We start from the raw sequence: 72,089 nt of genomic DNA, 5'->3' as shown, positions 1-72,089 counted from the left end.
CTCGTGTCCCCGCACTTAAGTTAATGGAGAATATGCTTTTAGCCATCTGTTTATCTCCAACAAAACTAGCAATGGTTGTGCTTGTTGGGATTAGCCTGGGGTTTCCTTACCCAACTTCCTCAAGGATGAACGAGGAAGCAAATTCACTACTGCCCCATTATCTACTGGTACCTTGTTCATTTCTATTCTATCGAAATATGCCTTGATATACAAAGGCTTAACATGCTGCGTCATGGATACTATGCGATATTCGAAGGGGTATGACAGGGTAACTATGCTTACCTCTTCATTCTCTTCGTCACTCTTCATGGGTTTGGCCACTTTAGACTCATTCTAGATTATGATGGTCTGCAAGTCTTCACTGAAAATTTTATAGGGTTATCCTCCTGATTCCCTTCTCCAGCTTGAAACTCTTGTGGCAACACATAGACCATATTATTGGCATTGGAGAAAATGAGCCAAACTATACCATGGACTGCACTCTGTGTTGGTCTGAATCGATGCCGATGATGCATCTTCCAAGCTGAATTCTGGAACATCTAAGTTAGCAAGCTCCTTAGCAGCAGTGTGTTGTTGGTCAGCCATGAATACAAACTCTGTTTACTCAGCCATGAAGGCTTCGAACATCTCTTCCTCAGCCAATATCCTTTCCTGGCCTGGCTTAGTTTTTTCATCTATCTCACTGTCATCATCACTTTCTAATAAGGCCTTTTCGAGGCCTGTCAAACTTGATTTCTCTTTGGCTTTTTGTTCAGCATGAATCTCAGCCAATTTTTCTCTGCTGGTTAGACTTCTGTTGACCTTAGGGTTAGGCTTCGAACTTCTTTCTTCTCCCAATTGACCTCCTGGTTGTACCAAAGAAGTACCCTCACCAGCTTCCTTTAGATCCTTCTGATATCGAGTAAACCTCCGTTGGACCTTTCTTCTCTGGGATCTAGACATCGCAGAAACCATATTTGGTTATTTTGTCTTTGGGTTTTTGAGCAGTACCCAGTTGTTTGGTGCCACCAAAGGAGGCTTGATCATTATGTCCTTGCTTGCAAAGGCTCTTCCCTAGATTGGTACCATTTTAGGTTTGCTTTTCATGACAAACCAATCTGTGACTCCTGGTACCCTTGAGCCCACCATTCTAGTAGTTATGCCTACTGTTCTCATCTTCGAAGGACAATCAGTGGCCTTGGTTTCTGTTTTGAGCCTAAGTCAAGCTTACACACAGGCTTGCTGATCAATTTGTAGTAATTTGGTGACCTTGTCCCATACAAAGGCCTCTTGCCCATTGCATGAAACTAGCTTCTATCTTCTGGTGGTGCAGCCAAGGATGTCTGCTACCTAGGACCATTCAGGTAAAGCTTCTTGTAGGTACTAGCTGCCCTACGCTCCTTTTGCATATCTTTATAGTTTTATAGTACTATTTTCCATCAATTGAAAGCCCTTTCAACCACTTGAAATTTAGCCTACACCTTGGACACATCCGTTGCATAACTGCTGCCTCGAGTGAGTCATTATCCAAGGTGTCGGTCCCTTCGCTAGAGCCATCCTCCAGGCCCACGAAGCTCTTTCCATTTGCTGGTGAACCCTGAGTATTCTTTCCAAAGGCTACTTGGCTAGCAATATACGTTTGCACATTGACTTCATCAGCTCCTTCAAGGAAAAGCTCCTCTTCACTTTTTGGGTAAGGAAGTCTAGCACGCCAACATTGGCTACTGCTTCTCTGATCTCAGGAAATTGATTAATGGTAATCCTCATTGCCTTTTCTGCTTTGGCTGGAAACTTCAATCTTCCTTTCCGAATTTGCTCTTGAATCCTGTCTTGAAAAACAAAACAGTTTTTTGTTGCATGAGACCAAGAGTTAGGCCATTTACAGTACATTTTTCCTTTAATTTCTTCTGAAGTTGGGATCTTAACTCCTTTAGGAAATTTTAGAAACTATGTTGTCAGCAAATGATCAAATATTTCATCTGCTTTTGATATATCAATAGAATATTTCCTGTGAAGGTCTTTCTCTTTAAATTGATGATCAATGTTTGTATCCTTTTGAATTAATGCTTCGCAGGTCACAGATCTCCGCTACATCAATATCAAAATTAGGATCCCTGTAGTAGGTTATATAAGATGCATTACCACGATCTTGTTCTTCTTCAAGGAGAGTCTCATATCTAGTAACGTTATAAGTTAGTTCAACTAAGTCTTGAAACTCTATGGAGTCAAACTTCTTTCGAAGCCTAAACTCTAGCCCATTTTGGGCTAACCTCACAAATTCAGGTTCAGGTAATATGACCCTACATTTGTTTTGTGCCCTTTTAAATCTGGCAATAAATTGGACAACCTTCTCATTAGGCTTTTGGCTCAATCTTGCCAAGTCTGTCGTGGATACTTCAGACTCTATTTGGAAAAACAGGGCATGAAAAATCTCTTCCATTTGTTGCCAGGTCTGAATAAAACCGAGTGTAAGGTTTGTATACCACACAAAAGTTTTCCCAGTTAAGAAGTTTGGAAAGAGTCTTAACTTAATGTAGTCATTGTTGATAAATTCACCACATTGCCCTGTAAATCTTGCAATATGTTCAATAGTTGATTGGTTTTCATTCCTATAAAAGAGGGTAAAGTCTGGTATCTTATACCCTCTTGGGTATTCACGCAGTCTATCCACCTATTTTGGGTAAGACTTTCTGTAAACAAGGGTTTGGACCCCCCGAGCCATAGGTCCACAAATTTCTCTAACAATGTTAGCAATTTGGTTCGTAGGTACAATATTTTGTGATGGTTAGACCACTATTGGAGTGACAAACATAGGGTTTGAAGAAACCTCTTGTGCTTGAAGCCCTCTTGGTCCATGTAAAGGCACATTTGGGACTGTTTGTCCCTAGAGAATGGGTTGTCCCTGTTGTGCGAGTTGATTTTGAGGGTATGATTGACCCCTTATGGTAGGCATTTGTCCCACAAAAGGTGCAACAAAAGGAACCACTGGAAGAGAAACATGTGTTGTTTTTCTTCCAACTGCAGGAATTCCTTCCAACCCCCCAGGTGTAAGTTCAAACACAGGATTAGTGAATACACGAGTGCCAAATGTGGGTTCAAACATAGGATTTGAAAACACTCGAATGTCATTTCCTTGTGTTAACCCTGGTCTACCAATGTGTATGGTTTAGCTGGTAGGTAAAGGTATGCTCTGACTCATTAGTGGTCTAAGAGGAGTTTCCTACCATGATTAAGGTACAGGTGATGGTCTCTTATGATTTTGATTATTAGCTTGACCACTGGTTTGCCCATTACTTTGTCTATTACTTTGCTTAGGCTGCTTATCTCAAGCTAGTCTTTGCTAAAGTAAGTTGATATTTTCTTCAACCTATCTGAGGATAGGTGGTTGATAGGTATTCATTCAATCCAAAAAGGATGATGCCCATTGTAACAAGCCCGCGGGGGACCTCGCTACAGCTCGGACTCGACTTTGTAGTCACGGTTCTAAATCTGAACCAAAGAGTCCAAATCCGGCAAATCGTTTTAAGAAAACAGATTTTTGAAAGAAGTGCCAAACATGGACTGCTTTGCCAGATACAGAGTCGCCACCTAAATATTTTATTTTGGGAAATTTAGGAAACCCTGACTCGGTGCCAAAAGGCCACGTGTCCGTCATCACCAAAGTTGCCTCAGCTCGGGAACTTGGGTACGATTGGGGAAGGTCACTTCGTGAGCACCCCCGCTCGCCCGGTCATAGACCGGCCTCTACTAACCATGATATCTATTTTTGAAAACATTGTGAGTCCTTATTCCGGTTATTTAGCCTAGGTTACTATGTGATGCACACAGCATATAAGTATAGACTGGGTCGCCCGAATTGGAACAAAACATTTCATGTTTGTTTATTTGAAAGTGGTTTGATGGTGCTACCCGCAAGTAGGCTAAGACGTGGATTTGCCACCCTCGGGTGGGCTTAGAAAACATGATTTTGCCACTATCTAGTGGGCTTAAAACACACATTTGATGAATTATTCCAATTCAAATAACCCAACCTTTACCCACAGGCATTCAGGTAGTTATATCACATAAGCACATAGCCTCATGGTAAGCATGCTATTCATGGCAGTCACTCACACGCATGCGAGGATGCTAAAGCATAGAACTTACCGAGTACTCCAAGCCAAAATAGGAACTACATTAGAAATCATGCATGATCCTAAGTATACAAAAATGCTTAATGCAACACATGCAAAAATGCAAACTATAGCAGGCTCGGCTATTCTAAACATGGTATATGAAATGCTACAACTATCATGTATTCAGTTTGGAATTGAAAGTACAATGCAGTTAGTATGATGCGCCGAGCCCGGTGCATGCAATACAGATGAATGATGCAAACATGCTGTCATACTATATGCTAATTTAAATATGCCCTAATCTAACCATCATAAGCAGATAAATAAAAGGGAAGAAAGACGTGGGGTTGGAAGACATACATCACACTCACGCACACTTATTACAGTTGTGCCCTCGCGCAGAGGGTCCGAATAAATAATACAGTCCCGAATAAAAGAATATTACAGTCCAAATATTACAGTCCAAATAATATACAAATTTCTAATTAATTAATCAAATTAACTAAGAAAATTGTAAAACTGGCATGCAAGCCAGGGACTGCCTTGCTTCTGATGAGTGATGTATGCCCGGGTTGTCTTGCGCGGAAATCCACCGGGATGCCCCAATTAGCCTCTGTTTAGCAGTTATTCTTGAAATGCGTGCCAAGTCCCGAAAAAATTGCTGATTCCTGATTTTGCTGCAACAGAGAGCAGGAAAGGGGCATAGCAATGTATTTCACAAATATATGCATACCTCGATCCTCGTGCCACCAATCACGCATACCGAGGCATGATGGCCGAGGAATCGAAATGCACAATTCAATATAGGATGAATGCACATGAAAACACAACAAGACCTAACTCCATCATGGATGATCCGGAGTGTCGGTGACTGGGGAATTGAGACACGTTCCGTCACTCGGAGTACGAAACGTACCTCGTTTCCCGTGCCCAGGCTAACTCCTATCCCGGACACGATGTAATATGCATGACAAGCATGAAATGCAACTAAGACACAATTCTAACATACACAATGCTATGGAATGACATGCCTCGAAATGCGTGCACACGGACACGCAAACCGAGGAAATGCATGAATGCGATCTAAGATACAACCTAGTATGCACAATGCTATGAAAATGAGATGCCTCAAAATGCGTGCACATGGGCACGCAAACCGAGAAAATGACAGAGTGCGATCTAAGATACAACCTAGTATGCACAATGCTATGAAAATGAGATGCCTCGAAATGCGTGCACACGGGCACGCAAACTGAGAAAATGACAGAGTGCGATCTAAGATACAACCTAGTATGCACTATGTTGTGAAAATGAGATGCCTCGAAATGCGTGCACACGGGCACGCAAACTGAGAAAATGACAGAGTGCGATCTAAGATACAACCTAGTATGCACTATGCTGTAAAAAAGAGATGCCTCGGAATGCGTGCACACTGGCACGCAAACAGAGAAAATGACAGAGTGCGATCTAAGATACAACCTAGTATGCACTATGCTATGAAAATGAGATCCCTCAAAATGCGTGCACACGGGCACGCAAACCGAGGCGATGACATACGCAATGCAAATGACATGAAAGCATGATATGGGCTTATACCAACATGAGAGAGCCTCAGCCACACTCACATAGGATGCCGAAGGATGAAAATGAGGCGCCTCGAAATGCGTGCACACGGGCACGCAAACCGAGGCGATGATATAATGCGATGCAAATGACATGAAAATGTGATATGGGCTTATACCAACATGAGAGAGCCTCAGCCACACTCACATAGGATGCCGAAGGATGAAAATGAGGCGCCTCGAAATGCGTGCACACGGGCACGCAAACCGAGGCGATGATATAATGCGATGCAAATGACATGAAAATGTGATATGGGCTTATACCAACATGAATGAGCCTCAGCCACACTCACATAGGATGCCGAAGGATGAAAATGAGGCGCCTCGAAATGCGTGCGCACGGGCACGCAAACCGAGGCGATGCAAATGACATGAAAATGTGATATGGGCTTATACCAACATGAATGAGCCTCAGCCACACTCACATAGGATGCCAATGGATGAAAATGAGGTGCCTCAAAATGCGTGCACATGGGCACGCAAACCGAGGCGATGATATAATGCGATGCAAATGACATGAAATGGAAAGCAATCATTCTAATAGAATTTCAGCACTAAAATATGGGGGAAAACAGTCCCGAAATGAGGCGAAATGACACTAAATGCATGGAATTGTCCCGAAATGCGAATTTAGGCACCCGAAATGGCCTATAGCTATGCCAAGCATGCACAATATGGACATGTAATGCAAAGACAGAAGCTAGGCAGTCCCAAAAAAGGGATTTTCACAGTTATAAACATGGCCAAACAGCAAGCATAGGTAGGGCAAAATTGGCATGCAAGAATAGGGGCCAAGAGAGGGGTAATGAAGCAAGTGATATAAGAAAAATCCAAACTGAAAAATTCCCTTCTACAACACTGAAGAGGGACCAAAAATATGCACATTTACAGTTTATGGCAGCCTCAAAATCAGTATACAAACATGATAGAAATGCGATGCAAAATGAGGCTCAAAAGTGGCTATAACATGAGGTATGCAAAATATTCACTAAACAGCCAAAGACCCTTAATAAAACATGTATAATGGGCCAAAATAGGACTATTTCCAGAACTGTAAAATGGCCAAAAACAAAAGCATGATAGGCTAACTAAACATGCAAGAATGGGGAATAAAAGAGAGATATAACATGAAGTGGCATATGGAGGTCCCAAACCATGAAGGGACCTAAATGAAACATGAAGAATGGACCAAAATAAGCACTTTTTCAGAACTGTAAAATGGCCAAAAACAAAAGCATGGTAGGCTGCCATTGCATGCAAAAATGGGACCAAAAGGGGAGTATAAAGGTAAGTACAACATGGAAGTCCCAAATGGTGTTGAGCCCTTCTTCAATGTTGAATAGGGGCTCAAAATAAGCCTAATATCAGTTTACAACATGCTCAAAAACAGATTACTCATGGGCCAAAAATATCATGCAAGATTATGACATATAAGAGGATCAATGAAGCAAGTGCATCATGGAGGGCTCAAACAGGGTTGAGCCCTTAATGAAAAGTGAAGATGAGCTCAAAAGAGGGCCACTTTCAGTTAGGGCTGGAGCTTGAAACAAAAAGCATATAGGACTTACAAATGGATCAAGAAAAAGGGTCAAAAGAGTAGAAATGTCACTCACCCTTGAAGACTAAAGCTTTTGTTGCTTCTTGGACCAATTTGCAGCTCCTTTAGCCTTTGAGAAGCCCTCCTTGTTGCTGGAAATGAAGTGGTGATGGTAGAGCTTGGTGGTGTAGAAGAAATGGTGATTAGGGACTTGGAAGTTTTTTAGGAAATGAGAGGGATAGAGAGGGATTTGTCTATGGAAGCTTGAAGACCATTTTTTCTAACCCCAAAAGATGATATGGAATGCTGGTTATAAGGGCCAAAAAGGGGATGTAAAGGTGGGGGAAAAGGAGACAAACTTTCCCCCACAAAATATCCCCCGGATAAAGATATTTTCTGGGGGATAAAGCCCTACAGCTGTAAAGTGCACAGTGTGAGGATCTCGGCCGGCCAGGTATCTTTGCTGCAGGTGGCCGGCCGGCCACACCCCCTAGCCGGCCGGCTAGGGGTCAAAAGGGTCAATCTGATTTAGTGGCCGGCCACCAACTGATGGTGTCCTCCTATCTGTGTACAACACAACCCTGTGGTTAAAAGTCCAAGAAAGTGGGTCCAAGGGGTTCAACATTAGCCCGGAAGGAGGGGGTCAAAAGGGTCAGGTGGAATTATTGGCCGGCCACCAATTTTTAGGGTCCTCTCATGTGTGTACATCACAAATATGTGGTTCAAAGTTCAAGAAAATGGGCCCAAGGTGTTCAACATTAGCCCGGAAGTGTGAAAAACGGGCGCCGGAGGACGTCGGAGGATGTATAACTGGTTGCTGCAACAATTACTGGCCTCTCACCCTTCAGTGACCTCCCTGGTAATAAAACAGAGGTACCTGCCAAAAATGAACGAAAACCGATGCAAAACGAATGTTCGGGGGCCAAAACGCGCAGTTCGAGGTCCCGAAAATGGGCTGTTAAGCACCGAAAGTGGCATTCGACCACGAAGTGGGTTTCTCAGACCCCAGTGTCCCTCAAAAGGGAGAAAATAGGAAGTATGCCAAAAACCGGAGCAATAGGAGATGGTTAAGCGGTCCCGAACCGAGGCACACGGCCTGACGGCTCCGAAAATCGGAAACCGGACTCCGAAATGGGAAAAATGGCCTACGGCCACCAAATGTAGCCTACGGACATTGAGATATGGTCTACGGGACCTCTCCCTTCCCTCAGGAAAAGAAACAAAGAAAACCGAGCCTGGTTCACAAACCGAGGCAAAGTACAAAAGAGGGTTCGGAAGTCCGGAGGCAGGGCTCACGGCCGTGACTCTGAAACTTCTGAACAAGCACATTATGCAACATCACCAAGCGCTCAATCGGTGACGTCTGAGTCTTAAGGTCGGTCAAAAATGGGGTGTCTACAGTTGCCCCTCTTTGACAGAACTCGGAAGTCATAAGAATGACGGGAGTGAATGTCAAAGCCCAGAGACGACCCATTTTTGACAAGGCCGAAGACTTAGACAAAGCAGACAAGATAGACAAAGATGTGCCCGCAGGCAGGGGCAAAATGCAAATGATATGCAAGAAGATTTTGAAGATTGGACTTATACGCTACGCGAGGCCGGTTTTGAAAGTTGGACTTATACGCTACGCGAAGCCGGTTATCACTCATGATCATGCAAAGAGAGCTGTAATGAAGCAACAGTTTTAAGCAAGTGAATACAAATCTAATTACATTTCATGCAGAAGGATGTAAGAAAATTATGCAATTCTCACTGCGTCTCACGCGGAGAAGGCTAAAAGCGACTACTGAGAAAACCCGGAGTCTTACACACAAAATCTCTCTGCGTATCACACATAGGAGAGGAAGAAGGTAAACCTCTCAGCGTATCACATGCAAAAGAGGAAAGGCAAATTTCTCAGCGTATCACACGCAAGAGAAAACCTCTCAGCATATCACATGCATGAGAGAAAAGGGAAATTTCTCAGCGTATCACACGCAAGAGAAAACCTCTCAGCATATCACATGCAAGAGAGAAAAGATAAATTTCTCAGCGTATCACACGCAAGAGAAAACCTCTCAGCATATCACATGCAAGAGAAAAAGATAAATTTCTCAGCGTATCACACGCAAGAGAAAACCTCTCAGCATATCACATGCAAGAGAGAAAAGGTAAATTTCTCAGCGTATCACACGCAAGAGAAAACCTCTCAGCATATCACATGCAAGAGAGAAAAGATAAATTTCTCAGCGTATCACACGCAAGAGAAAACCTCTCAGCATATCACATGCAAGAGAGAAAAGATAAAATTTCTTAGCGTATCACACGCAAGAGAAAACCTCTCAGCATATCACATGCAAGAGAGAAAAGATAAAATTTCTCAGCGTATCACACGCAAGAGAAAACCTCTCAGCATATCACATGCAAGAGAGAAAAGAAATGAATGAACACCAGAACTCATCCAAATGTTCGAAACCAAAGATGCCCTAACGCATCGCATGCGAGAGGAGAAAAGACGACAATTGCAAGTGAAAAGGTGCATAACGATGTAGGTGAAGTGTACGTAACAATGCAAGTAATGAGCATAACAATGCTAGATGGATGTGCATAACAATGCAAGCAACGAGCATAACAATGCTAGATAGATGTGCATAACAATGCAATGAATGAGCATAACAATGCTAATGATGTGCATAACAATGCAAGTAATGAGCATAACAATGCTAGATAGATGTGCATAACAATGCAAGTAATGAGCATAACAATGCTAGTGGAACGCGCGTGACAACACCCGTTTGAAACAAAAATACCGAATAAGGGCATGTAAGCCTTAAGTAGACCAAATTCCAAACGCAACCTCCAATTTACCTCTCGAAGGAGTCACCATACATTCCAAAAAGGATACACCTCGTGCATGCCGACTGACGATGAGCTACACATCGAAGACATGAGTTGAAAATTCCGCAGAAACATTTTGAGCTGAAAAGAGTGGGTTCTCCTTGCACTTTCTTGATTGGTACTTCCAAACCGCAGTTACTACCTTTCCTTCCTGGCTATGTTCACAACTTTCCCTATTCTCCAACGGGGTGACAGACTAGGTTGATTCAGTATCCAGAATCGAGGCACATTCACATGCTATCTCAATCTATGGGGCTGCCATACAGATTTCAAGCCGAGGATAGACCCCTGGGTATTTAAACCAGACTTTAGTCTCGGAAATTCCGAACCTTTGCGTTCTAGGCAATAGCCGTCCAAACTCTAGTTTCCACCGTCGCAGTTGGTCTCCTAGGAACTCATTGCAAACACAGCCAAGATGCATCTGGCAGGGGCTGGTTTTCTGAGGGAGCACTTCGATTGCCATTTTGGCTTGAAGCAGACTTGATCTTGAGCTTGAGGTAGAGGCACACTCATACTTCGGAGCTTTGGCAAGACTTTGAAGAGGTACACACAGAATGTAGTCTCGGAACTTACTGAAGTTGAAACAAACTCAGATACCCGACATTTTCCTCTTTTGCTTTTGCTTTGTAGTCTGGAACCCTATATAGCTTCAAATAGGTCCTAGTTCTACTGTTCTGACGTGACCTGGGTTGAACCGTGCGGTTTTACTAAAGAACGAATCTTGTTTTGCGCAGATGTGGAGAACGGAACGGCACGACACTCGGAGCACAAAACGATTTTATTTTTGAAATTGATAAATGAGTTCTCGACCAGGTATTGAGCCTACGACTGAACACAGCAAGACAACTCAACACGGAAATAAAAGGCACACAACCGAAACACCACTCAACAAAGGAAAAACAAAGTAAAACAACCTAAACACATCGAGACACGCTCGGAACGACTCAAAGCAAGAATCGAGACAAACAAAACAAAAGACACGACACACAGACGTGCACAGGGAGCCTGTTTCACCGGGTATTGTTCCCCACCCTCTCTCATTTGTGATCCTCACATCACTCGGCCCTCAAGCTCTATTTTTCTGAAAAAGCCCTTTTCTCACTTTTTCTCTCATCACACATCTCTCTATTCTTCAATCTCTCATTTTTCATCCCTCCCCCGGGTGGTTGATGGATGAACAGCAAATTGTGGGCTCGTGTCCCTAGCATTCTGCTAGATTCTCTTTCTTTCGCTCACAGTTAGTGAATTCTTCCCACGGAAAGGTTGCGCTACAGCTGGGTGTGTAGCAAATCTGCAGCTAACATCAGTTGATGATGCTTTGTTGGGGAGTTTGGACGTGATAAGATCTGTCCAGATGACGGAGTGGAATATCTTGCGCCATTCTAGTTCGTGCTTCGCACTTTGCTTGATACCTCGTTGCTTGGAGGATATGAGAGTTTTCTGCCCTTTGTTGTGCCCTTTTCTGGCGAATACGGTGCCCTTTCCGACAAGTAGAGTGCCCTTTCCGGCAAGTATTTTGACAAAGGGGAAAAGACAGAACACCTGATTCAACTGTGCCCCTAGTTCATCATTTTGACCATTTTTTGTTTTTTGCTTTCTAAAAAAAAATTTTTGACCAAAATGAGAGTTAGATTAACGCGCTTGTTCGATTTTCTGATTTAAAATCATGCAAGTTAGGCTGTGAGCATCGAAAATTTTCCTCTTTTGGGTCCAAGAAATGGTCCAGTTTTAAAAATGGAATACTTTTCGAGAAGATTAGTCAACCTTAGCAAAAATTCTCAAAAACTATTTTTGCAAACGACCACTGCTCAATGAGCACGGAACCTACTCTTGAGATGCACAACCTCGGATCCGTAGCAATGGAAAATTGCCTCTTGTCTGAAGGACACTGCATGGCAACGGAAAGTTGCCCCTTGTTTGAACGGCATCGCGGCGCATTGAATGGCAACGGAAAGTTGCCCCTTGTTTGAATGACACCGCGGTGCATTGAATGGCGACGGAAAGTTGCCCCTTGTTTGAACGGCGCCACGGCGCACTGAATGGAAACGAAAAGTTGCCCCTTGTTTGGATGGCACCGCGGTGCATTGTAGGCAGTCCTCAGAGCGACGAACACGACCCGACTCTCGGATACAGAGAAGGCAAAGATGACCAAAACCATCGCGTGGACACAATCGAATTTGAAGTGTTTTACGGCTGGACTTCGGAATGAAGTTGCCTACGTATCCCAAAGATGGGAATCAAGCCTTACGTAGTTCAGGGTTAAGATACACTCGGGTATTAACCTCTCCTTTTTAGGCTCTAACTTTTGCCAAGGCGCCCGTTGCGGGTTTTCGACCTTGCGAGCTTTGTTCTTCTTTTCTTTTCAATTCTTTTCATTTCTTTTTTTTTTTTTGATTTTCTTTCTTCTTTTTTTTTGTTCTTTTCTTTGCATCTTTCTTTTTTTGTTCTCTCTTTGTTTTCTTTTCTTTTGCATTTTTTTTGCTTCTTTTTGTATTTTTCTCTTGCTCTAATTTTTGCCTGGGTCGCCCTTCCGGGTTTTCGGCCCAGCGAGCCTCTCAAGGGTAAAAGTGTAACGTTGTCCATGCCAAATGGTTTTGAGATCCTGAAATTATCTGAATCCAGGAGAATGGCTGCTGTTCTAGCTTCGTAAGCTTCTCCTGATGAGATCTGATCTTTTTGATCTGACTTTCCTGGCCTCTTGTTCGAGGGCTGCTTCAAATCTGGCCACACAGGCCTCACGCTGTAGTTGACCGTCGAACCTTCTGAACTCAAGTTCAAGGTTTGGAAGCAAAGGGGTTGAGTCTCGAGGCTGAGAGCGATCCTAGGCTGCACAATCTCAAGAGCGATTCCACACAAGTCTTCGCAAGACCGCGCAAAACATTTTGTTTTTGAAAATTTTTAAGAAAGCGACAAATCGCTCGCGCTGAAGGTAGTGTGAAACCAGTCTGGATCAAGCCAGGGTCCTTCTCAGTACTCACACTAACAAGCATGATTTCATTCATTAAGGGCTTAGCACGCCTCTCTTTCTCTCAGTTTGATCAAATTTTTGCAAATCCCGAGGAATTCCTCCCTGTTTGTTTTCATCGCAACGTTCAAAAGGTTTTGAAAAACTCAGGTCATTACAATGACTTCAAGGCACAGAAAAGGCAGAGTTCTTAGTCAAATACTGCCATCTCATTCAGAACTTCCGGCATAACTGGCACAAGGTAGAAGCAAATACGAGAGCGTGAAAATTACTGCTATTTCATTCAAAATCTGTCGGCATAACTGGTTCCCTGGCAGAAACAGACTCAAAACCAAACGAAAAGGACAGACATAAAACAAAATGGTGACGCCCGAGGTAACATCCCCCAGAATCACCCGACTTCTATACAACAGGACTGACTCGATACAACAAGACAGACCCAAAACAAAAGAGACTGACTCAAAACAAAAAGACAGACTCAAAACAAAACAACAAGACTGACCCAATACCCAAGTCAGAAACCGGCATTCGCAAATGCTCAGAATAGTGCCTGTCCTTCCCACATCTGGAGTAAATTGAGTGCCACCTGCAGCTGGTTCATCCCTCGATCACATCTCATTATCCCCCCATAAGTTCACTGATCAAGTGCCGATAGACTTTGTAGGACCTGGTGCAGGGATGACCCCGTTGTCGATCAGATCTTGTATTTCGTGGCGGAGACGAAAGCACATGTCAGTGTCATGGCCAGCTCGCTGATGGAAGGCACAGTAGTCGGCTGGGTTGTACGTGAGAGGGAGGTTCTTTGGTAATGGCTGCGGTTCCTGGGGCTTCAGATGCCCTTTCTTGATCAAAACCCCTAGAGCCTTTGACAAAGGCGTATAAAGTGGGGTGAAAACTTTCTCGGCTTGGGTTGGATACTTGGCCGCTTGCGAGCTACTCCCGAATGCACTGGTGAAAGGGGTAGCCTTTTTTGATGTGGTGGTGGTGACCGTGCCCACTTCAGAAGATCTTGCAGCTGCATCACCACTGGTGGTCGCATTCGAACTGCGGGAAAATGTCCTCCTGGGCTGCTCCTTCTCCTGGTCAAAAAGGCCGTGCTTCATAGCATCCTCAATCTGCACTCCCATCTCATGCAAATCTGAAAAGGTAGGGAAGGGGATCACGATCATTTTCTGCATTAGCTTAGGCTGGAGATTGCGCACAATCATCCGAATCTAATCTTTGTCAGTGGGTCTCAGGGTCATCATTGAAGCTTTGGCTCTCCAGCGGGTCACGAATTCTGAGAAGCTCTCCTTTGGCTCCTGCCTCATCGTCTCAAGGTCACGGGTCGTAATCTCGATTTGGGTATTGTATGAATATTGTGCGACGAAGGCCTCGGCCATCTCTTCCCAGCTTTGTTTCACTGAATCCTCCAATTTGGCATACCAGGTGACTGCAATACCTGACAGGGTCCTGCTAAAAAGGGAGAGCTTCTGTAATCTTGTCAAGCCCATCGGGCGCAAAACATCTGAAAACAAGCTCAAGTGGACCATGGGATCTCCTGACCCATCAAAACGGTCGATGTGAGGCATCTTGAACCTGTCCGGCAGAGTTACAGCTGCGTCGGTGTACCTGTCCTCAATGCCTGGGATGGACTTTACCCCTTGGGATTTCTTGAACAGCTTTTCAAGCTTGCTCAACTTCAATGCTGTGGGGTCGACCTTGAACTCGGAGGGAGAGTCCGGTAGATTGGTAGGTGTTTTGGATAGTTGAGGTAAAATTGGGGGCGGAGTTGGCCCGCCTGGAATGTCCGTATCATCCTGGACGTTTGGCGTCTCCCCAGGTGCTGGAGCTCCTGCTGGGGGAGGAACTTGTTGTGAAGCGGATGCACCGCTTTGCTGTTGTAGCTTGGTGATGAGCTCGGCCTGCTGAGTCATGATCGCAGCCTGCTGTTTGGCAAATTCTTCCTGACGGGCAGCATCCTGCTGCAAGAGTTTCATACTTTCTTGCATTTGGCGCATCATTGCTTTCATCCCTGACGTATTCTGCTGATCCATCTAACTGACTGGTATCTATCCCTGCAGTAGAAACTGAGACCTCAGCCTGACTGTTCACTGGTGGGGTGGATAAGGGCCGCTGACCTGGCAACTGCTGAACCGGTGATTTGTGCCCGACTAGCCCTTTTTACCCTGTCTCTGGCGGAGGAACATTGATTTGCCTTTGAACTGAATCTCTGACCTGACAAAGTCTATCAGCACAAGTCCGATGAACCTCGGGGAATATCAGAGCCTTCTGAAGCTATAGTTCCAAGACTACCTAGCAAAAGAGAAAAACAGACAGCATCTCAGCCTGATTCTATATGAACAGATACGAGCATAGTCGAATGAGTGTGCCCTCTACTGAATTCTGCCCCAAAATTCGGCCTGAATCCGAGTCTGATACCCACAGGTAAAGCTGACTCCCAAATACTGATAGTAATGCCCGCAGGCCTGATTCCCAAATTCGCAAACTGGTGCCCGCAGGCCTGATGCCCAAACTCATACATTGATACATGCATTCCTGTAGAGACGCACTCTAAAGCACATAACAGATAAGTGAGAGCCAAAACACCCCTATGAAGGGGTAGGGTTTCCCTGTCCTATTTTGTCAGGAGCTAGGGTTTCACTACGCACGCAGCGGCTTCAAACAACCTATAAACGGGTAAGCAACCTGTCCTAGTTTGGAATGGTCACTATGGATCCGAATATGCACTAGGTCGAATGGTCAAAGAGGGTGCCCCGGTAAAACGGGGGTTTGTGTTCCCATACTGGCAGAGCCCACAACCGGTCAGCCTTATGGTCATGCCTTGACAAGACAAGCCTCCGGCAAACGGTTCAGGAATAGCAGATGGCAAACACGGTGTCCTAGGCGCACCAATGCAAATGCAATGCAAAGAATCACACAAGTGTAGTCAAAAACAGATATCACGAGTTCGAGTCAAGTTCTCTAAATCCCCAGTGGAGTCGCCAGAAACTGTAACAAGCCCGCGGGGGACCTCGCTACAGCTCGGACTCGACTTTGTAGTCACGGTTCTAAATCTGAACCAAAGAGTCCAAATCCGGCAAATCGTTTTAAGAAAACAGATTTTTGAAAGAAGTGCCAAACATGGACTGCTTTGCCAGATACAGAGTCGCCACCTAAATATTTTATTTTGGGAAATTTAGGAAACCCTGACTCGGTGCCAAAAGGCCACGTGTCCGTCATCACCAAAGTTGCCTCGGCTCGGGAACTTGGGTACGATTGGGGAAGGTCACTTCGTGAGCACCCCCGCTCGCCCGGTCATAGACCGGCCTCTACTAACCATGATATCTATTTTTGAAAACATTGTGAGTCCTTATTCCGGTTATTTAGCCTAGGTTACTATGTGATGCACACAGCATATAAGTATAGACTGGGTCGCCCGAATTGGAACAAAACATTTCATGTTTGTTTATTTGAAAGTGGTTTGATGGTGCTACCCGCAAGTAGGCTAAGACGTGGATTTGCCACCCTCGGGTGGGCTTAGAAAACATGATTTTGCCACTATCTAGTGGGCTTAAAACACACATTTGATGAATTATTCCAATTCAAATAACCCAACCTTTACCCACAGGCATTCAGGTAGTTATATCACATAAGCACATAGCCTCATGGTAAGCATGCTATTCATGGCAGTCACTCACACGCATGCGAGGATGCTAAAGCATAGAACTTACCGAGTACTCCAAGCCAAAATAGGAACTACATTAGAAATCATGCATGATCCTAAGTATACAAAAATGCTTAATGCAACACATGCAAAAATGCAAACTATAGCAGGCTCGGCTATTCTAAACATGGTATATGAAATGCTACAACTATCATGTATTCAGTTTGGAATTGAAAGTACAATGCAGTTAGTATGATGCGCCAAGCCCGGTGCATGCAATATAGATGAATGATGCAAACATGCTGTCATACTGTATGCTAATTTAAATATGCCCTAATCTAACCATCATAAGCAGATAAATAAAAGGGAAGAAAGACGTGGGGTTGGAAGACATACATCACACTCACGCACACTTATTACAGTTGTGCTCTCGCGCAGAGGGTCCGAATAAATAATACAGTCCCGAATAAAAGAATATTACAGTCCAAATATTACAGTCCAAATAATATACAAATTCCTAATTAATTAATCAAATCAACTAAGAAAATTGTAAAACTGGCATGCAAGCCAGGGACTGCCTTGCTTCTGATGAGTGATGTATGTCCGGGTTGTCTTGCGCGGAAATCCACCGGGATGCCCCAATTAGCCTCTGTTTAGCAGTTATTCTTGAAATGCGTGCCAAGTCCCGAAAAAATTGCTGATTCCTGATTTTACTGCAACAGAGAGCAGGAAAGGGGCATAGCAATGTATTTCACAAATATATGCATACCTCGATCCTCGTGCCACCAATCACGCATACCGAGGCATGATGGCCGAGGAATCGAAATGCACAATTCAATATTGGATGAATGCACATGAAAACACAACAAGACCTAACTCCATCATGGATGATCCGGAGTGTCGGTGACTGGGGAATTGAGACACGTTCCGTCACTCGGAGTACGAAACGTACCTCGTTTCCCGTGCCCAGGCTAACTCCTATCCCGGACACGATGTAATATGCATGACATGCATGAAATGCAACTAAGACACAATTCTAACATACACAATGCTATGGAATGACATGCCTCGAAATGCGTGCACACGGACACGCAAACTGAGGAAATACATGAACGCGATCTAAGATACAACCTAGTATGCACAATGCTATGAAAATGAGATGCCTCGAAATACGTGCACACGGGCACGCAAACCGAGAAAATAACAGAGTGCGATCAAAGATACAACCTAATATGCACTATGCTGTGAAAATGAGATGCCTCGAAATGCGTACACACGGGCACGCAAACTGAGAAAATGACAGAGTGCGATCTAAGATACAACCTAGTATGCACTATGCTGTAAAAAAGAGATGCCTCGGAATGCGTGCACACGGGCACGCAAACCGAGAAAATGACAGAGTGCGATCTAAAATACAACCTAGTATGCACTATGCTGTAAAAAAGAGATGCCTCAGAATGCATGCACACGGGCACGCAAACCGAGAAAATGACAGAGTGCGATCTAAGATACAACCTAGTATGCACTATGCTGTAAAAAAGAGATGCCTCAGAATGCATGCACACGGGCATGCAAACCGAGAAAATGACAGAGTGCGATCTAAGATACAACCTAGTATGTACTATGCTGTAAAAAAGAGATGCCTCGGAATGCATGCACACGGGCACGCAAACCGAGAAAATGACAGAGTGCGATCTAAGATACAACCTAGTATGCACTATGCTATGAAAATGAGATGCCTAGAAATGCGTGCACACGGGCATGCAAACCGAGGCGATGACATACGCAATGCAAATGACATGAAAGCATGATATGGGCTTATACCAACATGAGAGAGCCTCAGCCACACTCACATAGGATGCCGAAAGATGAAAATGAGGCGCCTCGAAATGCGTGCACACGGGCACGCAAACCGAAGCGATGATATAATGCGATGCAAATGACATGAAAATGTGATATGGGCTTATACCAACATGAGAGAGCCTCAGCCACACTTACATAGGATGCCGAAGGATGAAAATGAGGCGCCTCGAAATGCGTGCACATGGGCACGCAAACCGAGGCGATGATATAATGCGATGCAAATGACATGAAAATGTGATATGGGCTTATACCAACATGAATGAGCCTCAGCCACACTCACATAGGATGCCGAAGGATGAAAATGAGGCGCCTCGAAATGCGTGCGCACGAGCACGCAAACCGAGGCGATGCAAATGACATGAAAATGTGATATGGGCTTATACCAACATGAATGAGCCTCAGCCACACTCACATAGGATGCCGATGGATGAAAATGAGGCGCCTCGAAATGCGTGCACATGGGCACGCAAACCGAGGCGATGATATAATGCGATGCAAATGACATGAAATGGAAAGCAATCATTCTAATAGAATTTCATCACTAAAATATGGGGGAAAACAGTCCCGAAATGAGGCGAAATGACACTAAATGCATGGAATTGTCCCGAAATGCGAATTTAGGCACCCGAAATGGCCTATAGCTATGCCAAGCATGCACAATATGGACATGTAATGCAAAGACAGAAGCTAGGCAGTCCCAAAAAAGGGATTTTCACAGTTATAAACATGGCCAAACAGCAATCATAGGTGGGGCAAAAATGGCATGCAAGAATAGGGGCCAAGAGAGGGGTAATGAAGCAAGTGATATAAGAAAAATCCAAACTGAAAAATTCCCTTCTATAACACTGAAGAGGGACCAAAAATATGCACATTTACAGTTTATGGAAGCCTCAAAATCAGTATACAAACATGATAGAAATGCGATGCAAAATGAGGCTCAAAAGTGGCTATAACATGAGGTATGCAAAATATTCACTAAACAGCCAAAGACCCTTAATAAAACATGTAGAATGGGCCAAAATAGGACTATTTCCAGAACTGTAAAATGGCCAAAAACAAAAGCATGATAGGCTAACTAAACATGCAAGAATGGGGAATAAAAGAGAGATATAACATGAAGTGGCATATGGAGGTCCCAAACCATGAAGGGACCTAAATGAAACATGAAGAATGGACCAAAAGAAGCACTTTTTCAGAACTGTAAAATGGCCAAAAACAAAAGCATGGTAGGCTGCCATTGCATGCAAAAATGGGACCAAAAGGGGAGTATAAAGGTAAGTACAACATGGAAGTCCCAAATGGTGTTGAGCCCTCTTCAATGTTGAAGAGGGGCTCAAAATAAGCCTAATATCAGTTTACAACATGCTCAAAAACAGATTACTCATGGGCCAAAAATATCATGCAAGATTATGACATATAAGAGGATCAATGAAGCAAGTGCATCATGGAGGGCTCAAACAGGGTTGAGCCCTTAATGAAAAGTGAAGATGAGCTCAAAAGAGGGCCACTTTCAGTTAGGGCTGGAGCTTGAAACAAAAAGCATATAGGACTTACAAATGGATCAAGAAAAAGGGTCAAAAGAGTAGAAATGTCACTCACCCTTGAAGACTAAAGCTTTTGTTGCTTCTTGGACCAATTTGCAGCTCCTTTAGCCTTTGAGAAGCCCTCCTTGTTGCTGGAAATGAAGTGGTGATGGTGGAGCTTGGTGGTGTAGAAGAAATGGTGATTAGGGACTTGGAAGTTTTTTAGGAAATGAGAGGGATAGAGAGGGATTTGTCTATGGAAGCTTGAAGACCATTTTTTCTAACCCCAAAAGATGATATGGAATGCTGGTTATAAGGGCCAAAAAGGGGATGTAAAGGTGGGGGAAAAGGAGACAAACTTTCCCCCACAAAATATCCCCCGGATAAAGATATTTTCTGGGGGATAAAGCCCTACAGCTGTAAAGTGCACAGTGTGAGGATCTCGGCCGGCCAGGTATCTTTGCTGCAGGTGGCCGGCCGGCCACACCCCCTAGCCGGCCGGCTAGGGGTCAAAAGGGTCAATCTGATTTAGTGGCCGGCCACCAACTGATGGTGTCCTCCTATCTGTGTACAACACAACCCTGTGGTTAAAAGTCCAAGAAAGTGGGTCCAAGGGGTTCAACATTAGCCCGGAAGGAGGGGGTCAAAAGGGTCAGGTGGAATTATTGGCCGGCCACCAATTTTTAGGGTCCTCTCATGTGTGTACATCACAAATATGTGGTTCAAAGTTCGAGAAAATGGGCCCAAGGTGTTCAACATTAGCCCGGAAGTGTGAAAAACGGGCGCCGGAGGACGTCGGAGGATGTATAACTGGTTGCTGCAACAATTACTGGCCTCTCACCCTTCAGTGACCTCCCTGGTAATAAAACAGAGGTACCTGCCAAAAATGAACGAAAACCGATGCAAAACGAATGTTCGGGGGCCAAAACGCGCAGTTCGAGGTCCCGAAAATGGGCTGTTAAGCACCGAAAGTGGCATTCGACCACGAAGTGGGTTTCTCAGACCCCAGTGTCCCTCAAAAGGGAGAAAATAGGAAGTATGCCAAAAACCGGAGCAATAGGAGATGGTTAAGCGGTCCCGAACCGAGGCACACGGCCTGACTGCTCCGAAAACCGGAAACCGGACTCCGAAATGGGAAAAATGGCCTACGGCCACCAAATGTAGCCTACGGACATTGAGAGATGGTCTACGGGACCTCTCCCTTCCCTCAGGAAAAGAAACAAAGAAAACCGATCCTGGTTCGCAAACCGAGGCAAAGTACAAAAGAGGGTTCGGAAGTCCGGAGGCAGGGCTCACGGCCGTGACTCTGAAACTTCTGAACAAGCACATTATGCAACATCACCAAGCGCTCAATCGGTGACGTCTGAGTCTTAAGGTCGGTCAAAAATGGGGTGTCTACACCCATCTTTCCATTGTATGCATTAATTGTTGTCCCATAACATCAACCAATCTTTCCCACGGATTCGTTGGTTGGGTAGATGGAACAATTGTAGGTCTAATCTCTTGGCCTTGTCCAACATTTTGGACTTGTATTGCATATCCTGAGGTGCTGGTCTCTTCGACCAATTGTGTAGGACCACTTAAAGTAGACACATCCACGAGACACTCAACATTATCCTCTTTTTTATTCAATTCTTGATCTCCTTCTACACTTTCTTCGAGACATTCATTTTCTCTTTGTTGTCTATGTCTAGTCATTATAATGGTGGTACCACTGGGCGTACCAAAAATATATGTTGGCTTTTTTTGGCTTTAGAAGGTTAAAAATATAATTTGAGCGTGCCAGCAAAGATCAATACATCCTTACAGAAATAACAAATGTCGACCAATTAATCAAACAATTGCTTTGAAGTTCTTTTAGCCTCAATGAAGATGCCTTTTACTGGTGGCTTGTTTTTAAGAGAAAATTTAGAAGAATGAATCACAATAGTAAAATAAGGATGGAGAGAACAGTGTCAAAAAATAAATTTCATTAAGTAAACAAGTGTTTACAATTGTACCTTTGCACTTCCACATCTCTGAAGGGGATTACAGTAATGAACAGACTAACTTAGAACTACTCCTAAGAAATTGAAATTCAGTGCAGGAAAGTAAAGGACTGGAAGGTAAAGAACTGGAAAGTAAATAACTGAAAAAATGTAAGGTAAAATAGACTAGTTTCTGGATCTAGTTCTGGGTCTTTTCACTATCGATTTTCTCCTCTATTTATATGCTCTAATGGTAACCGTCAAAGTGGCTAGTAACCGTCAAAGTGGATGGTAACCATCAAAGTAACCCCCATGACCATTAGACATGGCTCCAAGCAGTTTGCCTCCACTTAATCACTCTTGCAGTTAGGCTTCCCTCCTGAATTTGAATTTAAACTTTCAGCAACCATTTGGCCATGTCACCTTGCTCATCTCGATTGTTCCCGTACTTCGCAGATCCGTTGCCATTGATATAATTTGCCATGTGTCCTCTGACAACTGGAGACCTTCACTAATTCCCTAAACTACCCCTGATGGACCACGTGTCAGGTTGTGATTAGCTGATACAAAATATATGGCCAACAGAAATATATAAGAATCAATACATCAAACCTAGTGAAATATTAGAAAAACATGGTAGAGATTGAAAAATCTAAAATCCTTGATATATTGATTCGTGATTATATTTCAATTTTAAATAATGAATACTAATCACAATCAATAACAAAACAACACAACAATTTAATATGGAAAAAACTACAATTGGAGCGTCTCCAATTGTGATAAAAAAAACTACGAGCCAAAGCCACAAAACAATCCACTAAGAAGACAAAGATGAATTATACATGTGTACCCTCAATTACTTAGCGAATCCACACCCGAATTGAACCGACTCCAACGTGCCTCTTCCATCACTGTCTTCACCTCGGAATTGTCTTGTCCATGATGATGAGCCACTCCGAAATCCACCAAGTTTCAGGCCCAAGTTTTCCAGAATCAATCGAAAAACACCTCTCTCTTTGTGAATAAAAGAATAAAGACAAACCCCTTGATAACGTCAATATGAAACTCATAGATCCACCGATCACTCTCAAATCATTAAGGAAACACTTATAAAAATAGCCTCCAATATAAAAAATAATAAATAAATAAATAAATAAATAACCTTGGTAGCTCTGTTCTCCAAGAATTTGGACAGCTTAAACCCTAAAAACAGCAAATGGCACACTTTATAACAAACAGGATCGCGAAAATTGCTCGAGCGCACACAAAATCGTTCAAGTGTTATGAGTAAAGGCGGTGTAAAACATATAAGCCAACCACTTGAGCACAGATTTCATCACTCGAGAGGTGAAACATATTTCCTAGAGTTTAGTTTGCAAGTAAGAATACTGGATGCTCCTATTCACCAGAAGTTCAACTCGATCCCCGTACATAGTCAACAAAGTGGCAAACATGAAAGGCCTCAAAATCACAAACTCCTCTGTATAGGCACAATTCAGATTGGATTTGCATCTAAACACTCACATCCTAACTGAACCAAAAGAGCGAACAAGATTACAACTAAAAGAGTTTTGTCAAACGGGATTGCCAATTACATAACTGTAGACGCGCCCGAATGTCCTGGGAAAATCCCGTTTTGTCCATCGGGCTCACTACAGTTCAGACTCAATGTCATGGTTCTTAATCTGATCTCGCAAAGTGCAATGCGAGATTGACAAATCACCAAAGAGTCCAAATTCGGAAAATCATTTTTGAAAACTGATTTTTGTAAAGAAGTGCCAAACATGGACTGTTTTGCCAGATACAGAGTCGCCACCTAAATGTTTTATTTTGGGAAATTTAGAAAACCCAGACTCGCGCCTAAGGCCACGTGTCCGTCATCACCAAAGTTGCCTCGGCTCGGGAACTTGGGTACGAGAGGGAAAGGTCATGTAATGAGCACCCCCGCTCGCCAGATCAAAGATCGGCCTTTACTAACATGATATCTTGTTTTTGAAAACACATGCGTTCTTATTCTGATTTATTAGCCTAGAATTACTATGTGATGCGCACAGCATACAAGTATAGACTGGATCGCCTAAGTTGGAACAAAACATCTCATGTTTGTTTTTTTGAAAGCGGTCTGCTACTCGCAAGTAGGCTAAAACACGGATTTTGCCACCCCCAAGTGGGCTTTAGAAAACATGGTGATTTGTCACTCTCAAGTGGGCTTAAAACTCGCAATCAATGAATTGTTCCAATTCAAGTAATCCAACCTTCACCCACAGGCATTCAGGCAGTTATATCACATAAGCAGTTAGCCTCATGGCAAGCATGCTATCATGGTAGTCACTCACACACATGCAAGGATGCTAAAGCATAAACACTTACCGAGTACTCCGAGCCAAAACAAAAGCTATGTTAGAAATCAATGCATGATCCTAGCTATGTCAAGAATGCCTAATGCAACACGTACAAAATGCAACTAAGATAGGCTCGACTATTCTAAAATGTCATGTGAAATACAATTTGATACATGTATTCAAACAGGAATTGAAATACAATGTAGTTAGTATGATGCGCCGAGCCTAGTGCATGCAAGACAGATGAATGGATGCAAACATGCGAGCATAAGAATGCTAATTGAAACATGCCCTAAAACTAACCATCGTAAGCTAGTAAATAAAAGGGAGAAAGAAATGGGGGTTGGAAGACATGCATCACACACACGCACACTTATTTACAACAGTTGTGCCCTCTCGATGAAGGGTCCGAATGAATAATACAGAACTAACTAGATAATCTAAACTAATCTAATTAAACTAGTTATTACACAACAGAATGAATAACAAGCTACAGCTAATTATTACACAACTCTAACTAATTAACAAATTAACTAAGTTAGCAATTAAATAAGCATATAAACTATATGATGTAGGCTGCCTCAGCTCTGCTTTGGATGACAAAGGATGCATGCATGCTCGAGTCGCCTTGTTCAGAAATCCCTCGCGACACCCCAATTTGCCTCTGTTTGCCTCTGTTTGCAATTGATCTCAGAAACTTACACCAAGCTCTAGAGAGATGAAACTCCACCTTGGGAATCTGTAGGGATACTGCCGACCAGATATTGGCCTTGGAGACCACCTGCCGACCACTTTTTGTGGTGAAAACTAGAAAAAGTGGTCGGCCAGCCACTTTATTTGGTCGGCCGACTAGTTTTTGCTACTGGTTTCTGGTTTTCTGCAACAGAGGGCAAGAAAGGGACATGGCAAAGTATTTGCAACACATGTATGCGCGACCATCCTCCCTATCATTACATAAGCTCAAGAGAGTGTAGGTCTCGACCCTCGGGCCACCAATCATGCATCTCGATGCATGATGGCCGAGGGGCTGAATGCGCAACTCAATATGGAATGAATGCACATACAAACACCTAAAGCCTAGAACTCCGTCATGTATTGTCAAGAATGTCAGCGACCGGGAATCGAGGTACGTTTCATCACTTCGAGTATGAAACGTCCCTCGTTTCCCGTGTTTGGACTAACGCCTATTCCTAACACAATGCAACAAACATGGCATGCACAATGCGACTCAATCATGCAACTTAATGCAACACAACTTGGACATGCAAGCATGCAAGGGATGATCATGCAAACATGCAAACTAGCATACACAATGCTATGAACTATATGGCATACACAACGCTCATGACACTAACATACACAATGCACGTGGTAACCAACATACATAATGCAATGAAAATGGCATGCACAAGTGCAATGATCAATCATGTAACAACATGGCATGCTCAATGCTACGAACTACATGACATACTCAATGCGCAATGGACTTAAACCGAAATGAATAGGCCTCAGCCATGTCCAAATCAGCGGCCATTAATGATGAAATCAAGGCACCAAAACACACACAAACATGTATAATGCAATGGCCCAAGCCTAAGGCACAAAATACAACTCTCCAAGAGCATTGAAAAGATGAAACATGGAGTACAATGGCATGTGTTCCAACACTGAAATGGCATACAAAAGGACTTTGAATCATGCAAACAACTCACGCAATGCATGTTGAAAGGCTCAAGTATCGAAAGCTAGTGAAGCATATTACACTAGAGGCATGCAAGGCGATGCTCAAATGACCAAACCAACCCCAAACAGACCCTATGTAGGCCAAAACAGTAGCAAAATTAGTTGGGATGATGGCTTTGAAAGGCACAAAAATGGGACTCATGCAATGGCTCACAAATAGGGCATAAAAGCATAACTCTAAAGAGCACTTAAAGAGTGGAAAATATGGAAGTATAGCAGCTCTACATGCTTTGAAATAACATTCCCAATGATGCCAAAACATGCAAATATCTCAAGTTAAGCATGCAAGAGACCTCAAAACTCAAAACTAGTCAAGGCTATTACACTATAAGCATGCATGGCAAGCATCATTCGACCAAGGAGCCTCAAAACAGAGCTAAGGTAGCCCAAAATATAAACAAAACCATGTTGGAGCACAGCCAAAATGTGCTAGAATAAAGAGCCAAAACATCATGCAAACAAAGCTAGTCAACAAGATTTGTTCTACAAGTATATGAGCCACTCAAGAGACAATCAAAATAGATTTAGATAGAGTTATGACATGCCAAATGATGGTCAAAAACCCACTAAAATGGAGTCAATACATGCTAGCAAGACATGCTACTTTGATGGGCCACAAATGGGATTACACTACACATACTAGATGCATGCACAAGGTGACCGAACCAGCCATGGACATACTTAAGGCAGGTCCTAAAAGTCACAAAAAAGTGTCTGAACCAAGCCTCAAAAGTAAAGGGATACATGCTCCATTGATAGGCCAAAAATGCAAGCAAACAAAACCAAAAGAGAGGGGGTCACCCCCCTCTGGTTTTAGGCCTCAAAACCAAATGCCTACCACTAAAAATCCACTGGATTTCAGTGGCTAGAAGGCCAAGCAAGGACTAGCTCAAAGGCCCTAAGGCATGGCACAAAACAAGGCCAAACAAGGCATGCAAGAGGGTAGGAGACCCTCAGCACCCAAGAGGCCTTAGAAAAACATGTTAAGTGCTAAAAAATGAAGCTTTTTTTAGTTGAAAACAAAGCTCAAATAAGCATGCAAGTATGGCTAAGAGAATGATCAAGACAAAGCTTAAAAGGGGAGAAAAGAGGTTACCCTTGAAGCACTGCAACAACAGCTTCTTTCTCAGCCAAAAACCAGCCTTTTAACCCCCAAATATGTCCTCCAAGAACCTCAGCTCAATGATGGGGGTGTGTTGTTAGGAGTTGTGGTGCAAAAGTGAGGAACAACACACTTTTTAGGCCCCAAATATAGAGATATAGAGGGAGATATATGCTTATGCCTTAGGAAATTTTCTGAACCTGTGGAATGGAGAGGGAGACCCTCTCTTACAGAAAAACAAAGGGTTCAAGCTTCTTGGAGAAGCTAAACTTGGATGCAATCCCTCCATACGTGTATGGAGGATACAGTCTGTGCCCTCCAGCTGGCATAGCTGGCATCCATACAGTCTGCCAAAATAGGAGGAAAGCTGCCGACCAGCAAAGGTGGTCGGCCTGCTACTTTTAGTGGTCAGCCGACCACCCAAAGTGGTTTCCCAGGCAAAAGTGGTCGGCCAGGGGAAATGGTAGTCTCCACACTGAAAGAAAGCCAATGGTGGGGTGGAAAACCAGAAAATGTGGCCCAAAGACCAAGAAAACCAGTTTTTCGACCAGAAAATCGGCTGGCGGGGAGAAAAGGGGTATCCAAGGATAAAAGTTGGTCTCCCACCCTTGTACCACTTCCCAAACATGGGAAGTAAGGTTTGTACCCAAGACAAACCAAAACGGATGCAAGACGAGGGTTCGGGAGGCAAGACGGGCGGCCGGGAGCCCCGAAACCAGCTGCCGAGCATCAAAAGTGGCGTACGACCACAAAAGTGGTCTCCCGGACCACAGTGTCCCTCTAGGGAGAGGAAGCAAGGTGTGGTTCAAGAACCAAGCCAAATGGAGAACGTTAAGCGGTCCTGAACCGAGGCACACGGCCGACGGTTCCGAAAACCGAAAACTAGTCTCCAAATGGGAACAGTAGCCTACGACCACGAAAAGTAGCCTACGACCACTAAGAGATGGTCTAAAAGACCTCTCCCTCCCTCCGGGAAGAGAAAACAAGACTTAGTCCGCAAACCGAGTCAAAGCACAAAGAGTTCAGAGGCCCGGAGGCAAGGCTCTCAGCCGAAACTCCGGAAACTCGAAACGAGCACAACATGCACTATCACTGAGCGCTCAATCGGTGACGTCTGAGTCTTAAGGTCGGTCAAAAATGGGGTGTCTACAATAACCTAACAGGTTAAGTTATAGAAACCTTCTCATACTAAGAAGATAACCATTTTGCTTTTCTTCAGTGAAAGGAAAATTGGCAAACAGTGATGTTTTAATCTGTTTCATTTAGATTCCGGAGAATAAAGAAAATCTACTAAGAACAAAAAAGGTTAAGGTTTCATACAAGCTGCAAAGCAAGGCCAACGTGAAATTTCCTTAATCATGTTAGCTTCAGAACTCAGGTATTTGATTGCTTTTATTTGAAGCATAGTAAGTTAGTTATTCTCCATTTTCACCATTAATGTAAGCCTAAATTTTAGGATTAGGCTTCAATTTCCATGTTTCATATAAATCTATTTTCGAACTAATTTTGCCTTTATTAACTATATATTGTGCATTAAGGAGTGGTTACAATTCAAGGTGTGATTTTCTTTTCATGCCAGAGGTTGTCCTTCATAGTGTGAGTTCGCATTGGCATAAACATATTGTAGCATTCTTTTTTGGGTTGAATCATGTTACAATTTGTGATTAGATGTTTAGGTAGTGATATTCATACTCGACCTACGTCCATAAGTTGTCTCTTCAAATTTAGTGTTATGAGTATGTATTTATGTGATGAACGAGAGATTTTCTGAATGTGGGTGTTTACAAGTGGTGGAGGTGAGAGTTCAGAACCTAGATTACGAGGGATTGCTGCAAAACATAAAAAATTATCTCTAAGCTCAAAGGTATAATTTTTTCTGTAGTAATGTTATGCACATAAAAAAAACAAAAAAGATATATAAAAAAGCATTCAAGAAACAAAATGGGTGGAGTTTATTATAAATGTTATTCACACTTATAAATGTTATTCACACCACACCAAATGTGGTTTGATGTAGTTGCTTTTTTAAAAATGCTTTCTAAGAAATATCTTATTATAGAATCACTTTATTCTACATACAAAGAATTTCAATTTTGGCTTGTGAATTTTGTTCACAAGTCATTCTATTGAAAATCAAACCCCAATTCACAAACCAAGAGTTACTGGAATGATCAAGAATGATGAATAAGCATGAAGAAGAAGGAAGGAGAAGCTTCATGGAAGCCCTCCTTGTTGACTATCAAAAGCTTCACCATGAATCAAAGAAGAAAAACGTGGGAATTGAGCCGGTTATAGCTCACCACCATCAAGTATTCACACTTGAGGATTTGCCTATAAATAGATTACATTAGTTATTGTATTTAAATAAAAATTCAATTTGTAAAAGAGGTACTACATGTATCCAAATTCATTTCAAAAAAAAAAAAAAAAAAAAGCAGAGTGTTTGTTCTTCAATTAAATTCTCAAAAAATACATTAGGATCTCATTCCCATATCCCATCAGTGGTATCAAAGCCATAAGAGCTAATGTGGCCTGAAATTGTAGAATTTCTGCAAAAGAGAAGAAGAACAAAGCAATTTTTAGAATTGCCCAGAAATAAAAGTTGTGGAAATCAACTTTTGATCATACCAATGTGTGAGTCAAAAAGGATGGAAAGAGACATTAGTTTATCCTATTTTCCCTTTGCTTGCTACTTGACAAGGTGTGCATCATCTCGGCATGATCATTTGTTACTTGCATACATGTCTATTTGTTCATTTTGACTTAAAGTCACATTTTTGCATACTCCTAGCATCATAAGAAAGGGTAGACCTCCAGTTAGCCGAGATCAATCCGAGGACAGGTTGGACAGATTGGAAAGGATGGTTACTTGCATACATGTCTATTTGTTCATTTTGTTTTAAAGTCACATTTTTGCATACTCCTAGCATCATGAGAAGGGGTAGACCTCCAGTTAGCCGAGATCAATCCGAGGATAGGTTGGACAGATTGGAAAGGATGGTAGAGAGTTTCGCCCATGGGTTGAGGCAAGCAAAGCAACAGAACACCGGTACCACATCTACTCAGGCCGAGCAGACAGATGGCCGACATGCAGTTCCACCTCCACCTCCCCCAATACCACAAGTGCCTCCGCAGCCAGCTTTGTATGGGGATGGCACGTTGACCTTGATTAAAGAATTCAAAAAGATGAATCCGCCGAAATTCCAAGGAGGTATAAAGCGGATGAAGGCAAAAGCATGGGTTCTTGAGATGGAGAAGTTGTTCGAGATTTTCCCCAGCACTGACACTCAGAAGGTGTCATTGGCAGCATTCACATTGGATGACGACGCCCGTAGATGGTGGATGATGATCCGAGAAGGCAACCCAGGTTTGACTTGGGCCAGATTTTTGGAGTTGTTCTACAACAAGCACTTTCCTCTCAGTGTCCGAGATCGCAAGACCACAGAATTCCAGATGTTGACGCAGGGTAACAAAGCAGTGGCTGAATATGATCATGCTTTCACCAAATTGACAAGGTATGCACCCTACATGGTCAACAACGAATACAGGAAAGCTAGGAAGTTTGAGAGTGGACTTCGGGACCCAATACAAGATCGAGTTAATATGCTCAACATGCCGACATATGCCGGAGTGTTAGATAAAGCCATCCTGGCAGAAGCTAACTTGAGCAGAAGCCAGAGTTCAGGGGAGAATCAGAGAAAGAGGCAGGATTATGACAATCGCCAAGCACCATCCGATGTCAACAAGAAGGTAAATGTGGGCAGTGCCAACAACGCGAATCAGGAAGGTGGCACTAGGCCGACATGTTCAAGTTGCGGGAAGCAACGTTTTGGGGTTTGTTATCGGGTATCTGGAGCATGTTTTGAATGCGATAAGATGGGTCATCGTATTAAGGATTGTCCCAAGGTAAAGGCTAGAGACGATAAGAAGAAATGAGAACCCGACATCCGGAGTTGTTTTGGGGACAAAGTAAGTTAAGTTTGGGGACCAAACTTTTTTAAGGGGAGAAGGATGTAACAACCCTCACTTTGCCTTAGTCATGCTCACATGCATTTATATGATTTTGTCTTGTCAAATTGCATTCATAAAATCCTGTATTGTTTTGGAAAAGATCTCGGATATCATTCATTCAAACCTTTATTACTTATACCATTCACTGAATATCCAAGTTCACCCTCTCCTTATATATATGTTGAGCAAGAAGGCAGCGATGCCGAGGTGTATTTTGCAAGCTTGTTTTGGACTCATACTTTTGCTAGCATCTTGAAGATTATGCTTCTTGGCTTGTAGTTTATTTCTTTTGTTTATGTCGGCTTGAGAAGCCTTTTGATCAAGATGTATTATGTATTTATTTTAATTGTATTCAAGTTGTAAAGCCACGTTATGTATGATATTTCATTTAATCTATGCACAGCTCTTATGGACTAATTAGATTGAATTTTATTGCTTCCGCATATGTAAGCCCCATATGTATATTCTGATTGTGTGTGAATCCTTGTAAGTTGGCCTTTGGTAATCTCGGATTACTGGCCATCACGGCAACATTCTACTAGGGACGGAGTGGGGTCGTGACAATAAAGAAGTGAAATTAATCCCTTGCTAGTCTCAAAACCAAATAGCAGATATCTTCACAAAGCTGTTAACACATGAAGTGTTCAAAAGACTAAAGATACTACTTGGAATAAAGAAACTCAGCAAATTGGGTTTAAGGGGGAATGTTGAAAATCAAACCCCAATTCACACACCAGGAGTTATTGGAATGATCAAGAATGATGAAGAAGCATGAAGAAGAAGGAAGGAGAAGCTTCATGGAAGCCCTCTGTTGTTGTTGACCATCAAAAGTTGCACCACGAAGCAAAGAAGAAAAAAGTGGGAATTAAGCTGGTTACATCTCACCACCATCAAGTACTCACACCTGAGGATTTGCTTATAAATAGATTACATTAGCTGTTGTATTTAAATAAAAATTCAATTTGTAAAAGAAATACTACATGTATCCAAATTCATTTCAAAAATAAAAAAACAGAGTGTTTTTTCTTCAATTAAATTTTCAAAAAATACATTGGGATCCCATTCACATATCCCATCACATTCATCATTGGCTAAGATTATAATTTGCTAACTTAATTTATTTATTTTTTAGGTTGGTGCAGATCAAGATTGCTTTTTTTTACTATGATTCCAGTGTGTTTTTTGTAAGAGCATTTGCCAGCTTGTTTATTTAAAAGAGCATTGGCCCGATGCATAAATTTTATCAGAAAGATGCTTTTTGACATGGTTTTATGAGAGCCAATATTTTGATGGTTTTATTAACTTTTTTTGGGTATGGTTTGTGTGGTTAATAGAAACAAGGTACTTACAAAATGTCTCAATATATGATGTGGGGTCCATCCAAATATTGGCTCTCATAATATTGGCTCCCATTTTTCAGCCAAAGCACAATGGAAAGCCACATCCACACTAAAAGGCCCATTTTCAAACCTCTCAAAAATCGACAAACCTTTAGAGTTTAGGAAGGCAATAAGGTGGTGGCATCAAGAGAGAATGAGAGGGATTGGGGGTAGTGTTAGAATCCAACAATTCTCTATGTAATGTGTGTGTAATTTAAATGTATAAAGAAATAAATAACTATGTGAAAATAATTCAAAAAATAATTATGAAAATTAAATTCTGAATTTAATGCTTACAGTGCTTAATACGCGAAAACTTTAAGTCCAAATTCGTGTTGGACACAATCTCCTTAAAGTAGATTTTGCCCTCGCTCCATGCTTCAAGATTAATCAGTGTCTATTTCCCAGGATGCAGTGACTTAACCTTGGAAATATAGCACTAAAACTCCAAGCATGGCGCACCAAACCAATGTTATAACTCTCTCTTTCTCAAAAACTCTTCCTAAAACTATTTGTAAAAAATATGCAGCAACAAAGGAGGACGAAGAACACGAAAGAAAGAAATGAGAATGAAAGAAATTTGTGATCAAATGAATGAAGATTTGAGGAAATCGTGAAGGTTATTTATAGAACAATTCATGGCCATTCAGAAAGGTCATGACTCTTGGGTCATATCCTTTCATATAAAAAGACGTCGTGAAAGGTTGCACCTTTTCATTCGAATGAAGAAGGGTCATGACTCTTGAGTAATTTGCTTTCATATGAAAAGGCACTATTGGGTCACACCTTTTTATATGAATGGAGTCAATTCCCATTCACTTCTAAAATTTTTCAACATTCCACGACATGAATGGAATTCACAATAGCGAACATGTAAGAAAATGAAGACAAAGAAAGAGTATACTAAGAAGATACACTACATCGAGATAGGTAGCTTTTGGCTTTAAACCTCTCCTATCGGACTTACTAGCTAATCAGTGGACACGATGCCTTGAACTGTTCAACTGTTTATGTAAGCTAAGACAATAGACTACACACAATTTATCCCCAAACACAGTTTGATTCTCAAGATTGTGTTCATTTTGGCCCTGAACAACGCTTGGTAATTCATGAGTGCTCTAGGGAATTTAGCCTTCTCAATTCTCATAGAACCGGCCCAGTTCACACTCATATAGCTAACTTCTTATTAAGAGTATCCTGCCATATCCCACTTGGATGTCCATGATATAAAAATCATTAAAAGCAAAGCTTATCTCCAACGTTGCAGGTATCACTCTTCTTATCATAAAAATAAATAGGAGTGAATCTCTTTAGTGATACGTGAAGTCATCCATAATTTGGTTTTCCCTTTGAACCTAGATCTTGGGATCTCCAGTCAAATAGATTGGATTTCCATTATGGGTATTTGGTTTTAATCTCATTCCTTTCAATAAACGGTACACTTGCTCTCTGGCTAGCCCTTTGGCCAACAGATCCACAATGTCCTCTCTTGACCTTACATACTCTATGGAAATTATTCCATATAAGAGAAAATGTCGAACGATACTATGTGTTCGATGAATGTATTGATACTTACCGTTATACATATGACTCTACACCCATCTCATCGCTACTTCACTGTCACAGCGAATGCATATAGTTGGCATAGGTTTAGGCCATATTGGAATGTCTTCTAGGAAATTATGAAGCACTCTACTTCTTTCCCCATTTTATTTGATGCAATAAACTCATATTCCATTATAGACCTCGCTATGCATGTCTGCCTAGTGGATTTCCAAGAGATTAGAGCACCTCCTAGGATAAAGACATATCCACTCATAGATTTTGAGTCTTTAGTATCTGATATCCAATTAGTGTCATTGTACCCCTCTAGTACTACTAGATATTTTGTATAACGTAAGCCATAATTCCGGGTATGCCTTAGATATCTAAGTATCCTAATTATTGCTTTCCAGTGATCTGTCTTTGGATTACTTGTGTACCTACTCAATTTGCTCACAACATAGGCTATATCTGGCCTAGTGCAATTCATTAGGTACATCAAGCTTCTGATAATCTGAGAGTACTCTAATTGTGATATGCCTACACCTGTATTATTTGACAAATGAAGACTAATGTCAACAGGTGTTTTTGCAAGACATTTGTCATACTTCCTAAATTTCTCTAACATCTTCTCAACGTAGTGAGACTGAGATAAAGTATATCCTTCAGATGTTCTAGTGATTTTCATCCCTAGAATTGCATCTACTACTCCCAGATCTTTCATGTCAAACATCTTGTTTAACATTTTCTTCGTGGATTTAATAATGTCATTATTGTTGCCAACAATAAGCATGTCATCCACATAAAGGCAAACTATGACATAGCATTTGTTTGTGTTTTTAACATAAATACACTTGTCACATTCGTTTAGACCACACAAGGCACTTTTATGATCATCTTAGGATCCCTACTAGACTTTATGTTCATCCTACATTGTTAATCATTTTTCAGGTGTATGTCGAGAAATGATTCAAGACCAAGGATCTTCATTATCTGTTGGCCATGGGACCTTTTATATATAAACTGAATGCCATTGTTAAAAAAGGGTTAAACCGTTGCTCTTTTATGTAATGATATAAACCTGTGGGTAATTTATTTAATTATGTCACATGCTGCATTTATTTTGTATACGAATGAGAGAACCTTTTTTTACTTATCTTTATTAAGATATTGAAACTTTTGTTTGCTATCTCTGAAATTGTAACATAATAATGATTCATTAATGTTATCCAAATAAATAAAAGTGGGGTGTTTCAACTTGGTATCAAAGCGAGCCGGGTATGAATACTTTTGGCTTGTGGGAAGTGATTTTTACCACATCGGGTTTGCTATGCTTGGTGAGGATGTTGCATATAGTAAGGGTAAGTGTTAGGATTTATATGTTGAATTTATGTGAGCACGGGGTTAAGTTTCTAGATAGTACTTGCAAACTATGAACTTGCTTTGAGGTCTTATTAGAAGCACACCTGATCAACGTGGTTCCTAATGAGAATTCCTTGAGAGTTCCAGGACGAGTGGCTATCCTTGTGGACTTGATTCGATTATGTGATTAAGTGTTTAATTGTTTATATGTAGTACAACTGTGTGTTTGGGGGTCAGTGTGTATTGTAGCCTAAAGGTGATGAGTGTGTGCCTCGGGGAAGGCTGTTGTGTTGTGCACTAAGTTTGGTCTTTTTTTGACTTTATAGGGTGTCTACGCGAGGGAATAGAGGACAAGTTGGGAATAGGAGTGCTAGTAGGGGCACTGCTATTCCTTTAGCACCTGTCGTTGCAGTATTAGCTGTCAGCGAGAAAGTTACATACAAGATCGTGAGAGAGGTGCAGGATGCTCTAGCTTGGAATAAGTGTGACAACGGGCGTACCCTCAAGCTTACTAAGAAGTTTCTTTGTTCCAATCCACCCGAGTTTTTGCGAGAGGCTAAACCATTGGAGGCAGAGGATTGGTTGGAGCAGGTTACCAAGACTCTTGATATGCTCAAACTCAAGGATAAGGAGTTGAGGATTTCTTTGGCAAGTTTTCAATTGAGGGGTGACACAGGGTATTGGTAGAAGTTTGCTAAGAACACCGTTGGTAACATGTGGGTTACTTTTACTGAGGCCTTTTTGGCTAAGTACTTCCCACCTTCTACTCGAGAAAGGTTGAGGGAATTGTTTGTTGAGTTGCACCAGGATGGTACTCCTTTGGAACAGTTTGAGATGCGATTTACTAGTTTGTCGAAGTTTGCTCCGGAGTTAGTGGCAACAGAGGAGCGTTGTTGTTATGAGTTTGAGAGGCGGTTACACAATGATATCCGGGAGAAGGTTGCTAGATCTCTGTGGAAGAATTACTATGCTTTAGTTGAGGTAGTGGCCCATGTGGAGGCCATGGTTATGAGTGTTGGTCGATTTAGGGAGGAGGCCACTTCAGCAACTACTACGGTTCATAGGCATTCTAGGCGTAGTAAGAGATGGAGGTGAGCGCATGCTCAATCTCTGGCTCAGTCTTTGTCGTCATTGGAGGTTTCGAACTCTTTAGTTGAAAGGCCTAGTGGAGTTCAAGCTTCAAGCCAGTCTCAAAGTAGAGGGTCTACTGTTTGTTTTAATTGTGGTCGTTTGAGCCATGTTAGACATTTATGCCCTTCGCATGTGAATTCTTCGGGTGTTTCAGAACCTAGTTTGACTCAGCCTCTTCAGTCTAGTCGGAGGTGATACCGATACCAAACCCGTGTAGGCCAGGCTTTGAGAGCTTCCTGAGGGTCGACTTTTCAATCATCACAGTAGTATTACCCTTGAGAGGGGTTTTTGTACTAGAGACTGGTGGTTTAATATTTAAACTTTTGTTGTTGACTAATGTGTTGTTAAGTGCTGAGGCATCATGGTACTATGTTATATTTACATATTGTTGTTATTATTTGTTATTCCTCATGTGTTGAAGGCTTATGATAGATTTTGGACTCTTTTATATGTGTAATGAGAAGTTATTCATGGGATTGGTAACCGTAGCGATGTAGTATATAAATGTTACTGTTTTATGAAATTATTATGCAATAGCCCGTGAGCCTTGTTTTGTTGGGAGTTAATTATTGAGAGCGAATAATCTGTGGATGGTTATGGTTAGGCGTGTTGTACAGTGAAAACAAGTTATAAGGCTAGGATGTGTCGAGTATAAGGGAGTGTGAGATTTGTATGTTGGGGGTATTAAGAATGGTACTGTGGGTGGTGTTTAGTATTTTGGTTTTGTTAGTCAGTGAGTTCGTGGTGGTCCTATTGGTTGTAATAAGATAGTGTGTGTGTTGAGGTATTATGAGATATGGGATAAAGTATATGAACGTAAGGAGAATTTAGTGGTTAGCTCCTAGAGGCATTCCTTGGGAGGAAAAATGGTTGTGTTCTTGGGTAGTGAGTGTGGCATTGGTGAAGATTCTTTTATGTCCGAAATTAAGTGATTGTTGTTGACCATATTGGTCTAATGTTTGAGATGTTAGGATATGCTTACCATATGGATATAGGAGTGTTGACATTCTTTAGGAACCATGTGGGTATGGTCTAGTCTGGAGGAATCTGAGGTGATTCAAGAGATATTGGGGATTTGTGTGCGGAACTCCATTGGGAGTAGTGGTGCTAGGTGGTGTGTCGGCGTTTGGTACCAGTTTTATCGGATTGGTTAAGCGGTTAGTGGATGTTGGAATATGGTTGACAAATAGTCACGCTAGGTCTAGCTTGGAGTTTGGTAAAGAAGATTGTAACCTTATAAGTGCCTTAGAATGGTTTGGCGAGAGTGAAGTCTCATGTTTACGGTTGTATAAGCTTGTGTGGAGCTTGCTTGAATGGTGAAACTCCTCGGGTTGGAGTAGTGTGTGTAGGGTTATTGTTTTACGTGTGCATTACACCTCGTGTGAGTGATAACTTATGATGATGTTTATGATAAAAGAGAATTTTAAGATAATGAGCTTTCTTGTGTTTTGTTGCGTTGATAATGCGGTTGTTATTTCTATTACAGGTTGTTATATAAATTTGGCATATGTGTTTGTTGTGGCATCACAGTAATGGTGATGGATGTTATGAGATGACAATTGTTGAGCTTGATTTGGAAAATGAATTTTTCCTGGTCTTATAGCCTTGAATGGCCTTGTTTAATAGAAATATTATGGAGTTAATCTAAATTGTAATGAGGAATTTCACTGTACAGTTCTGTGCAACAAACTTGTGGATGATTATGTATTTTGATTTACATCTTTGTTTTTAGAGAATGTTTATAAAACTTTTGAGTTTTGCTTGAAAAACAAAAAATATATTTTGACTTTTGATCGATGTGAGTTTTGGCACTTATGAGAAATGTTTTACATTCAAGAGGATGATTTTCAAAGAATCGAGGAATTGGTATAAAAAATAAAATAAAAAATCATATGTACAAAGTTCTATTGTCATTTGTTATACCTAGAATAATGGATGTCGTATAGTGACTTGGCTTGAATTGCTAATTTTGGCCTGGGTGTTGGTTTGAGGAGTGTTTTAGTGTTAGTGAGGTTTGTATACCAGGATGTTGTCTCAAACCTTATTATGTTGGGAGTTCTCTTATCCTATGTGAGTTCACCGAGACTTTTGTTGTGGAGATTTCTTCCGTATTCTAGTGCTGAGAACTCAAATGTGTGTTGTCGTGTTGTAATGGTTGTTGCTTGGTTGATGCTTCTAGTATATGTGTGGTTGTTGTTTCTATTTTGTCTCGCAGGCCCAATGAATTGTATGGGTGAGGAGGCATTTGTGTTTTGCTCCTTGAGTTTCGTTGTTCAGGCACCTTTGAGTCCCCGAAAGGTTAAATCAGGATTCGGGAATTGCCTTGTTTCGGCCTTATCTTTAATTTCAGGGACGAAAGTTCCTAAGGTGGGGAGGTTGTAACACTCTGAGTTTTCCTTCATCACTCGAGCGATGGATTGGTCGTTTGAGTAGTCTCGTGAGTCTTTCAATACTTTTGCAAGCATGTGATTCTGAGGGTTGTTGATCTTCACTCGAGCGCAGGTTTGGTAGCTCGAGCGGTCTGCCTTGTATGGCCTGAACTTCTGAAAGTTCATATTCTTCGTTCGAGCTCAGGTTTGGTCGCTTGAGCGGTTTGTCCAAATTCAACTTCTATAAAAGTCACTTTTGGATTACTTTCCTCTCTCTCTCTCTCTCTCTCTCTCTCTTCGTTCTCCTTCCTCCATTGTTGAGCTCCCAAGCTCTTCATGCTTGGTTTTCATTTACTTCTACTTATCTTTGACCCGTAATCCTTTAGACCAAAACATAGAGGGTCGCAAGGGCTTTATTTTAATCTGAGCGGATCATGTTTTCGTCACTATGGGTTTTTTGACTTTCTCCCCGTCGCTTCAAGAAATAGGGATTTCTTTGTTCCTCTTCAATACCTCGTCTATAAAGAGACATGTAGTAGATTTTATTGCATAAAAAGTATGTTCATCATGGATTTTCGAAAAGCATGTAAAGGAGATCTAAGGTTTGAATGTTTGGGTTAAAATAGTAAAATTGATGGTTGGTTGGGTTAATTGAGGAGTAATTTGACATGTTTATGTTGAGAGGAAGAGAAAGCCCTGATTTAATAATTTGACCTAATAAATTAAAAAGCGGTAAAGTTAAATAATGTTTGTGTTTTGATAATTTGAGTTGTGTTATTGTGTTGTTAGCATAAAGGGAGAATTAATTTTAGTATTGGAATTTATTTGGATAATCATGTTAAGTTGGGTTAGGTTATGGCTTGGAATCCATGGATGTGGTTTTATTGAAATGTGGAAATTAGTTTTTAGAAAGCAAAGGATTTGGGCATGTTAACTTGGAAAATAAAAGAGTTGATTTTGAAAAGAGAAAGAAACCGTTATGTACTATAAATTTAGAAATAAACTTGAGGTTGGATTTTGAAACTGTTGAATATTGTTGTTATTATCATTGTTGTAGGACTTAAGGTCAAGTGAGCATTGGATTATCGTATTACGTGTGTTTAAATATTTTTGCTTAGAGGTTTTGTCCTTAGTCATCGGTGGAGGATGACATTGTGATGTTGAATAGATTATGTGTATGTAGTATACTCTAACTATTTGTGTTTGTTAAATTATATGATGGTTGGAAATGTGCATGCACTGAGAATAAGGGGTACCATTACCTTCTAGCTAGCGCTTGGAGAATTAGTTGCCCTGAGAATGTGGGTTACTAGTACCTTCTAGCTAGCACCTAGAGAACTTGGCAAAGGTACCATTACCTTCCAGCAGGTGTCTGGTATATTGGCGTAAGTATTGGAAATGTGTATCCTTGGCTTATCATGCTTGAGGCAAGCATAGCGTTGTTGGGTCTCTCATTATCATCTCGGTTCTATATGTGTGTATCATGCATAGTGATAATTATTTTGTGGAGAATGTCAGTTGTCTTATATGGTTATGTAAGGAGCATTTTATATATATCGTCATCGTGTTCGTTTGGGATGTTGCTATTTGGAAATTGTAATTTGGCATTAGGTGTAAGTTCGGTAATTGGGGGAAAAGTAATTGGATTTCATGGATTTGTTTTCAAATACCTGTTATTGTTTGGCAAGTTAAAACAAAAGGGTAACAAGAAGAAAGAGAAGCGAATGGTTTTGGTTATTGGATAAATTGAATGATTTTGAGAAAAGTATCTATGTAAGTGTATTTTCATGTATAAATCGACACATATGTATATGATATGACTTAAAGGATTCATGACCATAGCTATCTGTATGTTGTTATTGTTTAGGATCATGTTAGGATCCCTACTAGACATTATGGTCATCCCACGTTGTTAATCCTTTTTTAGGTGTATGTCAAGAAATGATTCAAGATCGAGGATCTTCATTATCTGTTAACCACGGGGCCTTTTATATGCAGGCTGAATGGCATTGTTGAAAAAGGGTTGAACCCTTGCTCTTTTATGTAATGAAGTAAGCCTATGGGCAATTTATTTAATTATGTCATATGTTGCATTTATTTTGTATACGATTAAGAGAATCTTCTTTTACTTATCTTTATTAAGATATTGGAACTTTTGTCTGCTATCTCTGAAATTGTAACATAACAATGATTTGGTAATGTTATCCAAGTAAATAAAAGTGGGGCGTTTCAATTAAAATCATAAATATCTGTGTGAATTAAACTTAGAGGTTCTGTATTTCTTTCTACTTTATTAAATGATGCCTTAGTGAGTTTTGCCTCAACACAAATCTCACACTTGTGATCATGATCAAATTCTAAATTAGGTAAACATTCCAAAGAAACAAGTCAATGCAAAGAATTAAAATTAATATGTCATAATTTGCCATGTCATAAAATAGAAGATTCAACAATATAAATAGAAGATATGTTCTTATTATTAATAACCAAATTTGGTGCAACAGCTAATACATTAAGCTTGAAAAGCCCGTCACTCCTATACCTGCCCCACATACATCCCACTATTTGTCAGTACAACTTTGTCAGATTCAAGAACTAACTTAAACTCGTTCTTGATCAGCAATGACCTAGAAATCAAATTCTTGTGAATGTCCAGCACATGGAGTACATTGTTGAGAGTGAGTTCTTTGGCCGAAGTCATTTTGAGCATGACCTTTCCTTATCCTTCGATTGTAAAGGTTGAGGAGCTTCCCATAAAGAGTTGCTCTCCACTCTCCACCATTTTGTAGGTCGTGAACATTTTCTTGTCGGCGCAGATATGACAAGTAGCCCTAGTGTCCACCCACCATTCCTTAGTGTTGCTCACTAAGTTTGCTTTAGAAACCACAGCAGAGAGACTAATGTCTCCCACTCAATCATAGATGTAGTCGACTTCAGTCATATGAGTTTGTGCTAGCTTCTTGCGCAAGCTTCCGCTTTGATTATGACAATCCTTAGCTCGATGCCCGTCTTTGCCGTACACAAAGCACTTGCCTTTGAATTTCTTGGTGTCCCCACTTTGGAAGCCTTGTTTGGGATATTAGTCATCATGCTTTCTCTTTTTGTTGTTAGAACGAGACCCTTGTCCTTGTTCCACAACATTAGCTTTTGCTTGCATGATGTGACCATCGGATTTTTTCTTGGATCCACAGTTGTCTTTCTTAATATGGAGCCGCACAATTAGTTTCTCCAAATTCATCTCCTTGCTTGTGTGCTTTAGGTAGTTCTTGAAATCTTTCCATGTTAGTGGTAATTTTTCAATCATCGCTGTAACTTGGAAGGATTCACCGAGAATCATTCATTCTGCATGTATGTCATGCAAAATCAATTGGAGATCTTGAACTTGATATGACAATCTTGGAATCCACCATTTTAATCAAGAAATCGACTGATGACAAATTTCTTTGCACCGACGACCCCTGTCTTGTACTTAAATTCCAAGGATTCCCACAATTCTTTTGCGGTCTTTTTAACACTATACACATTATATAGTGTCCAATCCATTGAGAATGTAGTTTCGACATAGGAAATCCCCATGTTTCCATGCTTCCACGGCAGCAACAACTTGCCAATCGATTTATCCTTCATTCAATGCTGGAGCAGTCAGTTTCATGGATGAAGCGAGCCAAGTTCAATGTGATCAGATAGAAAATCATTTTTCTATTGCCACCTTTTGAATTCAGTTCCATTGAATTTTTCTGACTTTTCTCCATGATTTACTGGTACTGACGGAGTTACCACTAACAATACTGGTATCATGGATGTAGTGACCAGGTTTGAGGTCGCAGTAGGAATAGTCTCAGCACTATCCTTCTCAGTTGTCATTATTTCTAATGAAATAAAATTGCAACAATCACAAATTAAATTATACAAATAAATTGTACACACAAAATAAACAGAATAAAATTTGTAACAAAACCCAATAATGAATAGTATATTACTATTATTTAATCAAAAATTAAAATTAAACAATATATTACTACTATTTAATTTTTCCGAAGCAAAATATTACTTCTATATAAAACACAAATAAATATAAATATAATTTAAGATTGTTAGAACCTAGTAGTTAAATATATAAATAAATAAATAACAAAGTAAAAATAATTATGAAAATTAAATGCCAAATTTAATAGTTACAGTGCCTAATACACGAAAATTTTAAGTTGAGACTTGTGTTGGACACAATCTCCTTAAGGTAAATTTTGCCGGCGCTTCGACATTTCGAGATTTATTGGCGTTTACTTCTCAGGATATAACAACTAAATCTTGGAAATGCAGCTCTACAATTCGAAGCCTAGCGAACCAAACCAATGTTGTAACTCTTTCTTTCTCATAGACTCTTCCTAAAACTATTTGCAGAAAATAGGCAGAAACAAAGGAGGACAAAGTACACAAAAGGAAGAAATGAGAATGAAAGAAATCTAAGATCGAATGAATGAAGGTTTGAGCAAATGGTGACCGCTATTTATAAAAGTATTCGTGGCCATTTAGAAGGATCAGGACTCTTGGGTCATACTGTTTCATATGAAAAGACACCATGAAGGGTTTTACATTTTCATTCGAATAGAAAAGGGTCATGACACTTGGGTCACACCCTTTCATATGAAAAAACAACATTAGGTCACACACTTTCATATGAAGAGTAGTCATGAAAGATCCCTGTCATATTAATGGTGTCAATTCCTATTCAATTCTAAAAATTTTCAACAACTGTGGTGGGAAAATGCTATAGGGTGAGGTGGAGACGTGAGGAAAAGGATAGGGTGGCGGTGGCAGTTTGCAAGTGAGGGACGAAAGATAGAAGAAGTTTGGGGGCAAAGAAGGGGTGAGTGGGTGGGTGTGTAAAGAAGTTTGGTTTTTTTTAATTTTACAATTTTGTCTTCAAAGAAAAAAAAAATTAAAATAATTAATGTATCTAATTAAATAGAAAAAGTATTGCTTGTAAATAGAACCTCCTCCTAACAAAAACCAATGAGCAAAGTTCAAATTGTCAAAAATGCCCTTAAACCTTTTCATTTGTTTTCCTTGCATTTGCTTTTTCCACTTTGGTAATCTTCACATTGATTAGAAAAATGACAAGCGAAGTCTTCTAAGGAAAACTGTCTTGTGGCAAAAGAGGAGTACGAATAGAACAAAACAAAGCTTTGGCGTTAAAATTCCAACAAAAGTTAGTACTTTTGTTTGTGTGGAGGGAAACAAGAACACGTGATGTTGCATTTGCTCCCATGGTTTGGTCTAAAACTTGGCTTTAAGCAACTTCACAAGTACAAATACCTACCCAGAGAATAGCTAAAATGGGCTTTTGAGAATATCGATATTCATTGGTGTGCAAATTATAAATAGGTAAGATAATTATAAAATAATTATAATACATATATAAGAATCATTTTTAGTGTAATTTTATCGTATAAGAATTATTTGCATTAAATACAGAATTGGATCTACACTATACACACAAAAGACTTGTATTACTATGAAAATAAAATTATTTCTCCCTACTCTACTAAAATGTAATTTTTGCTCCATTGTTCATCTATCATGCATATGTGAGAGATGGAGAGACTAATTCATTGGATTTTCTTATTTTTTATTTGGAAAAATTATACATTAGTGAAACCTCAAAATAATTACAGTTTTATGAAAAAAATTAACATCTTAATTATTAAATTTTTAAAATTTTTATCATTATTTTTGAATTTTTTAAACTTTTTTCTGAATTGTTATTTTCACTTTTTTATTATTTGACCACTTTACCCTTCTCTTTCAATTAGATCTATTATTTTTGCTCTTTTAAGATTATCTAATGGATATGGTGGAATCTTGCTCTTGAGATTCTTATAATTGTCCATCCAAGTGATGTGATAAGGATTGATTCATTAGATTTTGAAGAAATTACCGTTAATGCTCCACTTGTTTAAAAAGAAATAAGTAATAGAATGTAAAAATGATAGAAAGTAAAATATTTTTTTACATATATTTGAATAGATAAAAAAAATAAAAAAATAAAAAGATTTGCAAAAAAATTATCAAAAAAAATGTAATTCCAACATAATAAGAAATTGTGGAAAGAAGCATGAATAAAGAGGGAAACAAGTTAATTTTATTATTTTTTAAGACTCTATCCAAACAAATACATATAATAATAATAATAATAATAACAAAAAAAAAATTTCTTTCACTTTCTATATTCTCTGTCTAGCCAAACTGAGCCTAATTGAGAAATTGGATAAATATTCTACAAAAGAAATTATAATTTAGTGAGAAAATGAGATAAATATGTACTAAAGGTTGAGATGTTGGATTTATTTTTCTAGTGTGGCCCAATAGCCTACATATTTTCCACATGTTTTAATTTATTTGGACTCCACAAATAGATAAAGCTAATATTTGAGATCAAGTTCAGTAAATAGAATTTTAATATAATCACTCTTTTAAGATAAGAAGGAAACCTTGATGGATTAGGAATTCTTTTGATAGAGTTTATCTGGCCCTCTTCTCTCCTCTATATAAGGATGGGTGACTCCCCTTTCATATCATGAGTATTTTTCCATCACTTTAAGTTTTATAGTCATCCTAATTAAGAGAGACAGAGAGAAGAAGGTGAGCCAAAATTAAAGGTTCAACTCTAAGGGGTATTTTCTCAACTTCTCTAATTCAATGGCTGACAAAGGTATATTCGTTTTATTCTTGAGTTGTATTGAATTCAAGATCCCGTAAAGTTTAATTCTGCATTATTATTATGGTTACATGTATTATTAAATCTTACATGTGGTATCAGAGCTTTAGTTTGTGAATCAATACACCTTGGAATAATAATATATTTATAAATATTGTTATTATATTATAATTATAATTATAATTATTCATAACAACATATTTTTTGTTCATAAGGTTTGAACTCTCGGCATGTGTTGTTTATCTTGAATATACGCTGTATGTTCAACCTTGTAAGTTGCATGCCATATTTATTAGGCAGTGTCTGAATGGTACATCTAATCTCTTTCATATTCATTATGCATCAAAGAAACTCCTTTTGTGTTGTTAAAAGTCAAAGGTTGTGTGAAAGAAGATTTCATTTCTGATTTCTAAATCGTAACTAAGTATGCACATCATGGACTCCCTCACTCACTTTGTTTTGTGATATGTTAGGTGCAAACTTTTATGTAATTCTATATGCTGTTCATATGCATGTTTTGATTTATTATCAATTTTAGTGATAATAATTTTTATAATCATCATAATATGTTATTGAATTGAGTGTATTGCTTGCCGTTATGATAAAGTGCATAGATTAAAAGCAATTTTAGAATTTTGCTGAATCGTTCGGACTATTAAATAAATATATTTATTTGATTGTATCACATTAGAGGATTATGTTTTTGCTTTGTTTAAATTATGCACACTTATTGTCTATTATGTTAAATATTTATATATTTTCATGATTTAAAATTGATATCATGATATAATTTTATGACATTGAATATTAAATATTAAAGTGGTTAATTCATATTAGGTGTAATTCTTATTAACCATTATTTTAGATATTCATGATTGTTATAATACATATATAAATATTCCTGTTCATCCAGAGTTATTATTATTATATTGGTAATAGCAATCACATAAAAGAAATTTTAGAAATCATAAAAATAGTGATCTCATTAAAATTGTGATTGAATTAATGATAATTAAATAACTCAAAATTAATGAATAGAGAATATTGTTAGTTAGTTCCGTATTCATAGGGTTTACTAATTTAGTAGCTGCCAAAGTGGCCTAAATTTGTAAAACTTATGAATATAAAACTACATAAAAGAATTGTTAAAAAGGGTAACATTAAGGTCGATAATATTCTCAATTGCAGTTATAATTAGGAGATTGAGACTAGCCCAAAGGAGAGTCACTTTCAAATAATTATGAACTGGGTAGGATAATGTAACTTATGTAATTTGAAAGATTAGAATTGAATACCCAAAGGTAACATGACTAGTTGAAAAATTGCATAAATTACTTTAGACCTACATAAGTGATTTTTGACGAATGGACAATAGATATACCTAAGTTTTGCCCAAAGGAAAAGCTTATGTGATATCAATAGTTCATCATAATTCTCAAAACTTTAATATGTATATTGTTCTATCTTATTTCAGTAAAAGTTCCTACCTCATTGCACTCTCTTGCATCGAGCGTCCCTCTACTTACTGGCTCGAATTTTTCGGAATGGTATGAACATGTTCAGTTTACACTGGGTGTGTTGGACCTCGATATGGCATTGCTTGAAGATAAACCTGCAGACATTAATGAATATAGTACTGCAGAACAAGTTGCCCTTTCTGAATCCTGAAAAAAGTCCAATAGACTCAGTTTGATGTTCATGAAGATGACCATTGCAAATAACATCAAGACCTCCTTACCTCAAACTGTTAATGCATTGGAATACTTATAGGCTGTTGAAGATCGATTTAGATCTGCTGACAAGTCACTTGCTGGCACTATTATGGCTGAATTGACAACAATGAAATATGATGGCAACCGAGGAGTTCAGGATCACATCCTTAATATGGCTGACAAAGCTGCAAAGCTTAAAACTTTAGGAATGCAAGTTGATGAAACTTTCCTCGTGCAGTTTATTCTCAACTCACTTCCATCACAATATAGCGCATTCAAAATTCACTATAACACCAATAAAGATAAGTAGAATTTGAATGAGCTCACTAATATGTGTGTTCAGGAGGAAGTGAGGTTGAGGGAGGAAGGACGTCAAACTGCATTGGCTGTAACTCATGGAGCTATAAAGAAAAAGAAGGGTAAGTTTGTAAAATCAAAGAAAAATCCACCAAAGAAAAAGAATGAACCTGGGGAAGAAAATCAGGCTAAGAATGGTTTCACTGTCAAGTGCTACTTTTGTGGCAAGAAGGGACATGTGAAGAAAGACTGCAGCAAGCGAAAGGCTTGGTTCGAAAAGAAAGGTAAGAAATTTTCTTTTGTTTGTTATGAATCAAATCTTGCTGAAGTACCTTCTAATACGTGGTGGATTGACTCTGGGGCCACGACCCACATTACAAATGACATGCAGGGATACCTCTCAACCAGGAAACCGAAGGAAAGTGAAAGATTTGTCTATATGGGGAACCGTCTCAAAGCTGAAGTCGTAGCTGTAGGAACCTATCGACTGATCTTAGAGACGGGTCATCAGATGGATCTAGAAGACACTTTTTATGTTCCTCAATTTCTAGGAATTTAGTTTCGTTATGCAAATTAGATTGTGTTGGATATTCAGTTTTATTTAATTATGGAAAACTCAATTTAATGTTTAATTCAAAAGTGATTGGTTCTGGTAATTTATGTGATGGTTTATATAAAATTACCTTAAATCATGAGTTTGCACAATCATTAGTAACTCTGCATTCGAATATTGGTTTAAAACGTGGTCTAATTAATGAAAAATCATCGATCTTGTGGCATAGACGGTTGGGGCATATCTCCAGAAATAGAATTGAAAAATTGGTGAAGAATGGGATTTTGGAAAACCTAGAGTTCACTGATTTTCAGATATGTGTGGATTGCATTAAAGGAAAGAAAACCAATACACCAAGAAAGGTACCACAAGAAGTAATGAGCTTCTTGAGATAATTCATACAGATATTTGCGGGCCACTCAACATCCCATGTCTTAGTGGTGAAAAATATTTTATCACATTTATAGATGACTTCTCACGTTATGGATATGTGTATCTAATTCATGAAAAGTCTCAGGCTGTTGACATCCTTGAGGTGTACATAACTGAAGTCGAGAGACAATTAGATAGAAAGGTTAAAATAGTGAGATCAGACAGGGGTGGTGAATATTATGGTAAATATGATGAGTCAGGCCAAAATCCTGGCCCATTTGCCAAATTCTTAGAAAAGAAAGGCATTTGTGCTCAATGTACAATGCCTGGTACGCCACAGCAGAATGGAGTTGCTAAAAGGTATAATCGTACACTTAAAGATATGGTTAGGAGTATGTTAAGTTACTCAATTGTACCTATTTCAATGTGGGGTGAAGCTTTAAAAACTGCAATGTATATCTTAAATAGGGTTCCTAGTAAGGTGGTGCCAACAACTCCTTTTGAGTTGTAGACTGGTAGGAAACCTAGTTTGAGACACTTACATATTTGGGGTTGTCCAGCAGAGGCAAGAATCTTCAACCCACAAGAGAAAAAGTTGGACTCGAGAACAATATCTGGATATTTCATTGGTTATCCAGACAAGTCTAAAGGGTACAAATTTTATTGTCCTAATCACAGTACGAGGATAGTGGAGACTGGTAATGCTAGATTCCTAGAGAATGGTGAAATCAGTGGGAGTGAGAAAACACGAGTGGTGAATTTCGAGGAAATTAGGGTAGATGTGCCAACATTTGACCCTTATCGAAAAGTTGTTGTTCCTCAGACTATTCCACAGGCTGAGGAAAACGAACAACATGATGAAAATCCTTCACCGCCTCATGTTTCACCACTTCATGAAGATACCACCATTGAAAATATTGTAGAACCACCACAACCGACAGTTCTGAGAAGATCTTAGAGGGAAAGAAAGCCTGCCATTCCAGATGATTACATGGTGTATCTACAGGAATCTGATTTTGATATTGGGATTAACAAAGATCCAATCTCATTTTCACAAGCCATGAATAGTGATGATTCTTCTAAATGGGTCAATGCTATAAATGAAGAGTTAAAATCCATGGAACAGAATAGTGTTTGGGATCTCGTCGAATTGCCTAATAACTGCAAAAAGGTCGGGTGTAAATGGGTCTTCAAGACCAAGCGTGACGCAAAAGGCAATATCGAACGATTTAAAGCCAGACTTGTTGCCAAAGGTTTTACTCAAAAAGAAGGCATAGACTATACAGAGACCTTCTCTCCAGTATCTAAGAAGGACTCGCTTAGAATCATCCTAGCATTGGTAGCTCATTATGACTTAGAGTTGCATCAAATGGATGTGAAAACTGCTTTTTTAAATGGGAATTTGGATGAAGAAATTTATATGGAGCAGCCCGAAGGATTTGCAAAGAAAGGTAAAGAACATTTAGCTTGCAAATTAAAAAAATCCATATATGGCCTTAAACAAGCTTCTAGGCAATGGTATTTAAGGTTTAATGATACCATTACCTCTTTCGGATTTAAGAAAAATGCAGTTGATCAGTGCATATATCTGAAGGTTAGTGGGAGCAAGTTCATTATGTTGGTACTATATGTGGATGACATTTTGTTAGCTAGTAATGACCTTGGCTTATTGCATGAAACTAAGGAATATCTCTCCAAGAACTTTAAAATGGTCGATATGGGTGAGGCAAACTATGTTATTGGCATAGAGATCTTTAGGGATCGATCTCGAGGATTGCTAGGACTATCTCAAAAAGGATATATTGATCGTGTTTTGGAGAGATTCAATATGCAGTTTTGTTCAGCCGGTGATGCACCCATCATGAAGGGTGATAAATTAAGTGAAAAACAGTGTCCAAGGAATGACTTGGAAAGAAAACAAATGAAGGACATTCCATATGCATCAGCTGTAGGGAGCTTGATGTATGCCCATACATGTACCAGGCCAGATATTAGTTTTGCAGTTGGAATGTTGGGAAGATTCCAAAGTAATCCTGGAATGGAACATTGGAAAGCAGTAAAGAAAGTTATGAGATATCTTCAGGGAACAAATGATTATATGCTCACCTATAGGAGATCAGAACAGTTGGAAGTTATCGGATACTCAGACTCAGATTTTGCTAGTTGCCTTGATAGTAGAAAATCTACATCGGGTTTTGTTTTTCTACTAGCTAGTGGAGCAATTTCATGGAAGAGTGTGAAGCAGTCCACTATTGCTTCATCTACTATGGAGGCTGAGTTTGTGGCATGCTTTGAGGCTACAAATCATGCTTTATGGTTGCGAAATTTCATCTCAGGACTTGGTGTTGTTGACTCAATTGCCAGGCCGCTGAAGATATATTGTGACAATACCGCAGCAGTTTTCTTCTCTAAGAATGGAAAGTACTCCAGTGGTTCCAAACACATGGAAGTAAAGTACTTGGTTGTTAGAGAGAGAGTCCAGAAACAACAAGTGTTAATTGAAAACTTAAGCACCTCTCTTATGATTGCTTATCCATTCACAAAGGGATTGCCACCAAAGACATACAAAGAGCATGTTATCAGGATGGGTCTTTTAAGCAACCCTTGATGTGTATGGTTAATTATGAGTGCTTATTTTTTGACACTATTTGCTCAATAATAATTTTGTTTCTATTTTTCCTGTTTCTAAAAGTGTATGTACACATTATTTTGAATATTGATAAACAGGAAATGTCTTAACAAGACAAATTACAGGGGCCTTTCAGGCAAATAATTATATATCCCAATAAAGGACTGGGTTGGTGAAGGTTATCGATGGTGTAGTGCATAGAAGGAAATATGACATAAATGTTATATAACCGCTATGACTCTCATTGGTGATCTGAAGTAATCACAGTATTATAGTTTCTAATATATCTAAACTTATTGGCTATTTTTTAAAATTCGTGATCACATGTCAAAGTTTTTAGTGTAGAATCCAATTAGTCAAAATTTTTTAAGTTGCATATTTTTGAAAAAAAAAAAACTCATAAATTGCATCATAATCGGCTTAATGGGCCAAGTGGGAGAATGTTGGATTTATTTTTCTAGTGTGGCCCAATAGCCTACATATTTTCCACATGTTTTAATTTATTTGGACTCCACAAATAGATAAAGCCAATATTTGAGATCAAGTTCAGTAAATAGAATTTTAATATAATCACTCTTCTAAGATAAGAAGGAAACATTGATGGATTAGGAATTCTTTTGATAGAGTTTATCTGGCCCTCTTCTCTCCTCTATATAAGGATGGGTGACTCCCCTTTTATATCATGAGTATTTTTCCATCACTTTAAGTTTTATAATCATCCTAATTAAGAGAGACAGAGAGAAGAAGGTGAGCCAAAATTAAAGGTTCAACTCTAAGGGGTATTTTCTCAACTTCTCTAATTCAATGGCTGACAAAGGTATATTCGTTTTATTCTTGAGTTGTATTAAATTCAAGATCCTGTAAAGTTTAATTCCGCATTATTATTATGGTTACATGTATTATTAAATCTTACATGAGAATCTTCTCGAAGTGTAATTTTTGTTGTAGTTTTTTACACCAAAAGATTTGTGCCCCATGCATTTGTAATTATTTTTTTATCATGTGTACTTATTTATAATTTTTTCTTAAATTTTCCACTCAAACTATTTTGTTAACATACTTACCAATAGCCCGATGGCTCACCAACCCAACCAAATAAAAATTTTGAGTTTGCTTAATTTTTGGATTGGATATATAATGAGAAATTCTAGTCATACCGACTAGCCTTCCCAATTATAAATTATTAATTTAAAATATTATACTATTTAATTGCATAATAAACTAAAAAGAGATGATATATGTATAACATGCTTTCTTTGATAGTTTAAATCGGAACATTTATAAAAATATATATATGGGAAAATTATGAAAAACCTGACTTTTTAATTATTTCAATTCTAGCCATTCATATGTATTCGTTAATTTTTCTAATTGCAAAAGAAATTTGTTGTATACATGGCGTTTGATAATTCACTCATTTAAGGAAAAGGAGAGAGAGTGGCTATGAACAGGGAGGATATTTTTCAAATACTAATTTCTTATGACACTATCATGCATTGTAACACTTGTACATTAAGAATAAAGTTTGTACAAAATTAGTGTAATGAGAAAATTATTGTACAAATAAAATAGAAGGAAAAAATGTAGTTAAATTATCAAAATTGTCCGTTTTCCGTTAATATAACTACCGATATAGACAGATAGTTAGAATTGCTATCATTTCAAAAGTTGGGTGTTTAAATTGAAACAATAAAAAAATCGAGATTTGATTTGTTACTAGGGTCAAAACCTGAGGATTTTCTTGTAATTTCTCCAAAATATATATTCATTTGGATTTTGTTATTAAATTTAAATAGTCCTCATGTAATAGTCCTCCTAAATTCATATATTTAATAATTCATACATATATTGAATCAATTGCACAGAATTAAATTTAATTTTGTTTTTTTTAAATGGAGTTTAAAATGAATAAATTAACTTTAATGTGAAATGGGACCAAATTTCCCCGTATATAATCTTTCTATATAATGGAAACTGGACTAGTAATCAAATCCCCATAGAGATGCTTTACCCTCAAATTGGACACCACTAAAAATGTCAATAGAAATAGGAACTGGGACGCTGCTGCACAGCCTACGCAACGGCTATTGTGCGGTAAAATGGGTCTATTTTGAAGTTTTTTTTGATAATTCAAACCGTTTATATTTTAGAATACGTCAAGTAGAAGATGCCTGTAAAAAATTCAGTTAATTGAATATTGTTTACCCATTTATCCACTTATATTTGTATCTAAAAAAATTAATAATTATGATTTAAAGAATTAAAATAAATACAAATATGAGTGGATGAATTTATAAATGATATCTAATTAACTTAATTTTTTATAAACATCTTTTTCTTGATATATTTTAAAATATGAACGATTTAAATTATAAAAATAAACTCCGAAATAGATCCATTTTACCGCATAGCAACCACTGCTACACCGGCTATGCAGCAACGTTCCCACTTCCATAGAAATAATAGCAACCACTCATCCAAATCCGAAAGTTGTGAGGTCTCATCTCTTCCCAAAATATCATATAGAAATAATTGCAACCACATAATAATATAATACTAATAATACATTCATTCATATATAACCCAAATCCTAAAAAATTGAGGTGACTCTCTCATTAGTTGCCATCATCAACCACAAAAAGAGAGAGAGAGATTGTCCGAGCCATAGCTATATTATACATAATTTGAATAAATATTTTAAAAAGTATTTGCTAAAAACATCATTGTCAAGTTTATTAGAACATTTCCTTAGTTATTTTGTAATACAAACGTAGCAACACACTTTATCAAATTCAATTATTGACTAGTTACTTTAGTTCCACTACCTCTATGTAATTAGGGAAAAAGGATTCAGCAACTGATTTTAAATTATAAAATATTTAATACATTATATTTATTTATTATATTTTATTTATTATTTAATCAATTATTACTCTATACTAATAATTGTTGGGCAATTTTCACTGTATTTAATTAAGTTAAATTCTGTTGTGTACTAAACAACAACCAGAATATAAAGAAATAAAGAAAAGGAGAGAATTTGCTTGATAACAAAAATCAAACTCGAAATAATAAATAAATAAATAAATAAAACCGCAGATTTTATTTTGTTACAAAAACAAAAATAAAATCTGATTAAATAAACAAATAAAAACAGAATAAAATTAAACAACTTACTTGGTTAATTTATTTGAATAAATTTTCTGATCAAATCTAGTGTTTAACACTGTGTCCTTAAGACAGATTCGTCCTCTTCACGGTACTTTCAGAATTTGGACGTCTATCTCCCAAGATAAAATGATCTTATCAACGAATAAAAGCAGCACTACAATTTAATCGTTCGTCGAACACACAAAGTGTTTACACTCTTTCTTTCAGAAACAAAATGCAGCAAAATGCAGTGATTTAAAACAACGGATGGAGTACGAAATTTTTTTGTTAAATCCAAATGGGAGGCTAGTCTATTTATAGATGTAAATGTGGCTCTTGGTTTTGAATTGAATAGGTATGAAACATGTTAGTTTCGAATTTAAACAGATTTTGAATATGTTGGGTTAATAATTCAAACAGATAAAAACGGGAAGGGCTCCGTTTGGATGAACAATAAATCCAAACCAGTTTAATTCTGTTTGAAAACGGAAACGGCCCTATTTGGATGAACAGTAAATCCAGAATTCTGGATTTTATTTTAATAAAAAATAAAATTAAATTCAAATGTTTTTGACCCAAAAAGATTAATATCGGGCCGAACAAGCCCAACCCAACCACACACCACGCACCCGCGCCCAGGCCAGCCCGGACGGCGGCGCGCGTGTGGTGATTTTTGAATCCAATGGGTCTAACCGATAACCTCTCCCTCTAAAACACTTGGGTACCCCTTGGGGCACATCCCAAGTATCTCACACAAGCCTTATAAACCCTTTCAAAACTTCCCACCAAATCAATGTGGGACAACCAATTTACAACCTTAAGGAATTTCTACCAAAACTCCATTTCTATGGAGCACACTTTGGCTTCAATTTTCCATTCACTCGGTAATGGTTTTGAGCAACCAAATATACCACGTGAATCACAACGCGGCATAGAACGCGTTACCACTTTGACCTGAGTAAATCGACGCTCGGGGCCCACCTAAAAAATAGACCAAACTTGAGGAAAAATTCTGGTTTTACCTAGAATTTTTCAACCATTTCCAACAATAATAAACACGAGTGGTGAAATCATCTAACTAATGCAATTGTAATACATGAGATAAAAAAAAAACGCACACACACAATTTGATAAATTAAGAAAATTTATTTATAAACAAAATTTGTATAAAAAAAACTAAATCAAAATCATATAATTGTGTTATTTTTTAAAATATAAGTTAGAATAATAAGTATTTTAAATTGAGATGAACGGAGTATAAAGTGTCATATCATTTTGAATTTTAAATTGAGATGAACAGATCATAAATTGAGATGAATTGAGATGAACGGATACAACAAACCATACATTTTGAGATAATTAAATCAACCTCTTTATTAGTAAGTTTAAAAGGATCAGAATGGATATAGGTAGTTTTTAGACTTAAAGATAAATAAAATAAAATAAATATTCTAATGTAAAAAAGATGACAACAATCACTTTTTTTATCCATAAAATAAAATTATAGAGAAAAATTGATTAAGTATTACGTAAATTAAAACTTTAAAGGAGTATTATTAAGTGTTACTTTATTGTATTTCTTCAAATTTTTAGAGATGTGAATGTAATTTATTATATTATTTATATATCACTATTCTGAATAAATGTGATCATTTATTATTTTAATTCTCTTTTAAATATTAAATTTGAAATTAGAAAATAATAAAATAAAAATAGAATAGAGTAAAAAGTAGAGAATTGTTGGAGAATACATGTAAAAAAATAATTAATTAAAATAAAAAATTAAATTTTTATTCAACATTTAATTAAAATTTTAACTAGTTTAATAGAGATTCTGGGTAAATAAACCCCACTGATTTTTATGATTGCTTACGGCCATACCCAACACGTAAAACTTGAGTGCAACCCCAAAAATTTTATCGCTTTAAGACTTCAAAATTTTAATTTTGATCAAAGTCTCAGCCAAAATTTGTCATTTTGTGCATAATCTTTCGCAACTCAAATCGACCCAAATTCAGTTATTACTTTTTTCGTCTTAAAATATTAATTTTTTATTTTATTTTTTATTATTTTAAAATATTAATTTCTTTTCAAAAATAAAAAATTAAAATAACATAAATTTTTTATTTTGTCATTCTTTTAAATCTATTAACATTAATATTTTTAAAGTGTAATAATTATACTACTAAAAGATAATTTTAGAAAGTTAATATTTTTCAAGTATAATATTTGTACTACCAAAAAAAAATTTCAAAAGGAACAAATATTTTGAGACGGATGGAGTATTATATAAGATAAATTATAAATACACTCCTTCAAATTTATTTAAAATACAAATTATCTTTTATAATTTTAAAAATTACAAATAACCCCCTTTGTTAAATTTTTTATTTAACAGAATTAACAGAAAAAAAATTACCTAAATTGTTAATTGAAATAAATTTCCGACATCATTAAAAACTAAAAAATGCTTAAAACCCTAATAAAAACCCCCCTCAATTTCACCAATAATGATGTTGAATGATAAGTATCAACTTTTAATTTGTGACATGTTGATGGAATTCATGGATGTAGCTGGTGTCATATAGAAATAATTGCAACCACATAATAATATAATAATTTTCCGGCAACATGTCAATAAAATAAAATATCACATCTAATTCATAACCATTTCACTTTTTCTTTTCTAATCATCAAATTAATTATATATATTTAAAAAAAACTATAAAAAAAATAAAAAAAAACCTGCCATCCCAAATATAACTTTCTTAATCAAACTAAAAAAATCAAAATGTCAAATAGATAATTAAAATAATTTATTCTCAAACGGATGTTAATATCAACTTGAACACATTTTAAAACACTATACACTTGGTTCAAGAAACTTATATGCACTCTTTAACTCTACATGGAAAATCAAACTCAAACTTGAGTGAAACTCGCTCAAAACAGCAAACTAAACTTTCACATATTTTGAAAGTCAGTTATTCTTTCAAACTAGGCTAAGCCAAGCCCATTAGCAGGGATGGACCTAGGATTTGAGCATCAGGGGGGCCAAAAATAAATAAATAAATAAATAAAAATAGAAAGACAAGTAGGGTTAAGGGCAATGGATTTTCATGCAATTAACACTTGTGATTTTTCAAGCTATTAATTGGAAATGGATAAACTTTGTTAAATATTTGATATAACAGTAATACCAGTAATCAATAAGAGTTCTTACGTTACAATAGTAAGAAATAATGATTGGCTTAGTGAGAGATAAAAATTGTCTATCTAGTTTTATTAATCATTTTTTATCGGCTGAGATACTACTATTCTCATTTAAGTCTTCCATATTTTATAAAGTGAATAATATAATTACAAATATATTTTAGAACATAATATGTTAGGGAGTTGTTATGGTGTGCACACTTCAAGTGCATTTCGTATACACATTGTCACAATATATATAACATAACCATAACAAATTGTAATTTTTTTCACCAAATAGTTTGTAACAATTTGCACCACAATGATTGTAACATTTACACTATACTATCCATAACATAACTACAATAATTCATAACTTTCAGTTTAGAGATGTCTACTATAAATTCAACTTTACCACAAAATAATACTACAAATATTTTAACTTTCATTGCAAAAATTTATATAGCATTTTTCTATTATATTATAAAGAGATGTTAAAAAAAATATTAAAAACATGAGAATTAAATGGGAGGAGGTCCCATGTAGGAGAAGAAGTTGCTGGTATTGAACCAATTCTATACATAACAACCAAGCTTCTTGCACAAAGCGGGGGGCCACGGCCCCTCTAGGCCTACACTAAGTTCCGTCCTTGAATATATAGCTACTAGTATAATTAAAAGAAATTGAGAATAGGCACGTGCCTGTCCTGGTCTCTTCTTCCCTCCATCCTTGGGGGTGAGTATTGACACTCACCTGATAATAATCTCATTTATTCTAAGTAAACATGCAAGTGTAGAGTCAATTAAAAACATGCAATGACGTGCCCAATTTATGGATTAACTTACTTAAATCTTATTAAGTTCATCTTATTTATCAACCTTAAAAAAAGGTTCATCTTGTTTAATTAACTAATACCATAATAATTAAATAAATGAAATAATACTCATCAAGCTCACTTTATTTTATTATCTCACACAATATAATTAAATAAAATAAATAATACATGTCAAGTCCACTTTATTTAATTAACTCACACACTATAATTTAATAAAAGAAATAATGCTTATTCAATCTACTTTATTAATTAACTCATGCAGTATAATTAAATAAAAGAAACAATTCGAAAACCAAATAAGTACTTGCCAACAGGGCCTCAAATTCTAGTTTATTTAATTAACTATGTTCGGTTAACTTAAAAAATAGCTTTAAAATATAATAACTGCCAACAGGGCATACAATACTTGTCTTAAAGGTTGTAGGCATCCTAGGTGTACAACAGCGCGCTTGATAGTTTAGACTTCCAATATTCGATCTAGTCTCACTTAGGGCAGTGTAAAACAGAAAATGAGAGTCTAGATCCGGAAACTTTTATAAAAAATTCATTTTATTGCAAAACATTTGTTAGAAATATGCTACATCTCCAGATCTCAGAGTCACCACCTAATCTTTTGAGAAAACTAGAAAACTCATGACTCGTGCCAAAGGCCACCATCGGTCATAACCAAATTGTCTTGATTCGAGAAATTAGGCGTGAAGGGGGAATGTCATGAATTGAGCACCCCCGCTTAACCGATCAGAAGATCGGCCTTTACTAAACCATGATATAAGTTTTATAGAGAATGTATGCTCATATTCTGGTTATTTTAATAATGCTAACATTATTATGTAAAGCAAGCGAGTATAGATTGTGTCACTCAATTTAGTTAAACTTTGATTTTATACATTTTGAAAGACCTTTGGCACAACTCAAACAAAAGTGAGTTCAGAAGCATAAGAATCAATATCATTCAAACTCAAGCAACACAACCTTCATCCACTGGTAGTCATGGAGATATATCACTGTAGACACCCCATTTTTGACCGTCCTCAAGACTTGAACGTCACCGTTTGAACGCTCGGTGATCATCCATGTTCGTTCGTTTCGAGTTCCCGGAGGCCTCGGCCGCGCACCTTGTCTCAGGATCTCTTAACTTGCCTGTTATGTGCTTGGTTTTGCACCAAGGACTTATGTTTTGTGCTTCTGAGGGTGGGAAGAGGCTTGTGAGCCATCCTTGAAACCCACCGGCCGTGGCATGATGCCACCGGCCTTGATTTTTTTTTTCTACCGACCAAATGTTTGGTTGGTCGGTATTTTCTTAGGTGTATCAGCCTTTTTGTGAGGTCGGCCGACCATTTATTTGGCCGGTTGTCTCTTTTTTTTGCCGGTACCACCTTTTTGCCTTTTTCAGGCATTGTGCATGCCAGCTGTGCCAGCTGGAGTGCACAGACCTGTCCTCCATACACGTGTATGGAGGAATTTGTACCCTTTGCACCCTTTTGGTCTAGCTTCTCAAGCAAGCTTGGACCTTTGTCTTAGCTTCCTCAAGAAGCTTGGACCCCTGTCTCAGCTTCCTCAGGAAGCCTTGGCCCCTTAGCCTTAGCTTCTTTAAGAAGCCTTGACCCCTTTTGTTTAGCTTGTCTTGGAAGCTTAGGCCTTTGCCTTGTCTATATAAGGAGACCTCTCTTCAACTTTGAGAGGTGTAGCAAAAATCATAGTTATATAGCATATATACATCACTCTCTCTCTATACCTCTCTCTCTCTCTCTCTCTCTTCATTTGTGTGTGTTAGAGAGCCTAAAAGGGTGTTTTGTTCTTTGTTTTGCACTAAGGCACCTAGTATTACACCATACTTGGGTTGTTGGGGTCTTGAGAGTTTGTTCTTGGAGTTTTGAGTTGATTTTGAACAGAAGAAGGGGCCTGAGGTTGCTGTTCTTCAAGTGTTCTTCAAGGGTGAGCATAGCTACTTTATATTCCCCATTCTTACACTAGCTTTTAACCCACTTTGCATGCTGTTTTGAGCTTTGTGTATAACTGATAAAAACCCTGATTTTTCATGCTTAAGATGTTTCATTAAGGTCACTTTGGTGTTGGGGGTCAACCTCCCCCTCTTTGGCCTTGTTTGACCCTTTTTTGTGCCTTCTTTGTTGAGCCTTTGAAACTTTTGTATATTGGCCTTCTCACCACTGAAATCCAAAGGATTTTCAGTGGTGAAGAAGAGGTTTTGAGGTCTTGCATAGGGGAGGGACACCCCTCTCCCTTTGTGTCTCATTTGTTTGTGTTTTTGGCTCATAAGGGTAGCATGCATGCCTAGCTTTGTTTGGTCTTATTTCAGAGGTTATTTGGTGTTTTTTTAACATGTTTTACCTCTGTTCCATGGTGGTTTGTTGACCCCTTGCATGCATAATACACTTGTCTTGCATTCCTCCATGTTGTCTAGAAGTGCATCTTACCTTTGGACTACCATGCATGCATGCTTTGGCTTAACTTCATGAAACTTTTGGTCATATTTCATCATGCTTGAGGTCTGTTGGGTACTGATTTGGTCATATTTTCCATGTTTGGTATAGCCTCTTTGCATTTTGGTTTGTGAGCCTTGAGTGTGTGAGTCATTAGCTTGCATTACCTAGGCTATTCCAGTGATTTGGAATCATTTACCATGCCATTTCAGTCCATATTTTGTGCTTACATGCTTGCATTTGTTACCCTTTCAATGCCTTGAAGAGTTATGGACTTGTGCTCCATGTTTGGGCCTTGGTGTATGCTTTTTTGTTCAAATCATTTAGAGGTCATCTAAGTAGGTTTTGGGGGGTTATTTTGGCATATTATAACTCTGTTTTTCATCACATAATCCATGCCATGTTTGGTTGGGGTGGGTGTAGAGCAATGCTCCCTTTTGTGGCTTTGAATGCCCTTTGTTTTGGGCCCATTTCGTGGCATGTTTTGATCATGTTCTATGCATGCTTTAGTCTTGTTTTGGAGTGCCTTTGGACTGTTTTAAGCCATTTTGGTCCTTTGGGGTTTGATTGACATAGCTATGGTTTGGACCCATTTGTTGGCTTCAAGTTTTGGTCATTATTGCATGCCTTACTTGCATAACATGGCTGATTTGACATCATCCTCTATGCATTTTTTAGAGTTTAACATGTTGGTTTAATGTCCATGTTTATCATCTTTTGAGTGTTCTTGAAAGTTACCTTTTGTGCCTTAGCTTTAGGCCCATTGGTGTGCATGTTTGCATGAGCATTTGTCCATCATTTGCATCATCTTTGGCCACTGTTTATGGCAAGGCTGAGATCTGCCCTTTGCGGTTTAAGTCCACCATTGCATGTTTTGACGTGTTGCATTACTTTGGTTTCATGCTTGCATTGTCTCATCTTTGCACGTTTGCATGTTGTTTAGCTAGTTGCATTCCATATCCTAGCTTACATGATAGGTTGCATTGCATTGTATCTTGCATGTTTGGCACATTGCACTTGGCATGTTTGTTACCTTAGCTTCATATTGCATGCTTGAGACACGTTGCATACTTGAGTCGCATTGCATACTTGCATTACATTTTGCTTGGTTTGGGGTGTCACATTGAAATGCATACTTGACTTCTTGGACCATCACGCATTGAAATGCGCGATTGGTGGTCCGAGGGTCGAGTACCAAACTCCCTTGAGCCCATAGCATGATAAGGAGAGTGGCCATGCACACATTGCTTTGAAAATTCCATACCATGCACTGTCTGTCCTCTGCTGCTGTCAAAACAAGGCTTTGCAGGAAGAAATGGCTGGCCGACCACTTTTGGTGCCGACCGACCATCAGCGTCCAGCCGGTGGTTCAATATTTGGTCGATAAGCCTATTCCCATGGCTGGTGGATTTGAATTGTGGCCGGTGACATTCCACAACACTGAGGAAGTGATTTAGACGGATTCTGGAAACTTTCATAAATTTCAGAGGAGCAAGGCAGTGTAAACAGAGGCAACAGTGGCATGGTACCGGGTTTCCAGGCGAGGTGAACCGAGCATACATCATCCCATCATTCCGAGGCGGGGCTGCGGCCACTTTCCTTCTGTATTTAATTTGTTAATTAATTAGAAGCTTTGTAATATTTAATTAGCTAGGGTAGTTAATTATTTGTTTAATTTGTATTATTCTTTTGATCCCTTCGGGTAAGGGCAATTCTGTAATAAGTGTGCGTGAGTGTGTGTATGTCTTCCAACCCCACGTCTTTCTCCCTTTTATTTATTAGCTTATGATGGTTAGTACTAGGGCGTATTTAATTTAGCATACCTTATGCTATGCATGCGTGCATTCATTCATCAGTATTGCATGCACCGGGCTCGGCGCACATACTAACTGCATTGTATTTCAATTACAAGTTGAATACGTGTTAGTTGTAGCATCATTATGTGCCATCTTAGAATAGTCGAGCCTATTGTAGTTGCATCTTGCATGTGTTGCATTAGCCATCTTAACATGAACTAGGATCATGCATATGATTATTAACTAGTTTTTGTTTTGGCTTGGAGTACTCGGTAAGCATTTATGTTTTAGCATCCTTGCATGAGTGTAAGTGTTAACATAACAGCATGCTTATCATGTGGCTATATGCTTATGTGATATATCTGCCTGAATGCTTGTGGGTGAAGGTTGGATTGTTTGAGTTGGAACAACTCGTCGAAATCCATGTTTTAGCCTACTTGCGAGTAGCAAATTTCAAACTGATTTCCAAACAAACGGATATGCAATGCTTTGTTCCAAATTAGGCGATCTAGTCTGTACTTGTTTTGCTGTGCGCATCACGTAGTAATTCTAGACTAATAACCGGAATAAGAGCACATAATGTTTTCAAAAATCGATATCATGGTTAGTAGAGGCCGATCTTTGATTGGGCGAGCGGGGGTGCTCATAGCTGACCTTCCCCAATCGTACCCAAGTTCCCGAGCCGAGGCAACTTTGGTGATGACGGACACGTGGCCTTAGGCAACGAGTCAGGGTTTCCTAAATTCCCCCAAAATAAATATTTAGGTGGCGACTCTGTATCTGGCAAAGCAGTCCATGTTTGGCACTTCTTTACAAAAAATCTGTTTTCTCAAAACGATTTGCCGGATTTGGACTCTTTGGTGATTTATCAATCTCACATTGCACATTGTGAGATCAAATTAAGAATCGTGACAATTTGAGTCCAAACTGTAGAAAGCCCAAATGAATGAAACGGGATTCCCTCTCGGGACATTTGGGGGGACGTCTACAATCACTTAAGCATGTAGCCACATGTTAAGATGCTAGACATAGTAATGACATATACAATCAGGATGCTGAAATTAGAAATGCTCACCTTGTATTCATTCATCCTAAGCCAAAAAATAATATGCTATAGACATATGCATGATCCTATATGCAAATAGCTAATGTAATACATACACAAAATGCAACTAAAGATCTGGCTACTAATACGTGACATGTGAATGATCTCAAGGCATGAGGTAGCGCACAAAATCATGTTTCAAATGATAAATCCCACAAATGCAGATGGGTCGAATCCAGATGCATGAAAAATGGATGCAAAGCATGGATATGATAAATAAAACATGATGTTTATCAAAAGGCATAGAAAGCATAAAAATAAAAGGGATAGAAATACATGGGGTTGGAAGTTGTTACAAAAATGAATGAATTGAATGGAACGGCGTGGGATTGGAAGTTATTACAATAATGAATTGATTCAACCAAATGAAGATGAATCTAACAAATCATAAGGGAATAGAAAGCAAATTATAACCACAAATGCCTAGGAGATCACCGTTGTCATGCCCTAGATTTACAAGGTCCGGCCCACGTGAGTAAACCACCCAACGATAGACGATCACTAACAACACTCATGCAAATGTATATAATATAAGCACACAGTACACGTGTTATTTCAATTTTAAACATTCTTAGATACAACATCTAAGTCAAATGGATGCTCCATAATAAAAACATACAAAGATGTTATAAATCTGTTGGCTACATATTTTGTAAAAGCCAGTTACAGTTCGACACGTGGCAGAGTAAGGGTAATAAAGGAAGGTTATTCAAGCCTTTAATCCTGATCGTACACGTGGCAATAAATATTGGTCCTCACATGATCTGAGTAACACTAGATCAATAACGAGATGCAAGATGACATATCTTCAACGGTTACTCATATTCAAATTCAAGTACAAGAGGGAAGCTCAACTGCCAGTAATGGCGTAATGGAGCTACTTGTAAGGAAGCATGATCAGCGATCATGGAGGAGCAGTTCGACGGTTCGAAGTGCAGTTCGAAGGTCATCACTGACGAGTATAAATAGCAAGGCAGCCCCAGAAAAGAGGAGGGACTCAGATCATACAAATCAGTCATTTACTTCATATATTTTCTTTTCCAGTCTTTTACATTTCCAGTCTTTAAATACCTGTTCTTTAAATACCTGCACTTTAAATACCCGCACTGCACTTCGATTCATAGGAGTAGCTTCAAGTAGATTCAAGTAGATTGCTGTTGTAAACCTCTCTGAGGCTGAGTTCGGACCATTGTAAGTGTTCATTTTTATGAAATACTTCAATTGTATTACTGTTATTTCTATTAACTTCTCCTAAGTCAAGCCACCAGTAAAAGTCCTCTTCATTGAGGCTGAAAAGAACTAAAACACAATCGTCTGATAATTGGTTGGCAATCACAATTTCTGGAAGGACTGATTGATCCTTGCTGGCACGCTCACATTCACAAAAATACCCTTCGAAAAGCCAAAAAGCCAACATATATTTTTGGCATGCCTAGTGGGACATAATTAAAAATGGCTAGAAGAAGACGACAAGGAGAAAATGAACGCTTGGAAGAAGGCGTGGAAGGAGAGGTAGAAATACCAAATCCAGAGGATAATGTGGTAACACATCCTGTGGAAACTCCTATATTGTCAGAACCTATGGTCGAACAGACCAGTACTTCTGGACAAGAACCATATGTTCATATTATTGGACGAAACCAAGGAATTGGACCATCCACTGTGCCATTTACTCAACCAACAAATCCATGGGATGGTTTAGTAGATGCCATGGGACAACAATTAATGAACACAATGGAAAGGTGGGCAACGTCCTTTTTGGATCGAATGAATAACCACCAACCAACAAACACAAGACACACGGAGGAAGTTGTAAATGTCCCCCAACAAAGGTTGGCTAGAGAAAAACAGCCTATGCAAGTTAATGGACATCCTAATGGTCAAACTAATACCCAAAACTTTGAAAGACCATCACCTCAGTCTTGGTATGAACCCATTTCAAGGCCTATAGCAGGCCAAAATGCCTCAGTACTTAATAATGAAGCCACACAGGTTGGTGGATCTGACCAAGTACAAGAAACTGGCATAAGAATGGTTACAAATCCCATGTTCGAAGCCATACCTGGCACAAGGGGGTACACTAATCCCTTATTCGAATTTACACCCGGGGGGTTGGAGGGTTTTCCTACAAATGGCAGAGACACAACACCTGTTCCAGCACCTTTTGCAGGTCCTTTCGCAGGTCATGCTCAAAGAGGTTACCCATACCCTCAACAGCAACCTGCATCGCAAGGACAACCAGCCCCAAATTTACCACCTTATGGACCAAGAGGACCACAAGCACAAGTTTGTCCACCAAATCCTATGTTTGCCCCTCCAGTAGTGGTTCAGCAGGCACAAAATATGGTCCCTAGAGACCAGATTGCTGATATTGTTAGGGAGATATGTGGACCAATGGCTCGGGGGGTCCAGACTCCTATATACAGAAAACCATACCCAGAATGGGTGGATAGGGTACATGAATACCCAAGGGGATTCAGGATACCAGATTTTACCCTTTTTTATGGGACTGGAAATCAATCAACGATAGAACATATTGCTAGGTTTGCTGCTCAATGCGGTGAATTTACTAACCATGACTATATGAAACTGAGATTATTTCCAAATTCCCTAACGGGGGGAGCATTTGTATGGTACATCAACCTTACACCTGGCTCCATTCAAAATTGGCAACAAATGGAAGAGGCATTTCATGCCCAATTCTTCCAATCAGAGCCAGAAGTATCTATGGCAGATTTGGCTAGATTGAGTCAAAGGCCTGAAGAAAAGGCTACTCAGTTTATTGCCAGATTTAAAAGAGCTCGAAATAAATGTAGAGTCATCCTGCCAGAGCCAGAATTCGTCAGATTGGCTCAAAATGGTTTAGAATTCAGGCTTCGAAAGAAGTTTGATTCAACTGAATTCAGAGATTTGGTCGAATTGACCTATAAGGTGTCTCGATATGAAGCATTATTAGAAGAGGAAGAAGATCGAAATAATGCATCATATAAGACATATTATAGAGATCCTAATTATGAAATAGATGCAACAGAGATTGTAGGCAAAGAACCTGTAATCTGTGAAGCATTAATTCATAAGGATACAACTATAGACCAGCAGTTTAAAAAGAAAGACTTTCACAGAAAATACTCTTTCGATTTAACAAAAGCAGATGACATCTTTGATCATTTGCTCGCGGCTAATTTCCTTAAGTTACCTAAAGGAGTAAAACTACCATCTCCAGATGAACTAAAAGGAAAAGTATACTGTAAATGGCATAATTCTTGGTCTCACTCGACTAAAAACTGCATTGTTTTTCGAGACAGGATCCAAGAACAGATTCGAAAAGGAAGTTTGAAGTTCTCAGCTAAAACAGAAAAAGCCATGGGAATTGACAGTGATCCCTTTCCAGAAGTTGGAGAGGCAGCAGCCAATGTCATTACATCAGACTTCCAGAACTTGTCCTTGACAGAATTGGAGGAAGTCAATGTGCAGATGCATGTTGCTAATCAAACCAACATTAAGAAGAATACTAGAAGCCCACCAGTTATTGAACAGGGTTTCTCGCACCAGATGGAACGTTCTGATGAAGAATCACTGGATGATGATTCTTTAGAAGCAGCGGTGATGCAGAGAATGTGCCCCAGGTGCAGACTCAGTTACAAGTGGTTGAAGGGGCTTCCAACTGATGGGAAGCAATACTACAGGGATGTTCAGAGACGTCCTAAGTCAACCAATGCTTACAACAAAAGGCCGTATCCGGCTAGTGATAGGCAGAGACCACCAGTGGTTGAGCCTGTGGTGAACAGAATGCATGACAAAGGCAAGAAGCTCTTGCATGAATCCAGGCCACATAACTATTATAGAATGGAGAGTAGCCATTCTGAAAGAAAACTGGAGAGAGGTTCAGTTCATGGAATCAAAGCCAGAGATTGGCCCCCTAGACCAGTTTCACGCAGGACAGAAAATGGTCACCCTTATCGAAGGTCTGAATCAGATTCAAAACATGAGGACAAAACCAAGCACTTACCTTCACGGCCAGTTTCGAAGATGGCTTCGAAGGTGGAAAAGGGCAGATCAGCGTCTGAATCAGCAAGTTCATGGGTACCTGGAGTCCCAGACTGGTTTGTAATGCAAAACAAACCTAGAGAATTGCCTGTTCGAGGAGATGTTGTAAACCAAGGTAGGATGATCAGGCCTCCTATGGTGGCTCCGAATAACTGGGTGCTGCTTAAACACCCAAAGACAAGGGAACCAGACATGGTCCCAGTCATCTCAAGATCACAGAGAAGAAAAATTCAGCGCAGGTACACCCAGTATCAGAAAGATCTGAAGGAAAGTGGAGAAAATTCTTCACCAGTCAAAACGGAAGGAAGGAAGAACCCAAAGTCAGACTATGCTCCAAAGCCAGTTCCACAGAGCAAAGTGGTCTGCAGCCGAGAACAGTTGGTCAAGGTTCATTCTGAACTGAAAACCAGAGAGAAGGCTAGTTTGGTAGGGTTAGAGAAAGCTCTGATGGAGACAGATAGCGAGACCGAAGAAGAGATTAGCGTAAGCCAGAAGAAAGAGGTCGTGGAGGAAGAGATGTTCGAAGCCTTCATGGCTGAGCAAACGTTTCTGACTGAAGAGCCAGTTGAGAAAGATCCTTCGAAGGGATCAGTTAGCAATGAAATACCAGAATGCATCATGCAGGATGTTTCTGAGGGAGTCAACCAAAGTAACCAAGAGGGGGAACAAGTACAGCCAGCCATCCAGTTTGGCTCGTTTCCCCCAGTATCAGTGAACATGGTACACATACTACCACAGGAATTCCAAGCTGGAGATGAAAATCAAGAGGGGCAGGAAGCTGATCCAGTTCAGATCTCTAGTGAAGACTCGCAAGCAAGTATGGTACAAGATAATTTCGAAATGGTTACCCCGATGGAAGATGAATATGAAAGTGAGGAAGTGGTAAGCATCAATCTATCGTATCCATTTGAGTACCCCTCAGATTCAATGACGCAGCACGTCAAGCCTTTGTACATCAAGGCTTTGTTTGATGGGATACAGCTGAACCGAGTCCTGATAGACAATGGGGCAGCAGTAAACCTACTCCCGAAATCTTCTTTGAAGAAACTAGGAAAAAAGAATCCCAGGTTGATACCAACCAGCACAACCATTGCTGGTTTTGCTGGAGATAAGCAAATGGCTCAGGGGATTCTACCCATTAATTTAAGTGTGGGAACCAGGGATTGTATGACAGCATTCTTCGTAATCGACAGTAATGCTAAATACAATGCTTTGCTTGGAAGGGATTGGATCCACACTTACAAATGTGTGCCTTCTTCTTTACATCAGAAAATCATGATGGCTTTAGGCAATGGAGAGACAGAGGAAATCGATGCAGATCCTCAACCCTTCATAGCCTGTGCAGACTTTGCGGAGGCTAAATTGTATATTGAGGGAGTGACACCGCTCAGTATACTGATGAAAGATGACAGTTCAGCCGAAGTGACGGCTGATGAGGAGGTGACACACCTGAAGCACTTAGTCCAAGAAAGTGCTGATGAAGAAGGTGTCCTTAGAGATGACAATGATGCCTGGTTATAGGCAAAGAGAGGAACCACAAGAAGCCAAGTCCTTGGCTTTGATTAAATTTTCAGCATTGGATATAAAAGCAATAGTCCAGAAAGTCCAGGAGCAAGAGAGAGAGGCCATGATAATTGGCTGCAAACAGCAGAAGCAACAGGCTAGAGTCTTGACTCTTGGTAAGTACTGTGCCTTGGACATTGAAACAAAAGTCCAGGAGATACAAGAAGAGGAAGCCTTGTGGACAGATTTTGTCTATGAAGAGGAGGGCAGAGATATTGAATTGAAGAACCTGGGGGCAGAACCAAGCTTGAAGATCACTTCAAAGGTAGAAGAAACCAGAGGGAGTTCTCATGCACAAGACCCTTTAGAAGAAGTAAATCTAGGGGAAGGTTCTGTACAACAGCCCACTTATATAAGTGCTTGTTTGAATGCTCTGGACAGAAACCAGCTATTGGTTGTTCTGAAGAAATACAAAGATTGCTTTGCATGGTCTTATAATGAACTACCAGGATTGGATAGGTCATTAGTGGAACATAGGCTCCCCATGAAGCCTAATTTCAAGCCTTACAAGCAGAAACCAAGGAGGATGAGTCCAGAAGTAATTCAGAAGGTTAAGGAAGAGATCCTTAGACTCCTCAAGGCAGGTTTTATTAGAACAGCCAGGTATGTCGAGTGGCTATCTAATATTGTGCCTGTAGTCAAGAAGAATGGAAAAATGAGGGTATGTATCGATTTCAGAAATTTAAATCTGGCGACTCCCAAAGATGAGTACCCTATGCCTATAGTGGACTTGCTGGTGGACAATTCAGCAGGTCACCAAGTCTTGTCAATGATGGATGGGCATTCCAGCTATAACCAAATCTGCATTGCAGAGGAAGATATCCACAAGACAGCATTCAGATGTCCTGGGAATATTGGCACCTTTGAATGGGTTAAAATGCCATTTGGTCTAAAGAATGCTGGAGCTACATATCAAAGAGCCATGAACACTATCTTTCATGATCTTATTGGAGGATGTTTGGAATGTTATATTGATGACATTGTGGTTAAATCCCAATCCATGAAAGAGCACCTGTTTCACTTAGAAGCAGCTTTTGAAAGGATGAGGAAGTTCAAGTTAAAGCTCAATCCTCTTAAATGTGCTTTTGGTGTATCATCTGGAAATTTCTTGGGCTATGTTGTTCACAAGAAAGGAATACAGATTGATCAGAATAAAGCCAAAGCAATCATTGAAGCCAAACCCCCATCAAGTAAGAAAACATTACAAAGGTTCCTTGGGCAGGTTAACTTTCTTCGAAGGTTCATTTCTAACACTGAAGGGAAAACTAAAGTATTTTCTTCCTTGTTAAGGCTGAAAGATGAAGAGGAATTTGTGTGGACAGCAGAGCATCAAATTGCTTTCGAAGGTATCAAGGCCTACTTGGCTAACCCTCCAGTGCTGATGCCACCAAAGGGGAACAAGCCCTTGAAGTTGTACATAGCCTCAGCAGAGGATTCATTGGGAGCTTTCTTAGCCCAAGACAATGAAGGAGGCAAGGAGCAAGCTATTTATTACCTTAGTAGGTTTTTAAATTCTTGTGAATGTAAATATTCAGCTGTTGAAAAGCTGTGTCTTGCTTTGTATTTTGCTGCAATAAAATTAAGATATTATCTTTTGCCTACAACTGTCTTGGTAATTGCAACCACAGATTTGGTTAAATATATGTTATCTAGACCAATGTTGAGGGGAAGAATTGGCAAATGGATGCTTGCCTTATCAGAATTTCATCTAGAATATGTCCCTCAAAGGGCAGTAAAAGGGCAGGTTTTAGCCAATTTCTTGGCAGATCATCCATCTCAAACAGAGAGCCAGGAGATAATGGAACTTGGTATGGCCAGTGTTGAGCCATGGCAAATGTGGTTCGATGGGTCGAAAGCAAATGGGTTAATTGGAATTGGTATTGTAATCAAGTCTCCACAGGGGACAGAAACTACCCATGGTTTTAGAGTAGATGAAGCTACCTGTTCCAATAACCAGGCTGAATATGAAGCCTTAATTGTGGGATTAGAGATTCTTATTGGATTACAAGTACATGCAGTTGACATATTTGGAGATTCTCAATTGGTGGTTAACCAAGTGAAAGGAATTTTCAAGTGTCAAAGCATAAGTATCCTGCCATATTATGTTGTTGCATTAGATTTGCTTTCTCAGTTTCAAATAGCAAATGTAACCCATGTTCCAAGATTCTTGAACACTAGAGCCAATGATGTGGCTCAAAAGGCTTCGAACTTCAAGAGAAGGGATAATACCCAAAGGGACATAAGCCAAACAACATATCAGAGATTAATACAACCTTTGAATAAAAGGAATGTGATCTTGGAAGTCAATCATAATGACTTACAAGAACAAGATTGGAGGCATCCAATAAAGCAGTACTTGACTGGTCCATCTTCGAAGGCCAGTAGAAAAGTTAAATTGCAGTCTATGCAATATATGATATATGGTAATGCTCTCTACAAAAGGGGGGGAGATGGCTTATTGTTAGAATGTCTAGGCCCGAAAGAAGCATTAACAGCCATGGCTGAGGTTCATGAAGGCATCTGTGGTGCTCATCAACCTGGTGTAAAAATGAGGTGGTTGCTTCGAAGGCATTCCTATTATTGGCCAACCATCCTTAAAGA

Source organism: Camellia sinensis, chromosome 5 (assembly GCF_055761805.1).
Source record: "Camellia sinensis isolate YWXY chromosome 5, ASM5576180v1, whole genome shotgun sequence".
Lineage (NCBI taxonomy): Eukaryota > Viridiplantae > Streptophyta > Magnoliopsida > Ericales > Theaceae > Camellia > Camellia sinensis.
The sequence above is the reverse complement of the archived record's forward strand: the minus strand, read 5'-3'. Positions refer to the sequence as shown.